At 37.3% G+C, this 72,089-nt stretch overlaps 1 protein-coding gene across 1 annotated transcript; it reads right to left on the minus strand.

Annotated features, from left to right (window-relative positions):
* Positions 1-5,473: 5,473 nt before the first annotated feature.
* Positions 5,474-55,180, minus strand: APOB (apolipoprotein B). Its single transcript, XM_026675545.2, has 28 exons — positions 55,014-55,180; positions 49,511-49,626; positions 48,453-48,598; positions 46,347-46,500; positions 46,031-46,192; positions 44,945-45,069; positions 44,741-44,823; positions 42,398-42,620; positions 41,349-41,576; positions 40,255-40,372; positions 40,014-40,160; positions 38,977-39,185; positions 37,569-37,809; positions 36,150-36,326; positions 35,213-35,407; positions 33,563-33,730; positions 32,353-32,564; positions 31,617-31,799; positions 30,649-30,770; positions 30,106-30,316; positions 27,250-27,425; positions 26,052-26,239; positions 25,446-25,585; positions 24,427-24,800; positions 14,008-21,513; positions 12,202-12,316; positions 9,343-9,526; positions 5,474-7,354 (listed from the first exon to the last, which is right to left on the minus strand). The coding sequence occupies exons 1-28, from the start codon at positions 55,075-55,077 to the stop codon at positions 5,729-5,731; spliced, it is 13,593 nt and encodes a 4,530-aa protein (XP_026531330.2). The 5' UTR covers positions 55,078-55,180; the 3' UTR covers positions 5,474-5,728.
* Positions 55,181-72,089: the final 16,909 nt, after the last annotated feature.

The following is a 72,089-nucleotide window of genomic DNA, read 5'->3' on the forward strand; positions in this document are numbered from 1 at the left end:
ATAGCAGTAGATGACAGGATGAAGATTTGAAAAGGCTGTGCCCTGGATTCATTAAGGTCAGTGTCAAAACTGCCACTGACATTGTGGCAGATTTGATCATTTATGAGATAGTGTTTTTGAGACAACCAATAACAGTCATGTTTTAAAAAGAAAAGAAAAGAAAAGAAAAAGGGGCTTTTATTGCTCACGGTTTGTATCCTAATGTTATTTCTCACACGTTTATTGTGCTACTTCCCTTAATTTGATTCCCTACTGATTCCTGGTGGGATGCCTTTCAGACATTGTATTAGTGATCTGAGGGCTGAACTTGCAAAGGTTTCTTTTACAAATGGTTCCTAACAGATGCGTGGCACACTTTATTAACTTAAGTACCCATTAGTTGAAAATTTCATTAGTTTGGTGGAAAGGGGATCAGTTTCATCAATAGGCCTGGTAGGGTTGGACTCTTTGTGTCAATCTGACCCATATCAGACTGGATTATTGTTGTAAGTGAGACAAGTGACCTAATGTTCTGCCTATTATGCACACATGATCCTTTTAGAATGCTAGTGTGGGAAAACTGCATACTTGAGTGAACCTCCAAAAACATAGATTCTTAATAGGTGGCAGCCCTTCACTTAGCAACGTTTTATTTGAGGGCTATATGTGAGTATGTATGAATTATTTGGGGTACAGTTTCCAACCAGGTAACCAAGGGGAAATCAGAGCAGAGAATGAAGCAGAACAATAGTTTATATTACATACATTTTAATGAAATCAGGTGATCAGATGTGGTTTGTGTATACTGTAGTGCCACCATTGACCAGCTAGAAACATTTTACCTCAGTGTTTTCATTCAGGAATATTTCTCCATATGAGACTGCATTGGTAAAATGATTGTATTGCATTGCAGGTAGGGCCAGTGACTGCATTTTTTTTTTAAAAAAAAAAATAAGCTTGACTTAATGCATTACAATGAACTGTGAGTAAATTTCAGATAGAAGTTTATCATGCTCACAAGATAAAATAATAACAAATAGAATAGAAGATAGAATAAAAGATAGGCCATGGGATCCATATCACCCTTTTGGGATCATGCATGCTTATGCAGATTTAATATTTTAATTGACAAGTTATTAACTCAACAAATGTAAATTTTTCTGAGATGCTTGGAAAAAGCGCCATTCAGAAAAGATTACAACGGCCATTTGGTTGTTCTTGTTTTTATACTTATTTTGTTCTTTGGAATAGCATTAGCAAATCTCTTTCCAGGTGCTTTGCAGTTCATTACTTATGTATGAAAGGGAATATGAATGGCTCAGTGGTTAAAGATGTTGAGCTTGTCGGCTGAAAAGCTGACAGCTTGGATTAAAGACATGAGCACCGTGTGATGGAGCAAGAAGGTAATGGTGTTCCATGCACCTCTGCATATAGTCATGCTGGTCACATGACCATGGAAGTATCTTCAGACAATACCCTTGGCTAAGAAATGGAGATGAGCACAGCATCCTTGAGTCGGACACGAATGGACAGGGAAACCTTTACCTTTGATCTATAAATGAAATCATATTTAAACAATGATCCAATGAAAACATTAAGCACAGACTGCTTTAAACCAAAGTTAGTGAAGTTACTTGGTCTGCAACTAGTCCAGCATTAGCACCCAGAACCTCTTGAGAAGCAACCAGCATTGATTAGTCTTCCAGCACTTCCTTGGAATCAGCTGTGCCTCAACAAGAAAGGTGATATAACCAAGTTCCCCCCACTTGGGCTTTCGGGATCCCTTTGAGATCAGCCAAAACTAGAGAGTGCTAGAGAGAATGTCCAGTTTCCATTGCTCCTTGCAATGTCGACAATTATTTTGATATAACATTTATATATTGTTTTTCTTCAAAAGTTGAAAGTGTTGCACCACTTTAACTTCAGGACATCTCTGTAGATTTAGCTGAATGGCCTAAACTAATTAAGAAATCATTATGGCCAAGCAGAAGTTTTAACTTGGGCCTCCCAAGTTTTAGTCCAGCATTGCATTCACCACTGTTTCTCAGTGTAAATTTATTTCAAAGATAGAGATGTTACATGTATTTGAACTTATTGAGAACATGATGCACAGTGGGAGGGAGGGAGACAAAGCCCTCATTAGGGTAAACAGCATCTTTATTTTGAAATAGCTTTCTAAGTAGCTTTTATGTCCAAATACTGGCTTCCAGTTCAAAGTGGAATATGAAAAATGTTTCATTCCACCTCCATATCTATTATTTTGAAAGGAAGAAGATGCCTTCTGGAAATATGGGTTGAAACATCATATTTTATTTTTTGTGTGAAGAGGATGGAACTCATGGAGATAGCTAAATTAACTTCTTTGATCAGAGGGGGCGTGGTTTGGAAATCTACATTAATGGCTGACTGAAAACCCTTTGTAGTTGGTCCTTGACTTACGGCCATTCATTTAATGATCGTCTGACGTTACAATGGTGATGAAAAAGTGACTTACAATCAGTCCCCACACCTACGACCATTGAAATCTCTCCTTTCCCATGGTCATGTGATAAAAATTAAGGCCCTTGGCAACCAGTGTGTATTTATGATGATTGCAGCATCCAGGGGTCACATGATCACCATTTGTAATCTTCCCAGCTGGCTCTGACAAGCAAAGTCAATGGAGAAATCCAGATAATGACTATGGGTTTCACTCAACAATTGTGGCAAAAAAAAGATGTAAAATTGGGCGCACTTCATTTAATGACTGTACTGCTTAATGACAGAAGTTCCAATCCTAGTTTGGTTGAAGTTAAGGACAGCTTGTATAGACTGTCTACATGAAATGAAAAAAAAAATGTGCTTATAATTTGTGATTTTGATGATTAGTAAATAAATGAACAGGAAAAAAGTGAGCTTTCCTTTTTGTAATCATAGGGTAAGAGATCATTTTGTAATTGTACTTATATGTGCCACAAAGGAAACCAGAAGCTTCTACCTATTTCATTTTTTCTTCTTGTGCTTTTTCTTTTTTCTTCTTTTACTTTTTATTACTTAATGTTAGATTTTATGTTTGTTGCAAAATATTTCATAACACTAAATATTAAAAAAGAAACATTACCTCTCCTACATATATGACAGAAGAAAACGTTCATTTTAACAGATTCATCACTGGAAGTCATGTACTTATGGTTTAAAACGGTGGTTCCCAAAGTGGGTGGTACCGCCCCCTGGGGGCTGGTGGGATGCCTCAGGGGGGCACAAAGAGGCAAGGGGGCTGGCAGAGGGGCGCTAAGAGGCCAGGGGGGGCGCTGGAGGAGTCCAGCCGCACTGAAAAAAAACACGCGGTGGCTGGAGGTTTTTTGCAGGCACGGGGATCAGCACAGCACTGCAGGCGGGATTCACCCTTCCCTTCCTGGAAGAGCTGCCTACACTGAGCCGCGACAGGTCCCTACATGGGCCGGGTCAAGCCGGCTGCGAGGAACGTCTCCACAAGGAGACGTCCCTTCTAACCCTGCTGGAGCAGGTGATTGGACTAGAATAGATATCTCATTATCTTTCTCCTCCCTCCTTCTTTATTTCTTTTTCTTTCTGTCCCTTCCTTCCATCCCCTCCTTTCTTTGTCTGTCCCTTTATCGTTCTTTCCCTTTTCTCTTTCTTTTCTTCCTTCACTCTTTCTCTCTCTCTTTCCCTCTCTCAGGCTCACCCCATTGACTTGGTGCACTGCTTCGCTCGGACTTGCTTGGGCAGGTCCCTCCAGTGCAGCGGGCTCAGTGGGATGAACCTGAGGGGTCAGCACCTAGAACATGGCAGGGGCAGCACGTTTGAAAAGCAGAGCAAAGCCAGAGGTCGGTAATTTTTGCTGCAAAGAATCACAAAAGCGTCCCAAGAAGGGACACACATGTCAATGCAATTCAGCAACATAAAATAAAGAAATACAAATAAAACAAATCAACAAGAATTAGCAAAGCATCTCTGATTAGATTCTATTCACTACTAGAATCTAATCAGAGATGCTTTGCCAATTGTAGTGTAATGACCTGCTCAAGCAGGGTTAGAAGGGTGTGTGTGTGTGTGTGTGTGTGTGTGTGTGTGTGTATGTATGTATGTGTGTGTGCATGGCTGTCAAAAGTCCAAAAACAGGTCAAGTAGCTCTGGGGAGGCCAGTTAAATTAGAACACTTGCTAAAAAACCAGCCATTAAGTGAAGACCACTTGTATTTGGTTTGCCAGTTACCTGGCCACGCCCACCCAGTCACATGACCAGCAAGCCACACCCTCAAATTAGGTCACGCCCATAGAAATTTGAATCCCACCCCTGAGTGGGGGGCACCGAGGATGAGTTTGTAACACCAAGGGGGCGGTGGATTGAAAAAGTTTGGGAACCACTGGTTTAAAAGAAAGAGTTAAGTGTCCAAACTTTCAATCCTGGAATTGTATAGCAAATTAGTATTTCCTTAAAACCACAACCACAGGTTTATTCATAATGAAAGACAGGAATCAGTGAAAGTAAAACTAAATTATTCTGATTATTCTTGACTGTGTGTGTGAAGAAGAGTACAGCAATTTTTAATATTGCTACTTGTGTATACAGCATCCAATTATTATTTGTTGTTAAAGGTGAATCCAGCCACACAGAACTCTTAACTGAAGAAGAAAGAAGTAGAAACTATTCAGAACGAATAGTTCAATTAAAAGACACACACACATTTTTACAGAAATTACATAATGGTTTTATTCTGACATTAGAAAAAAAAAGAGATAGGAGAAGGAAGCCTATTAGTCTGAACTCTAGTTCATACATAACATTCTAACAAAACATGAAACAAAATAAATAATTAAGCTCAAATATTTTGCTATCAGAAATGATAAATTTCAATCTGGTGGGCAAAAGATTGTAAGCCTTTCTGTAGGGATGTCCTATATCTTTAAATACTAAGCAACAGGTTATGAATTTGCTTATGAATTTGTCCAAAGATGTAGCTCTAATGCAATAAAGACCAACAGCAGCATGAACTGTCATAACATGTGCACGGCAAAGAATGAGACTTCATCGAAACGTTGCCTAGATACTTCCAATCTTATGCCGGAGAAAACCCGAAAAAACAAATTTCAAGTCTGGTGCTGAACCTTGATAGGAGAAAGAACTATTTTGGGCAGAAATAAAGCAACAGCTGTTTTGCATGCAAAATAATTCATCTGAATCATTTGTTATTTTCTTATATAGAAGGCATAGATTTCATCCCCATATTTGTCTCCAGTCTCCTTTATTTTTTACTTTATCTACACTTGCTATATTCCCAATTGATTTTTTTTTATAATTTACATTCTTTAATTTAGCGTGACCGCTATCTTATTCTGTAGAGTTACAAATATTTATTAAGATCAGTTGCAAGATATATTGAACAACAAGGGGCCAGATAAGCTCTGAAGCCAGTGTAAAACCTTTCATTAGCAAACTGGATCATGAACTAGCTCCCACAAGAAAACCTGTAATAAAGGACGATAAAAGGAAATAAATGAATTCATTTATTAACTTTGCAGAGGAAGAAACTGACTCACAGATTTAGTTTTCATATGTAATAGCTTAAAATAGTTTACTGATAGTGTAGAAATTCAGATTGCTGCCTTTAAATATGTGATAACAATTTGTACCATTTTTCTGCCCTTGTGAGTACGTCTGTACATTCTGCACAGTAAGTTGTCCAGCATAAATCTACAGATCCATGAAATGTTGCTTCTTTTTGGGGTGGGGTGGGGTGGCGTTTAGCTCAGCGACTTGCCAAAATAGTTTGTTTCTGTTGAAGATCTTCATCGCTTGATGGGCCTTGATAAATTGCTGAGAAATTGAATGGTGTCGGTATATCTATTCTGAGCTCTCCTTGGCGAACAGCTATATAGGGCCTCAGAGTATCGGCTGTCACTTTCTCAAGCCAATCAAGTAGCTTTTGGAGATATTGCAAGAATGTGGTATACTTCTCAATTGTCAAGTCAATCAATCTTTTTGTCTCACTGGTGAGCATTTCATAAGAACCGAGAAGGTAGTTGTATGACTCTTGCAGCTTTGCCTTGACTTGTTGGTTTTGCTCCGCAGCGCTCTGTTTGGCAACTTTAGACCAATACTGGATCTTTTCATGTGCAGCTTTAGAAAGTTCAGCAAGTTTTTCTTGGTTCTCCAAAACTTCTTTTGCTTGCCCCGTCAGGGTTATCATCAGGTCAGCAGCCTTGTTTATCCATTTGGTGTGCCACTCTAGTATAGTATTAAAAAAAGTCTTCAGCCAATTGATCAATTTTTCTTCCACTTCGTGATATTTGAGAGACCATCCAATGACATTTGGGTCCAAATATTCCTTCCTCAAATCTCTTATGCCATGTAGAACATCTTCTAACTTATTATAAATGTCAGAGAAAATACTCTGGATAATGTTTTCAATGCGAGGAGATAAATATTTTACATCATCTGCTAAGCTATTCAGGGCTTGCAAGAACGTGACACACATTTGTTTCATTTGCTCTCTCAGATCATCATAGTTTTGAACTTGTAAGTGTCTGATAAGCTCTTCTATCTTTTGGAAGACTTGCTGAATTCCTTCTTTCAGGTTTCTTAGATGTTGTGCAAAGTCAATCTCTTGGAGACCAACAAATATCTGACTAACTTTCTTTTGTACATGGGTTAAAAATACTTTGATTTCTGCAAGAATGTCACTACCTTTGATTACCTCAGAGGAAGCTGGGATTTTAATTTCTGCTTCATTGACAAAGGCAACCAAAGAATCAAAATATTCCTGCACTTTTGTAATGCACTGATCTACAGCTTTTGCTATCTTTTCAATGATCATCACATAAAGTTCTTCACCAGTATGCTTCCCAGGAAGACCTGGTACCTGGAATCTTGTTACCTTCAAAAATTCAATGGTGGAATCAATGAGGCGGTTTATTTGTTCATGGTATTTTACATCCCTTATGGCATCCAAAAAATGGGCTCTGATTCGTTCAAACTCTATTTGTCTAGCTTGATCTGCAGCTTTGTTGTATAGCTTTTGGGATTCTGTCTTAACCTGTTCGTATTGTCCTGTGACGTGATTCGTTACTTCATGAAGCTGTTGTTCTAGTTCATTGATACTGTTTACCGTGTTCATGTATGTTTTGTCAATATTACTTCTCAGAGTATCCTTCAGTTTTGACACAGCGGAATTGATTTGCATGCCTGTATGTTCACGGTGGTACTTGTTAGCAGCATAGTAAAAAGCATCAGCCATTTTAGGCACCTTCTCTTTTAAACCTTCAAGTAACTCTGTGGCAGCATCTTCTTTCCAGTTGGTTTTGATTTGAATCAATTCTGGATTTTTGAAGGATATTTCACTTTTTAAGATATCCACTTCATTCCGAGGGTTAGACTGTAAATGTAAAATAATTTTTTATGAAGGATTTTCTGCTTTGTTATTGTTACTCACTATTGCATTAAATGAAATCAATTATATTTTGGCTGGTTTTATACTATCTTGAAATAATTTGAAATGAAAAAGCACAGCATATAAAAATATAAGTAATGTGTTTACTTTGTTGTACAAGTGTTTCTTTTCAGAGCAATCATCTACCCATAATATGGTAATTCAATGTATTAATTGATGTAGAATGGTTAAAAATTGTAAGGTACCATTTCATAAAAAGTACTCACATGATTTCAGTTTCTATCTTAAATCCTTGGCCAACACTTTGCATTTGATGTTATTTAAAATTTGATTTTAAATCCAAATAGCTAGCGACAGATGTGATGGTACTGAAAATTAGCAGAATTGCAACAGAACAGAAGGGAGAGATACTCTATGATCTGTTATTTATTTATTTCTTAAATTTATTTGCCACCTATCTACCAAGAATATTTTGAATGGATGGATCAGGCCTAATCAGTCCATATTGTTTTAACACGTGTTAGTACCTGCATCCCATTTCACATTAATGTGTGTTAGGCTTTTTAAAAAAAGAATTTTAAAACATAGTTCTGTTTCTATTTTTCTTTTAAAGAAATGATGATATCAAATTGAACTACACATCTGCTGTAGATTTATTACAAAGGCCCTTAAGCACTGAATGGGAAAAAAAGGTGATATGGCTATCGTGCTCATTCACTCAGTTCTGTTTAAAGAGATCTTGAACTGCATCACAATATCTCTCTTGTTCATCTTAATCAAGGAGAGAAATGACCTAGAACTAGGAAGAAATTTCTAATGGTGACAGAATAGCAGGATTCCAATATCTCCAATATGTGGGGATATGAAGAGGGAGGTCAAGCTATTCTCCAAAGCCTCTGAGGGCAGGACAAGAAACAATGGTTGGAAATTAATCAAGGAGAGAAGCAATCTAGAACTAAGGAGAAACTTCCTGACAGTTAGAACAATTAATCAGTGGAATAACTTGCTTTCAGAAATTGCAAATGCTCCAACACTGGAAGTTTTTAAGAAGACATTTGACAACCATTTGTCTGAAATGGTATAGGGTTTCCTGCCTAAGTAGGGAGTTGGATTAGAAGACCTCCAATGTCCCTTCCAATTCTGTTATTCTATTCTATTCTATTCTATTCTATTCTATTCTATTCTATTCTATTCTATTCTATTCTATTCTATTCTATTCTATTCTATTCTATTCTATTCTATTCTATTCTATTCCATTCCATTCCATTCTATTCCATATTTGTATTTGTATTTGAAATAGACCTGTAGTAGGATTGAATAGTGCACTGCATAACTAATAATTGGAGGAAAAGTTGCACTGATGGCTATACTTCATATCACTATCAATACTGATAGTCAGTGTTGATAATACTTGCATATTCCTTAATATTCAGGTATCCTCAGTATTCAGGTATCTGAATGTTTAGTTTATACATATGTTTATATGTGTATTTATACACATATGCTGTACATGCACATCAACACATGAACTTATTCTTGCTCAGTATGCCTTTTGAATTAATCAGTCTCTGTATGCCAACTAATTGATAGTAATGGAATACATACAGGGAACCACAAAACATTTCACTGGCCTCTCAATAATTGTGGAGGTTCTCACAGGGCTGTTGATTAAGGGAACATTAGATTAAGGGAGCATTTAAGAATAAATTAAAGGAAATAATAGAGTCAACATCCCCTTTCACCTTTCTACTTTAGTGCCTGAACATTGGACTTTAAAACAGGATGCCGAAAAAAATGCCTTTGTGTAAGGAGGGACAAATCAAAACTGCAGCTAAGGGAAAATCCACCCCTCGGTATAGACTTTAATGACAGTAATCAAAACTAGGTCCCATTGAAGTCCGTCTAAGTTAGTCAGGCTAAAATTGAAGGTCATTTGAACTATGGAGCATAGTCCTAATTTTAACCTTGCCTACCTGTGATTGGTAGACAATCCTGCTGTTGAGAATACCGGAGTCCAGACTGATAAGAAGACGAAGAGTACCAACTGAAGAAGATGATATCGATGTAGAAACGCTTGAATCACCTCCCTGGTAGCGTATTTGGGCATCTGTGAAAGTTGGGCTGGTGATGTTCAGGGATGCTGTGTCCCGAACAATTCTAAAGGAGATAGAAAGTAATCACAGGATAAGTTAATTGCTCATTAATACAAAGTAGCATTTTGTAGCGTAACAGGACTACCTATTATACAGGTAGTCCTCAAATTACATCAGTTCATTTAGTAGACCATTCAAAGTTACAACGGCACTGAAAACTGATTTATAACCGTTTTTGCAGCATCCCCAAGATCACGTGATCAGAATTTGGATGCTTGGCAACTGGTTCATATTTATGACTGTTGCTGTGTCCTAAGGTCATGTGATCACCTTTTGCGACCTTCTGACAAGCAAAGACAAAGGGGAAGCCGGATTCATTTAATAACCATTCATTTACTAACTTATCAACTGCAGTGATTCACTTAACAACCGTGGCAAGAAAAGTTGTAAATGGGGCAAAACTCACTTAACAAATGTCTCACTTAACAACAGAAATGTCGGGCTCAATCGTAGTCATAACTTGAGGACTAACTGTAAATGGCTGAATTACTCTGCTGAATTATTAAATGGCACGACTGAGGTGACACAGCGTTATGTAGACCTTGGATTGATATGATGGAAAGAATAATTTAAAAAGTCAACATGGGACAGTATTTCAAACAGCCATACTTGAAGCTCTGTTATTCTATGAAAGGCAGTTGAAAGGAAAGAGTTGGTGGTGTTCTATAAAATAAATGACATCGTAGGCCAAATGCAGTTCCACTGGGAAAGAAGCTTGCTAAATATCCTCATTACCAGTCATAATGTCTGGTTTGGTTCTGCAACCCAACAGGACAGACAGACATCAGGGGATAGTTAGGACTGCAGAAAAAACAATTACTACCAACCTGCCTTTAATCGAGGACTTGTATACTGCACGAGTCAAAAAGAGGGCTGTGAAAATATTTACAGACCCCTCACATCCCGGATGCAAACTGTTTCAACTCCTTCCCTCAAAACGACGCTATAGAGCACTGCACACCAGAACAACTAGACACAAGAACATTTCCCCCCCGAAAGCCATCACTCTGCTAAACAAATAATTCCCTCAACATTGTTTAACTATTACAAACTCTGCACTACTATTACTGTTAATCTTCTCATCACTCCTTATCACCCATCCCCTCCCACTTGTGATTGTAGGACTGTAACTTTGTCGCTTGTATCCTTACAATTTATATTGACTGTTTCCTAGTATGCTTTAATTGCTTATTGTACCCTATGACTATTATTAAGTGTCGTACCTGATGGTTCTTGACTCTTGATGAAGGTATCTTTTCTTTTATGTACACTGAGAGCATTTGCACCAAAACAAATTCCTTGTGTGTCCAATCACACTTGGCCAATAAAGAATTCTATCTATCTATCTATCTATCTATCTATCTATCTATCTATCTATCTATCTATCTATCTATCTATCTATCCATCCATCCATCCATCCATCCAGCTATCTAGCTATCTGCATAATCGTGTCTTTAATACAGGTAGACCTCGGCTTACAACAGTTTGTTTAGTGACTGTTCAAAATTAAAACAGCACTGAAAAAAGTGACTTATGACAGTTTTCAATACTTACGACCATTGCAGCAGCATCATTGGTCATGTGATCAAATTTGGGATGCTTGGCAACGGGTTCATATTTATGGTGGTTGTGGTGTGAACTTCTGATGAACAAAATCAGTGGGGAAGCCAGATAATGCTTACGGAGTAAGATGTAAAGTCTCCCTTACATAATACTGCTCAATGGATTAGGATTCCTCACTGACAGCATATAGTAGTTTCATCTATAGACTTGTTAACACAGAGAATATATTTAAGATATAATCTGAGTTAATCCCTGGGATCAAAGGTTTATTCTTCCAAGTTGTTGGGCTCGTGTTGGAGCCCATCCTCAGGGAACTTCTTTCTCTCCAAAATGTGTGCATTGGTTATGTGGGTGCATTATATTTATATGGTGCCTGGTTGTGTGTGGCTTTTAATTGTTAATTAGGATGTTGGTGGCTGGCCATTAAGTCATTAATTGTTGTTTCTTTATGCCGCACATAGCTCCTAAGTACCCAGTAGGCTGGTGGTAAATCAGCCCTCCCATTGACTGACAAGGGGCCTGTTTCCCAGGTATCTTAACTTACTGCACCTCTGTATGGTTTGCTAATTGCACAGTGGCAGATAGGATAGCGCTCCAGAGGGTTAACATCATTGCCCAGAAGATCATTGGTTGCCCTCTCCCCTCTTTGGAAGAGCTTTATAGCTCCTGCTGCCTTAAGAAAGTTCAAAACGTTCTCAAAGATCCATCTCATCCTGGGCACCCTTTTTTTGAACTATTACCATCTGGCAGACGGTACAGAATAATAAAAACAAGGACAAACAGGCTGAAAAACAGCTTCTATCCCAGGGCAGTGTAACTCTATTGAATTCTACTGTATAGTGCAATATTAATACAATATCAGGGGCTTTCAATTCAATGTATAGAATGTGAAGGATGTGTGTTTGTACTTATTTTCATAGTCATAATGTACACTGAAGATGGTATTTAATTTAATTGTACAAGGTGCAATGACAATGAAGTAAACTAAACTAAACTAAACAATCATTTCTCTTCAAGAAATGTGCATGGGGGGGGCACATTCTTTGACTCAGATTGGATCCTGGGACATTATCCTGGGACATTTCTGTTTGCCTTCATTTACGAGAGTAGATTTACCTGTCACCTTCTGCAATGTAGACAGCTTTATATTTTCCACTTAAGTCAGGATGAGCTAAATCATACTGTGTATTTAGTGTGAAACGGTTGCCTTCATATTTGTAGGTAGATACACCTAGAAAGGAAAGATTTCATATGGTGAAATCACATTTCACAAATTTGGGGTGATATATACACTGACTTTTGCAGTGTCCTTGAGAAGATAGATAGATAGATAGATGGATAGATAGATAGATAGATAGATAGATAGATAGATAGATAGATAGATAGATAGATAGATAGATAGAGATATAGTATTCAGCTTTGTTTGGGTATTTTCCCACGTCATTATAGTTGTGCTTTTAAAGTTGTAGCAACGTTTGGCAGAATCTCATCTGCCATCATCAGGCTTCTGTATTGTGTTTGTCTGTGAGTCAGACTTTCACAGCCATTTCTGTTTTAAATTTCGGGCTAGCCTACGCTGTGCCAGAATGTTTTTTTCTTCATCCTGATTGGTTGGGAGTCTTGGTCTGTGTTTATTGGTCTTGGAGTTTGCTGTGTTCTGCTTGATTGGTGTTTCTAATATCTTCTGTCTGTTTTGTGGCTTTTTTTGTCTTGATTAGCTGGCAACATTGTGTTCCTGTATTGGAGGCTTTTAGTGTGGCTTGGCTCCGAGTAAATGGACTGCTATCATTTATTAGGAAGCTAGGTTTCATCTGGGTGCCTGGTTGGGGTTTGTTTGAGCTGGAGGTATCGGGGCGGTCTGTTTGTGCCCAGGTGTTTGCCTGGCTTGTGGTGTGGAGATTTTTTTTGTTTGTGAATGCAGGCTTCCAAATAATTGACATTCTGGTGGAAAGTGTGAATAGAAGAGATGACTCCACCAGACTGTCAGTTATCTGGAAGCCTGCACTCTCAAACAAAAAAATCTCCACACCACAAGCCAGGCAAACACCTGGGCACAAACAGACCGCCCCGATACCTCCAGCTCAAACACATCCCAACCAGGCACCCAGATGAAACCTAGCTTCCTAATAAATGATAGCCGTCCATTTACTCGGAGCCAAGCTGCACTAAAGGCCTCCAATACAGGAACACAATGTTGCCAGCTAATCAAGACAAAAAAAGCCACAAAACAGACAGAAGATATTAGAAACACCAATCAAGCAGAACACAGCAAACTCCAAGACCAATCAACACAGACCAAGACTCCCAACCAATCAGGATGAAGAAAAAACCATTCTAGCAGTAGGCTAGCCCCAAATTTAAAACAGAAATGGCTGTGAAAGTCTGACTCATAGACGAACACAATACAGAAGCCTGATGATGGCAGATGAGATTCTGCCAAAATGTTGCTACAACTTTAAAAGCACAACTATAATGATGTGGGAAAATACCCGAACAAAAGGTAAATACCATACATGTAAGTACCTGTGAAAAACTTAAGAATATATATATATATATATATATATATATATATATATATATATATATATATATATATATATATATATATATATATAACCATTACCTTTAATTAATGGACCATTTCTTACTGCTAATTCTTTGGTTCTAAAGTAGCTGTTATAACACTCATACAACAAAACTAGTGTCATGAATGCAGGATTAATCATTACTTCCCTGGTCTAATCTCTTTTCACCCATATATAAAGTCCAGATGGGTTTCAAACTTCCACCCCCTCTACCTTATCTTACCTACATAACATTTTAAAGTAGGAGAAGTTCCTTCAATTCACTTGTCTTAAATTCCAATGAATCATATCTAATTCAAAGATAAAATAATATAGATTATAACACGGATATACTTACCATCTAAGTTGTATTCCAGAAACTGCAGCGGTGAATTTGCAGTAAAGTCAATGGAATGTTCAAAGGCTTCCTGGGTGTTCTTCAGATCTGTTTTCCAGGTAGCACTGTACAATGGGGAATTGACCTTGAAAGAACTAGACAAAGCTCCAAATTTGGGGAAGTAAATTCCAGCAGGTAAAGCCAATGTGAAAGCTGGTATTTCAATCTGCTGTTGAGGGATTGTAATTGTAGGCAAATCAAAATCAGCTATCTTGTTGGTTGCTGTATTCAGATCCACATTTATGTTGCCAAGAGAAAATGTCTTTGGAAGAGTAAATTGGGGTATTGTTACAAGGTTCCTGGGAACGGTCAACTCAAAGTATGGAGTTTTATTTTGTTTCAGATTATTGTATTTGGTTATTATATTAAATTGGGGAAACTGTATTTTTGGTAGCAGAGGAAGATTGATGTCAAATGATTTACTATTCAACTTTTCAGGGATTTTGAACTCACGCAGAGCAGTGGTGTCAGGACCTTTTGCTTGAATTTCAGGAATCATGATTGCAAATCCATCTGCCAGTTGATTGACATTTATAGGGAAAAAATACCCATCTTGATTTTTTGTGTATACTATTTTTGTAGATGCATTTAGGTATTGCTTCTCTTCTGGTCTAGTGGTCAGATCTAATTTTAAGATGTGCCATAAACTCCTTTCATAAACTGGCAATATAAACTCTTTGAGGAAATTGATGTGTCCTCCCAAAGATGCTGACAAGTCAACTTGAGCTTCTACATTATCATTTGCTAACTCCAAGTTATGTCCAAGCAAAAAATTAAGGATTTCGCCTTCACTCTTCCAGCTAATTTTTTGATTTCCATTATTAACAGTCAGTGAAAATGCTTGATTAATAGAAGTCTCATCAAGGAGATTATTTGGTTGGGCAACTTGTATCTGAAGACCTGCTGACATAATACCAGAAGCTAGTTCCAGAGTTACTTTGCAGATCTGATTTCCTCTAGTTCTAAATAATGGGAAATAATTTAGATAGTTTTCTCCACTATGGTCCCATAAAGCATAAACACGATTGGTAGATGCTTCAATGGCAACATTTTCTTTTGCATCAAAATTCCAGAAGTCCCCAGAATTAGAACTGGTCTCAAGCTTCATACCTGATCGAATACCATTAGAATTTAAATAAGTATTTGCTTCATGAACCAACTTCCCAGAAAATGATTTTCCTTCATAAAATTCACCATTGATAAAACCATTGGTTGATGTATCAGCTGATATATAAGATATAATACTTTCTAGCTTAGCCTGGTGGACAGCTGCTCCTTCAGCATGGACATAATTATTATCAATATCATAATTTAAATTAATTTTTGAAGATATTATTGGTATTGTTTTGGCATTTCCTTTAAGCTCCTGTCCATAATTTACTTTCAAGCCTGGTACAGTCATCTTTGCTGTGGTTACCACTAAAGCTTCTATGTTTTTCTTTGTGAAACTGATAGTGCTGTCATGATTTCCTTCTATAAATTTGTTTTTCAGGGATAATGCAGTTGCTAGTTTCAGACCTCTCTTCCTTGTGATGCTTGTTGTTCCAGCCAACTGATATTGTAGGGCATCAATCACAGAAGTGGAGGAGGAACTCAATCGGGCAATAAGATCCGATTGGTTAAAAAAGCCAGCATTTGTATTCAGGGTAATCACGCTAGATTTAAATGAGAAATCATAGGTAATATTTCCAAAGGCTGGAATATAGATCCGGTTTGGCAGTGGGCTTACTCGATAGTTGGGAAGCTTCAGTGTTCTCAGGCCTTGGGGAATATGAAGAACTGGTAGCTCCAGTGATGGAAGAACTACGGTATATGATGGCATTGAAAATCCAACAAATGGAACAGTGAAACCTGGGGTGTTCATTTCCTTTGGAAGCACGTAGCCAAAGGTTGGGAGCTCTGCTGTAAAGGGAGAGACTTCGATATTTACCACAGGAATGGTGTAGCTCGGAATCTTGAAGATTTGCGGACTTTGGTTTACTGAAGTATCCACTTTGTATTTATCAAATTTGACCTTGGCTTGGTTGTAGGATTCTGTCAGAAATGCTAAAGTATGGTCTCTATTTCTTTCAAAAAGTTTGTTGAAGTTCACTATGTAATAATTGAGTGTTTTGTGCACTCCATCTAAAGGAATTGCAAATGAGTGTACATCTTTGTTTTTCTTGTACTGAAGTTTTACGTTTAAATCAAATGATTGTTTTGGAGTTTTCAATAACCTTTTCAGCCCTGTTTCTTCCCACAGAGAGTATTCTTGCACTCGGGGTGTCTTGATACCAACGTAGGGAACAAATTGTTCAGGAAATGAAATAGGAATATTTAGGAATTCCAAGTTAGCATCACCATTCATGGATATAATAGCTTCAGTACTATCTTCATTATTACCAGCAGATAAGTTATGAGTGTATCTATATTGGTTAAATCTTCCCTCAGCTACCCAGCTAACTTGCTGAGTGGAAGGACTGAGCACTAAGCCGTAGTTATTTACAGACTCTATTTTTCCAACTACTTTGAATGGGAAGCTAACTTTTACATTTATATTGTTATTAGTTGATGCTTTAATTTCAAATGGTTGTATTGAAAAAGACATATCATTATTTATTGCTCCGGAGATGCGTCCAGTCACCTTAGCGTTGTGTGTACCAGATAGTTCCATTTTCAGCTGTACGAGGTTCCCTGTGCCTTGAACATTTAAAACACTCTGTCCAAGTTGTGGAGATTCAATGGTAGATTCCACCTGAAGCCTTGAAGAACTTGGCAAGTTGTATTCATACACCACTCTTTGGTTGACTCTTAGGTACTTAGCATTTATCCTGTTTTCTGCTACAAATGCAGCTATGGATCTCTCTATGGTGAAACTGACTTTTGATTCGTGGGTTCCTTCATCAGAGTAATCATGAGCAGTCCATTTCCAGTCCCCTTTACCAGTGGAAGTAACTGATACATGTCCAGCTTCCAATACTGTTTTTATTTCATTGCTTAATTCAGCTTGGCTAGTGAGCTGGGCCTTTGCAATGTTGAGCCTATGTGTATAAAGGGTCTTGCTGTCCATGGAAATAATCTTGTTCAAGTTGACTGTTACTTTGTTATACAGTTCTATAGCATTACGTGTAGTCAAGAAGCTGGCTGTCGTTTCAGCGTTTCCTTGAACAGATGTTGTCAAAAATACGACTTCACTTCCATGATCGGCTTTAAGGTACAGGTGGGTGAGCTTCAGGTTTTCTTTTAGGATTAACTTTTTCATCTCAGGCGCCAAAAGGTGAGTATTTGCAGTGATGGTGAAAGCAAGGTAGTCTATTTTGGATACTGCTATAGCCGAAAGAGAGGCTACAAATTCTGGGCTGTGGGCCTGAGCTGTTACATTCTGAAAACCAGCATTAGTAGTTAGTGTGAAGAAGGGAGAAGCAATTCTGCAAGTACCAGACAGCTTTCCAAATGTAGGGACAATTACAGTATATGGGATACGCGGCAACTGGAATTCCGGAATCTTTATATCTGGAAATTGAAATTCATCCAAGTTCAGCTTTGGAATCAATAATTCAGGTATTTGTAACTCGGGCAAATTCATTTCAGGTAAAGAAAAGTCTGAAAAATAAAGATCCTTGATTTTCATTTCTTGAAAGTATGTATCAGTTGCTGGCAGCTGAAAGTCGCTTGTCATTAATTGATCTATTATCCTCACGATATTCAGTTTTATTTCATTAAAATCAATTGTATAGGAGGGAACTACAATAATGTTTAGAATGATAAATTTAGGAGTAGTAAATCTAGCTGGGATTCTGATTTCATTTAATTTCTTGAAATTTATCTTATAAGAAGGCACATGAAGGTCTGTTAGTGGAATAATAAAATCTGGAGTTTGAAATGTTGCATCCTTTAAGGCTCGGAGACTAACTTCAAAAGCTGGTATGTTGATTATGCCTAGCCTGATTGCAGGAAAGATAAAACCAGTTTCAACAAATTGGTTGAGACGGTGAGCCATATTTTTTACATTGTATCTCTCTGCTAAAACACTAATCTTCTTTGAGGTAATGTCCCATTTGTCAACTAGATAGGAGACTACGGTCTTGTATAGCTGGCTTGCTTTCTGAAGGTATCTTTGACATTCTGTTGGAATGTCCATTTGGTAGATTCTTTGGCGTGCATCTTCCAGGAAATCAAAGATCTTACTTTTCAATTCCTCTAGTGCTGTAGAGCTTAGAAGATCATTGAACCAGTTAACTGCTTCAGCAAGTCTGCTATCTTTCAATTTCTCAAGGTATGGAGAAGCCACAGCATAGGCGTCTTTGATGTATTGTTTTGCAGCTTCCATTTTTTGTGGCAGCTCCAAAGCTTTAATTTCATCATTGATTTTTTGAGTGGTCTGCCGTATTTTATTGTTTATTTCATCTACACATTTGTTGTAATCAAAGGACTTCAGCTTCTTTATCGCAGAATCAAGGAAATCATTGATGCCATCCACTAGCTTTTTATAATCAAGTGTTTGGAGCTTCTTAATGGCATCATCGATATACTTCAAAATTTGATTGAAGAATGGTTTTATGTCAATTTTTTTCAATGTGATGGTTAACCGCTGAACTGTTTCTGAGATTTTCTGTTGTTTATATAATTCTATCAGCTTATCCATTAGAACTTTGGTCTGCTTGTCAATATTATACTTTACAATAAGTTCATGCATGTGGACTTTGAATGCATTGATCTTCTCAGATATTTCATAATCTTCCATAAAATTTAGAAGGATGTCTTTGATTTGTATAAGGAATTGGTCTATTTTTTCAAATGGAAATTTTACTTTTAACTTTTCGATAAGCATTTCAACATCAATTGTCTTTATCTGCTGCTTCAAAGTTTCTGCAATATGTTGGGCATCGAAATTCTGAATCTGACTCTTCAGTTGATCAAGTTTTTCTTGTATCTGAGCTCTGATTTTGTATGTGGCATCTACATTTTGAACCCAAGCAGCAGCGTTGCTTCCTATCTGGCTAGGGTCATACTGAGAAATAAAAGACTGGAGTTGCTGAATTGTGTTGATCATTGTCACACTGATTTCATATTGCTTATCTAGAACTTTTATTTTTTCAACAATTTTCTCAATAAGTTGCATGATAGCTGGTCTTAAGTCGTAATTCTCCTTCACATACTTTTCAGTTTCAGTCAGAAATACTTGCAACTGAGTCAAAACATTTAGCAGATTAGCTTTAGCATTTTCCAATGTGTTTTGAAGGTCATCAATTGTTATGCTATAATCTTTTGTGAAGGCATCCAGATTTTCTTTCAGTTTTTTCACTTTATTTTCCAAATCGAAAGAGTTCACATAATCATTCACTTGCTGGGGAAACTCATCTAATGCTGTTTTGTATTTTGTCATAAGCTGATCTATATTTATGCTCTTTAGATGCTTCTGAATGGACTTCATTGCAGTTAAGATGGAATGTCTGAATTGCTCATAATATGCTGGAAGTCTTTCCAAGAAAGGTAGATTGATGACATGCACATCTGCATTTTTATCATATCTGAGAGAAAGAGAGAGGCCAAATTCTTGAGGCTCGGCTATATTTTCTCTTAAACCCAGGGTATCAATTAGATTAAGTCTTCGATTATTTGTGAATGGTACCTTCATAGGAAAGTCTAGTACAGAAAGATCAGCTAAAGTTTGTCCAGTCAACTCCACACCGATATTTTCAGCATTGTTAAACACATTAATGTCTTGGGTGTATACATGGTTATTCAGCTGACTCTTTGTTTTCCAAGCACTGCTTTGTTCAGATGGAGTTAAAACAACAGTGACTTTGCTATCTAATCCAGTATTATATCTTTCCCCAGAATTGATGTTGTGGTTGGTTGATCCCTGGTAATCGTGGGAAAAGACAAATGCAAGAGGTTCTGCTTTTAACAGGAATTTGCTGTACAATCGACCAGACTGTTCTCCCAAAAGTGCAAAGTGTCCATCTCCATTAGTACGCATATCCAAAGTGACAGTAAAGGGGGCAGCCACAGAGCGTATTTCATTAGAAAAGGTTAAGAATTTGGAATCACAGTTTGTGTTGACATTGATTGTAGAAGAGAGTCCTGCAACATTTAAGTTAACTTTATGGGTTAGGGCTGCACCTTGAATGCTTGCAGCGGTGTCTGTCTTCATATGGGCAGTCAGATCTCCATAAGTAAAGATATAGGTATGCTTTATCTCATTGCCACGATAAGCACCTTTAACATTACCATCCAGGTTTACCTTGAAGAGCTCAAGCTGCAAGCGGGCTTTGTTGTTTACATTGGCACTGCTGTATTTCAAATCATTGTTCAAGTTGGCTGTGAGGGAAGAGGGCTGTAGTTGCAGGTCCACATGATGTTTGTGGGATATGTCTGGGTTAATAGTGTGGTCCAGATTTGAAACATAAATCAAGGACAACCCTACAGTGTTCAGCTCATGGGTGTGTTCAAACTTCATTTCTTTGTATGATCCTGTCAAACTATTTGAAAATCGGAGCTCTCCATTATTTACTCTGAAGTTCAAAATATTTTTGCTGTCCACATCCAAAATGCTCCCTTGATAGGTGCTCAACAGTGCTATTTCTGTGAGGGCTAGTTTCCCATCCAAGCTGAATCTTGCATTGTGTATCCCCAATCGTCCATTGGTATCAATCTTCACAGAAGCACCAGAAGAGCCAATTCGTGCATTCATTTCATTCTGAAAGACCAGTAAGAGAAGCTGCAATTTTGTTGTTGCACTGGTCACCAATCCATCCTGCTTAATACTTAGAGCAGACTTATGTTCTGCTTTGTTTCTTTCACTTTCCAATGAGAAGTCACTGATGAGTTCAAGGCCTTGATTATTAACAGAGCCTGATACCAGGGCGTAATATACATTTTCAAAGTAAGTGACCTTTAAATCGGAATGAAGGATAGCCTGTTGCTTGTCTAAAGTTAAATCAAACTTATTGATTGTTGCAAAGTTTGGGTAGGTGCCAATTGCCTGTGATGACAGTTTCAGCTGGCTGTTTTGATACTTTAAGGAAACCTCATTAGTCAGAATGTAATTCTGTAGCTTTGTGGTAGAGGATAGTGTCCATGCATCCGCAGTAATTTTTTGAACCATCTGGTTAGTAGCCACGAACAAGGAAGAATCAAATTTCAGGGTTGAATCCCATGCCAAATGGCGATTATTCCAATCAGAGGTGATAGTTTGTAGGTATGTAGTTTTGGCAAAGAATGTTGCAACCTTCAATTGCCCTTCTAGATTGGTAGCAGAAATATGTGAATGGTCATTGTCAGTACAATCCTGATTGACAGAGAAGGAAAACATAACTCCGACAGGGCTGGAAGCCTCCAATGTCATGGTATTTTTGATGGTGGGAACAGGTCCATATTTGTTGACCTTGCTGAATTTAAAATTGGAATTGAGAAGGCTGTGATGGAGTGAGTTTTCATAATCATAGGCAAGTCCCTTTCCGTCATAACTTGCTTCTCCCCCACCTGAAATAAAATGGGGGAAAAAACAACATTAGTAACTTTAAGATGCTAAATAACTTGAGCTATTGTGATTTTTAAATGATTGTTCTCCTCATTCATCATCCATGAATTCTGTAATCCAGATATTTAAAATGCTTGTATACTTAAAAGTAAGTTGTGTTGTATTTCATGGGACCTTGCTCTGAGTAAATGTGCTCAGGGACCGACTTCAATAGGGCTAATTTTTTTTCCTTTGACCTGTAGTGTCAAAGGGGATGCAGTTTATTTGGCAAAATTTTCAGAAGTGGATTCAAATTGTCCTCTTTCTAAGGCTCAGAAGTAATGACTGACCAAACATTACTCAGTTGCCCTTTGTCTCTTAAGCCAGGATTAGAACTTGGGCTTTCCTGCTCCAAGTCCAGCACCTTAATCATTAGACCCAAACTGGCTTGCTGAGCGGGATTTATAACAGATTATATTTATAGTAGATTATTTGGGCATTATTCTTTTTTTAAAAGGCATGCTTTTTAAAAGGATTGCTTAGAAGTTTCACTGAAAACTTAATAATAATGTTAATTTAATTCAATGTATGAGCCCAGTTATAATTTGTTTGACATGATTGTTAGCTGTAGCAAATTACAGATCTACAGCATTTTCTTCCTCGCAAAATACAACATTTTTAAACCTGGTGTTCATATCTTGAGGTAGAAATAATTTTGCATGACCTCTTTTATATATTCATAAACTATATAGGAGCAAGTGAGCTATTGCAACATATGGCTGGGCACTGGAAATAAAAATTCAATCAATGTTATATAATAAATAATGAGGTAGGTTTGAATTTTGAACCTCCAAGTTTAATGATGTTCTTGCCTCATTATCAAATTCAAGTAGTATTTGAAACGAGAGGCAGGCAGTCTGTGGTCTGAAAGATGTTGCTAAAAACAGCTTTCATAATCCAGCCACAAGCTGGTGGTGAGAAGAAATGCAGAAATTATATGTGAACTTTAGTTGAGTAACATTCTGGATAACTGTTCCATTCTCCTGCACAGACTGAATGGCAGCTATAGATAAATATTAGCCAGGAAGCATCCTAGTTCCAGCGTAGATACAAGCAGGAGAACACAAACTTTCATTTTCAACCAACTGCAGTTTATCTAAATTGGCCAAGATCTGAAGTCATTTTCAAATCTTGATTTATGATCCTGGTTTGCTTTATTAAACCACTGGTTTAAAAACTAATATGGATTTAAGCACATGGCAAGAAAAGCATCATTAGCAAGAAATGAGGTGGAAAGATCTGATTGACTCCTTGCTGCTGTATCAGAACAACTAAATGGAAGCAAATGGTTTTTATTGTAACATGAACTATATGATCATTCTCAACTTGCTTCCATTTAATTGTATTCGATTACTACTGCCAAATTCTTATGAGAAGTTTTATATCAGAATAAAATATTTTATTCTTTATACTGTTTTCATCTTCCCTTAAAACATTAACAGAATCCACCATGGACTGAGAATCAGCGTCTCCACTAGGTAATTGACAGTCAAGCTAAAGCTATGTTAATCAAATAACAATAGTAAACAGGGGAAAACCTTTTACTCAAACTTCCTTAATCCACCTATCAAAGGGTAAAGTGTGTAAACACAAATAGAGTTAATTAAATTATATCTCCCAGTAGAACTGCATGTTCCCAAGAATAAACATCATAAATAACACACACACACACACACACACACACACATCCCTCAAGTATCACATTAGAATCAGCACATAGATACTTCTACACCCATCCTTTATAAAACAGTGTCGCTGTACCCCATTTCTCTGCAGCTGCCTCTAAAGGTAAAGTCTTTGCTTTTAGGAATAACATTTCTTCTTTCCTTACAGCTGTCTGGATCTCATTTTTATTTATTCTTGCACAAGCCTGGCTCCAGTTGGAATCCCAAATTATTCTTCTGACATTCTCAATCACTGTGCCCTCTAGAACTTAAAATACAACGAGGGCACCAGTACAAGCAAGACTACCCAATGCTAGGTGATCTTGGGCAGACACAAGATCTCAAAGCCTCCATCTCTCTTGTATGATAGTAACTTCTGATTAAGAACCTTGCTCCAAAATCAGACACAAGATTGTGCAATACTTTATAATAAGATTATTGTACAGTTTTTTAAGTGTCACACACTTATTATGCTTTTTATTTTATTCAGTGTTTATGCAAATATGCCAGTCAGACTGCTCTCTGCATGAGCAGTCATGTTGAGTTTATTTTCAGAAACCAATAATCAAATAGTAAGAATTATTATACTTGGGGGAGAGACTCATTAAATTACATTATGTAATCATAAAACATTAAAACCATTCCTATTGATGGGTTCATATTGTGCTCAGAGCAAAGAGTTTGTGACTTTTGAAAACGTAGGAAATGCAGGAAAACATAACAGATGCTTGTCCCAAAGGTGCTTTTTCAGGAGGCAACTGGACTTTCTTCTTTTTACTTTTGAAGATATTTCGCTTCTCATCTAAGAAGCTCTGACAGGATAGTGGGGAATGGAAGGATTTGGAATGAACACCCTTTGAATGATGTGGGAGTAGTAACGGATTTACAGATGGGGGAGGAGAATTGCAGACTACAGGAACCATTTGGTGAGGACACAGATAAACCCCCAAGTGCTTCCACGATCCTCTAAAAGGATGCAAATTACCAGCTGCCTGCAAGGAATATAAATCCTTCCATTCCCCACCATCCAGTCAGAGCTGAAGAAGCTTCTTGGATGAGAAGTGAAATGTCTTCAAAAGAACAAACAAGAAAGTCCAGTTGCCTCCTGAAAAAGCACCCTTGGGACAACCATGACCTGGATGACTGAGAATCTCTACATACTTATAACAGATGCTTAATTAATCTGCTTTTATAACACCAATTGACGCTTACCTTGTATATTATATGAAAGTAAGTCCAAAACAGAATCAGCTTTTATAAAGTATCTTGTTCTCATACTGTACGTATCTTTTGTGGTGTTAGCTAAAGAATAGGAGCCGGACCAATTGTAGTAATTGTTGTACAAGTTGGAAGTGATCTCAAAAGTGCCCAACAAAGGTACCCGAAGTTTGTAATTGCCAGGGATGATGAATTGCGGAACTTTATACATCTGCGATGGGATATTTAATCCCAGTGATTCCACCATCAGCACTGGTGTTGTTAGAGTCTTGAGTATGTTTATGTTCTCTGATGATTGTCCGCCAAATGGCACCGGGATAGTAATGAAAGTACTTTCTTTATTCCAAACATATTTAATCTTGCCATCACTGAAACACAGAATTACCCACTGTCAGTTTAAAAATGCACTATTCCTCTTCAAAATATGTCAATTTTAATAGACAGCAGACAAAAGCAATAACTACAAAGCATTGTTAATAATCTTGCTTGAAAAAATCCCAGTGAAGTAATCTCTTGAAGAGAACACCTCTGAAGAAGTGGTTAACTATTGCTTTTACTTACTATCACCTCTCTCCCTCTCTCCCTCTCTATCATCTATCTATCTCTATCTGTCTGTCTGTCTGTCTGTCTGTCTGTCTGTCTGTCTGTCTGTCTGTCTGTCTGTCTGTCTGTCTGTCTGTCTTTATATCTATCCATCCATCCATCCATCCATCCATCCATCCATCCATCCATCCATCCATCCATCCATCCATCCATCCATCCATCCATCCATCCATCCATCTATCTATCTATCTATCTATCTATCTATCTATCTATCTATCTATCTATCTATCTACAACTTCAGTGCTTTCCCGATATGTGGGCTTCAACCTCAAAAATGTCTACATAGGCTGAAGGATTGAAGAAGTTGAAATCCATACTTCTGATTGCATTCAGGTAGGGGAAGGCTAACTTGGAAATTCCCATGGGGTTTGCCAGCACCAGACAAAACAAACAAAGATATTTTGCTTTACCTTTTAAAGAAAAGCTCTTCAGGAATGGTGATTACATCTGTGATTTGAAAGTCAAGTTCTTGAAGTTTACTTAATTTGTCCTGTAAGTTCTGGGCATATGGAATATCTTTGGATGTCTTTTGCAGCCAGTTATTGGTTGCCTGAAAAATCATAGTAAATTATCACAATGCGAGCATCTTACATTTAGGAACAATTCAAACAGTTCAAACCAGGGATCACATGCTAAAAACAGGGAGGATATGGTCTCGGGTGACATTATCCAGTTGTGTGCAAACTGATGCACACCACTTTTTCTTTCCGCACTGCTGAAATATTAGAGAAGAACCTACATTAGATTCTCTTGTCCCAGGTACCGCAACAACTCAAGTTACAATTTGCACGGAAAGGAAGCCACTGCATCATCTCTGGGGTCCGGGGTACTCTGGGGTCCCTGGCTTCCTGATCCCTGATATTTCCATTGTCAAAATTGTGCTTGGTTACAACTGGAACTTGGCCTTCCTTGGGAGATACTGAAACCTCCTACAGCTAGAACATTTAAATAATCTGAAATGATCAACTGTAGCAGATGCTTTGACAAGTGGCAACTAGGACAGACAATCTACTTACCATAATAAAATGTAAAAGGATGTGCCGGATTGTCATGTCAGTATTAGCTACTTTGTGATCCAGAAGTCCATTTGCCTTTTTCTGCAGAGCCTTTGAATAACCTTTCAGGTCTCCAGGCAGATTGGCAGATATTCTCTTCAAAGCAGTGCTAGTGCCCGAGTTCCACTGAATCTCCATTTTTTCTGTATCTGAAAGCCAGAACCAATGACCCCATATTATTTCCTAGAGATCCTGGACTATGAAATTGAAAAGAAAATCCTACCAGTTTCCATACAGATAATTACTCTGATGAGGTGAGGTAGAGCTTATATGTTGAACCATGATTTCACATTTTTCATGCAAAGGTCTGTTTCCAAATAAAGGACATACTCAACCGCATGACACACACACATTTGTGAAGTGTTCCATATTTTGGAGGTATGAAGTGTAGACTACCTCCACAATGGCATACCGCAGGCAAGTTCTGTCTTAACAGAACAGTAAAAAGTCTATATCCAAGGCAACCAAACTGCATATTGCATCACACATGGTCAAAACCACTCAACTCCTGGGCTAGAATTGTGTGATATACATATTCTGATTTAATGACAAATTGTACCCTTCAGGCCTGAATGCCCTGGTTCTCTCTATAGGAGAGGTTAAAATATACGATAAACAGTTGCAGGAACTGGGCATGGCTAGTCTAGTGAAGAGAAGGACCAGGGAAGACATGATAACAGTGTTCCAATATTTGAGGGGCTGCCACAAAGAGGAGGAGGTCAAGCTATTTTCCAAAGCACCCAAAGGCCAGACAAGGAATAATGGATGGACGCTGATCAAGGAGAGATTCAACCTAGAAGTAAGGAGAAATTTTCTAACAGTCAGAACAATCAACCAATGGAACAGCTTGCCTTCAGAAGTTGTGGAAACTTCATCACTGGAGGCTTTCAAGAAGAGATTGGACTGTCATCTGTCAGAAATGGTGTAGGGTCTCCTGCTTAGGCAGGGGGTTGGACTAGAAGATCTATAAGATCCCTTCCAACTGTGTAAATCTGTTAATGTATGTCACTACAAAGATTTGAGCTCCAGTCGGCAGCCCCGTGGACAAAACTGTGGTGTGATTGGAGAAGTGTTGTCCTATATACACAGAATCAAAAGGGTGGGTTTTTGTTGTTGTTGTTTGTTGATGAAAAAAATTCATTTCGAGAAAGAAGCCTACCGTATCTTAAGGCAATCCTATCTGAAACCGATGAGCCGTATGAGGTAGCTGAGGTGTCCATCTGGAATATCACTGCATTACTTGACTGATGGAGGGATATATCTGTTTTAGCTTGAGTCTGCAGGCGGGGAATAGAAATTGCCGCTTCCAAGGATGATTCCCTCCCAGCAGCAGAACTGGTAGAAGCAAATCATAAAAAAAGGAATACAGGCATTATATATATATGGTATTCAGCTTTGTTCCAGTATTTTCCCACATCATTATAGTTGTGCTTTTAACGTTGTAGCAACGTTTCGGCAGAATCTCATCTGCCATCATCAGGCTTCTGTATTGTGTTCGTCTGTGAGTCAGACTTTTACAGTTGTTTCAGTTTCAATAACATACATGTAAGTACCCGCGAAAACTTAAGAAAACACACACACACACACACACACACACACACATATATTGTGGTATTCAGCTTTGTTTGGGTATTTTCCCACGCCATTATAGTTGTGCTCTTAAAGTTGTAGCAACGTTTCGGCAGAATCTCATCTGCCATCATCAAGCTTCTGCGAACACAATACAGAAACTTGATGATGGCAGATGAGATTCTGCCGAAACGTTGCTACAACTTTAAAAGCACAACTATAATGACGTGGGAAAATACCCGAACAAAGCTGAATACCATATATGTAAGTACCCGCAAAAACTTAAGAAAACAAATATATATATATTGTATATACTGTATGTATGTATGTACTGTATGTATATACATGCATGTCTTTATATATCTATATCTATCTCACTTTCTCTTTCTCTCTCTCTCTATATATATAGAATTTATATAGCTGTCCATTTACTTTCAGGGACTCTAGGTAACTTACAAACAATAAAAAAACCTATATAAAAAGAGGAGAAACAATAACATTCACCTTCCCCCTGCCTCCGGCAACAACAGGCAAATATTTATGTCAGCACTGATGCTTTAATTTCAAAATGGTTGAGGAAGTGGGTGATGAACATATCCACTGCAATCTCAGATATTCCACAGTTTACTGATGTAAATGATTACCAGCTCTGTCAGTGTATATGCTACAGCAATCATTATACTAGGTCTGTGATGGTGAACCTATGGCACGTGTGCCGGAAGTGGCATGCAGAGCCATGTCTGCCGGCAAGCGAGAGGTCACTCGGAAGAGCCCCACTGCGCATGCGTGCGCGCCTCCGCCAGCCAGCTGATTGTTGGGTATCTGTCATGCATGCACGGGGGAGACGTGCGTGTGGGAGATGTGTGCACATACGCAGAGGCATGCGGTGTGCAGAGGAGATTGTGTGCACATGCGCAGAGGCGTGCGGTGTTGGGGGTGTCGTGTGTGCATGCGCAGGGATGGGGGAGTCATGCACGCATTGCATCATGGGTGCAGGCATATGAGCACACGCACACTCACACGCGCATGTACTTTTGGCATGCAACGTGAAAAAGGTTAGCTATCACTGTACTAGGTTTTAAATCAGGGGTAGTCAACCTTTTTATACCTACCGCCCACTTTTGTATCTCTCTTAGTAGTAAAGTTTTCTCTAACTGCCCACTGGTTCCACAGTAATGGTGATTTATAAAGTAGGGGACAAAACCCCTACCGCCCACCATGAAAGCTGGAATGCCCACTAGTGGGCGGTAGGGACCAGGTTGACTACCACTGTTTTAAACAATGTGATTGTATGTTAAAAGCTAATGTCAGAGTACAAAACTGGAGAACAGGATTAATGTGTAGGAGTCTCAGACCTTTCCATACCAAAATCAACAGAGAGTATGTTTTTTGCATCCTAGAATTATTCTGGAAATGGCAATGCTAGCAGTACATTAGAAAAAGTATTCAGACAACAGTGCAAATTATCTTCACAGAAGCAAAATTATAACACCACCATTATACAGTCTGACTGGACACTTTCATATGAGCCATTTATGCTAGTTTGACACAAGCAAAGTAATATATTATATATATATATATTTCATGTTGGTGTCTCTTCAACAACAAAATCATCTCCACTCCCCAGTTTGACCACAGAGCAGTTCAATTTACACTTGTTACCTATTTGCTATACTCTACTTCCCTTGTCTGAGCTTCTTGGTAGCTTCCATAAGCAACTTCAATGATAAACCCTACTTTAAGCCTTCTACAGAATTCAATTTCAAGCCATTCTCACAACCCTTGTAAAAAAAAAGTGTCCCTATTTGATTTTCAGTCCTTATATAAATAGCAAGCTCTCATTTGCATAATCTTTCCTTCCTCTGGCCTCAACCTTTTTTCTCTGCTACTCACTGCTTTTTTCTGTTATCTGCAAACATGGCTGCAGCTGCTGGGGGAAAACTCCTTGCTGTAAAAACTACCAATTCATATGATATCATCATAGTTTTCAGTGGGAATTTATATGCACCCAATCCCCCATTGTTGGTCAGTTTTAGCCTCATCATGTAATTCTTTCAAAATGATCAGAAAAATGAAGAAGAAAAGTATTGGAAAGAAGTATTGGAAAGAAGTTATTTTTCCCTTTTCTATGTGGAATGTGGGTGATGCAGGATTTTTGTTGCCATAGTTTGGGAGATAGCACACTGATCAATGATACTGGCATTTTCTTATGAGTCAATTGGAGGAAGCACTGCCTAGTCACACAAGTTAAGACAACTGTACAACTTCACTTGAAATTTATTGGAGAGGAGAGTATGCCAGGTGAAATTGCCCATAGAGATTCTTCCCCCACCATTGTCAGCAGTCAACAGGATCTTTACAATATGAATTAAGAAATCAAAGCCTATTTGCATGCTATCAGTCTTGGTACATCTATAAGAATTAGGGAGGGGAAAATTATCATTACCTTAGGCTTCCTGTGATTGTAATTTCAGGGCTTTTCTTGTTGAGTATGTCAAATATAAAGGCATATGCTTTCTTTTCTTGATTGGAGGAATCGGTAATTCTAAGATTGGTGCCAAAATCGATGTTGAAACCGGGGGCCTGGAAGTCACTGGTAAAAACTTTTTTGCCTCGATTGAATGTAAATATCATTTTGGCTTCACTTTCTTTTACACCTGAAACATACAATGATAATTGATTATTACAAATGTGGTCCATTAAAATAAATGGTCAACATCAATGCAGTTCAAAATGTCTTTCAGTTCAAATATTAAATTGTTAAAATCTTTGTTTGGAAAGATTTCCCTTGGCATATCATTGTTGGTAGATGTTGGATTTGTGTTGATTTCATTAAAATTGCTAAAAATTTCCTGCATCCTGATCTTCCAAGATCTGTTGGCAGGAAACTAGTGATTTTGTACTAACTTTTGTCAGAAAATAGATTTATTATTAAGCAAATCTTTGAAAGATGTTCCATTACTGTACAACAAATTGCATAGCTTCTTACCTTTAGCTTGAGCAATGAATTTTAAAGTGTCTACCAAGTCCTTGCCCTCTTTGTTTAGTTCATAATTAGCACTTGCAATGTACTCCTTTACTTTTCCTGTTGGTTGTAGTTCAACATCAAACCTCAATAGGTTAAAGTGAGAAGACAATATCAGATCATTGTGAATTGTGAACAATTAAACAGAATAACAGCCAAAATAGAAAATAATTACCATTACCCTCATAACCCATAGGTTGGGAACCTCTGATCTAATAGACCTCATGTGAAAGCTATTATAACTTTGAATATTTAACAATATTAAGTTCACTTTGGTCTCTCAATAATTAGGGTATGTGGTATATTCCTATTTCCCTCCTTACCTTCTCCTTTTCAGCATTGTATTTAGTTGCCATTCTAATGATATATTCTCAACTTCACACACATTATGGTTTTGCATGTGGAACTTACACACAGAATGATTAAAAGGCAAAGTTCTACAATGCTGACACTTTTGGGATAAGGAAATACAGCACCAATAGCTATGAATTATCCACAAATTATCACATGAAAATAACCCTGAAGATGTTAAAAAATATAAAGATACAGAATAGAATATAAAATATTGGGTATCAGGATAGTCTGTCCTGAGTTTATATCATGGAAATGTAAAAAAAAATTATGATGGACAAATAATTCAACTTCTTGGAGAATTCATTACATTCAATAGATTCCTGGTTTTCAGGATGGTGAAGAGGCGCTTAATTTTTGGAGCCAGTAAAATAATACACTAGTGCAATGAAAGTAGAACATCCCAGAGAGAATCATTTCCTGTTAATCCCAGGAGGAAAACAAAGTAAGCAAAACAGACCATTATCTGAATTTATGCATGTGTTATACACTAAATGCAGGGTTTGCATTTAGCCTGAAATATCAAAAAATCAAAGAGGAGTGGATGATTCATTCAGAGAAAGCCCAATGGTCTATCTTACCGGGTTTCTCCCGTCAGTGGATAGTAAGGTGCTGCATCTGTAGAGCTGGCATTGGAATATTCTATTCTGGTACAGAATTTAAGTCCAGTAAAGAAAGGAAAGCAAGAGTTTTTGGTCACTCTATTCTCAATCAATGGAGGGATCACTTCAGTTCGAGTTGGGGTGATCAAATGCAAGACATTGCTGAAAAAGGAAAAGGAAATCAGTGGGCTTTTCTCTTTCTACTGACTCAACCAATTAGCAATTAAAATGAAGAGAAGTTAAAATATTTTGTGCAAATCTTTAATCTTGCTCTTGGAAAGTTCATTTACATTCTGATATTGTCCTTGAGTCTGGTTTGTATGTCTTTCTAGGGAAGACTAGAAAACAAAAGCTCTAAATTGATCGATCCACCCAGCCCAAGGTATTCAGACTGCTTAAAAGTATTCTTTGGAAGATAGAAAATTACAGTTTTATAGCAATTCACAAATTAAGTTCATTTCAGAATGTAGAGAAAGACAATGACTAGATTGGCATATCATAATTGCACTCAGGAACTACTACTACTACTATTACTATTATTATTATTATTATTATTATTATTATTATTATTATTATTATTATTATTATTATTATTATTATTATTATTATTAAAAATATTGCATAACATCTCTGTACAAAACCTGTTCTGCACATTAATGTTTTAGGCAGGAATAAAAATCAGAAAGAAAAGTTGTTTACAGAACTGTTACAATACCTGATGCTGAAAAGTTTGACTGGAGCCTTTGGTGCAGGAAAGGTGAATTTAAGGTGTCCAGCTTTCACTGCAACATTAGTTTCAATTCCAGATTCATGGTATATATTGGTGTTCATCTGTATACCATTTCTAGCAAACTCGGGGATATTCACTCCTAAATGAGTTATGAACTCAACTGCCATTGATGGTTTAAGAATCAAATCTGCATGGATCTAGAAGATACATATAAGACACAAATATTTGCTTCACCTTTCCCAAATGTTTGTCATGATGTTGCAAACCAGAATTAGTTTCTGATAGTTTACTTATTGATAGTAATCCTCCCCAGGATGACCGACAATATATTTCAGATCTTGAAGTGGATTTACTAAATATTGGTATCTGCATTTCTCCAAAAGTCTGATTTGCATACATGAAAACCATTTAACCTTGGAATAAGCACATTTCAAAGTCAATGCTGTCTTCAGCACTTTATTTATTATACAATGAAGTATTTATTTACTTCATTTCCATATATGCCTTTTCTAAAAAAAACCTCAGATCAACTATGATTAAAATCCAAGCATAAAAATAGGCCAGTAAGGTTCTTTCTTGGTCTTCTATAGAAAATAGATCACTCATAAAGTGTGTTTTCTACAATCTAGGAATAATAACTGAGATGGCCAGGTTTCATATCACCACCAGATGAAGTGGTGATATCCAAAGATGAAACTTACCTGACAATTTTTGGTAAATTATCATAGAAGAAAAATGTTTTTTTCTGAAATAACCTAGGCCTAAGTTATATATCAATGAATTTGAATAGGTTTCCCCCCTCCACATAGAAGTGCTTCTCTGAATATGGAATTCCTAGATGGACTCCACAGAAAAATAGTTTTTAACGTACTTAAACTCACCTAAAAAACAAGAACTATATACCTTCCTACATGACCATCATAATTCTGCTTGTCATGATGCAACAATTACTTCCAGTATAGGGGAAATATAGGTAGACCATTAATGCAATCCTACACCAAGAGCTCCTCCTGGTTTTAGGTAGATCACATACCCCTATAACCCTTATGGGGAGCATTGCAAAATGTAATGAGAGCCCCCCCCCCCTAAAATTGGCTCTTGTTTGCACTACTGTAGTTCACCAGTTTCATCATTTCATTTATTGCATTGTAGGTTATTGAAGAAACTTCAAAAGTAGCGTGAAAATAAAACTCACATTCCTCTGTGAAATTTTCATTCCAACCTTTGCTCCAGGGGTGGCTATTCCAGATAAAGCTACTTGTAGCTGCAGTCCTGCACTTGTGGGTAGCTCAAATTCATTGTCCATGAAGATGTAATGAATCATGAGGTCATTTTCACCCCCCTGGGAAATGGCATCAACAATCTGCAGGCAAACACATAGAAAAACAAATGTGTTAACATTTGCACCCTTCCTAGGGAGTTTTTCCAAGCTTCATGTTTTGAAAATTTGAATAAAGTTTCAAGGAAGTTTCTTGAATCCAGATTTAACTGGAAAAATAACAAAAACAATTGATGGACTAAGTTAGTTGTATTAAGCCTTGTTCAAAACATATCGCAGGAGTGTAACATATATCCAAATAAAAGCAAATAGTGTTATTAGAGGAAGTTTGCTTCCCTCTGCTGGTTTTCCTTTAAAAAATGTAGCTTAATATTGGATGGGATTTGTTTACTGGGGGCCGGGAGAACATGCATTGGTTTCTGTAATGAAAAAAAGATGTGAAATGCAGAAGTAGGGAAACTGAATATTTACAGATACTGTCTATTAACACTCCCAATGACATGGCTCCAAGTTTGGGAGGCTAGAAGTGGAGATCCCTATGCATGCAACTGCTAAAGTTTTTATGGGCACTATTCCTTGCAGAGTAACTATCTCCTGATATGAATGCTTTGTATAAAAATTCCACAACAAAAAAATTATAAAAATTACCCCAGAGATGAAAGTGGTTTCACCTCAATTGGGATAGATATATTAGACCAATGAAACACATACAGAAGCGTGTTTAAAAACACGCGCTTTTTGGCAGCCTTTTAAATCTGGCTTGTATGATGAAAGCCAGGAAGAATACAAAACTGGTCAAAATGAATGTCTTTTTAAAAAAAATAAAAATAAACATCAAATATACAGAAGGGATGTGCTAATCTGGATTACGGCTCCAATGGGAGGATCAAGGAACATTAATCTTTTGTTCCTGTTAGAATTCCAATCCAGATCACTTTCCATCTGCCTTCAATTTGCAGTGGAAGAAAAATTATCATTTGGGTTCCAATAAAAACTTCCTGCTCAGTTCACATAGTCCTCAATAGAAAGCAAAAAGCAAAACATCCCTTCTCATTTCAGAGTTCAGCATCCAAATCAGATTCCCAGATCTGTTTTTCACTTAAAAAAAAGACATCCCACAAATTGGAACAGTATAAGTGGCATCTCATCTAGTTTGGTTGTCAGATTTCAACACAGTGAAAGACTACTACTTAAAAAACAAAGGCTATCTTGCTTGCTCATCTTGAACAATCCGATTTCCACAAAGCACATCTTTTATTTTTAATAGGCTTGCATACTGCGTCCTCTTATCCAACTTCCATGGAATTATAAGAGATAAATTAAAATTTAAAAAGAAAAAAGAAAATTCCAGAATAAAAGCTGCTCTCTTTTTTTTTGGCCTCTTAGTAATTTTGTACACAACTTAGAAGGACTTCTCACTGAATTCTCTGCATCTTTTTTCATAGTTAAATGGGCATAGAGGATGCAAACTTAACTGGTTAGTGGTTAATTAGACTGAATAATGAATAGGAAATGAAAAGGAAAATAGAATATATAGAATGTATTGTTTAGTATTTGAAGACTTACTTTCTGGGGTATACTGTGCAAGGTTTTAAGGCTTTTCAGAACCACATTTCCCAACAAGTTGATGTCACTGAGTTTCAAGTAGCCCAATTCTTCTTGGAAGACTCTGAAATAGGCTTTGACATCCGGTGTTTGTGGCTTGCTGGCGATTTCTTTAAGCAGTTTCTCAAAATTAAGCATGATTCCTTTCATCATATCCTATGAAAATAAGAAGGGGAAATCCCACTATGGAATTTCTGATTTCGTTTGAAGAAATAATTTAAACTAGCTTTGATTACACACCACATTTTCAATAAATTTTATTTAATCTACCTGTAGAAAAAGTGTCAGGCTTCAACTATGAATCTGCAGAATTTCTCAAAGTTTTATTTTAAAAAATACTTTGAAATAAATACAGCTTGTAAAATTTTCTGGTAAGTCTCTGGTGTAAAAGGGCAAAAGAATATGGGGATAGATTAAAAAAAAGAACACTTTAGTCTTTGTTAAGGAGCTTCAACTGCTAGGATAAAGCTTATCGGCTTCAGTTCTGCTTAATGCCTGACCTTTTGATTTTACAACACATAGGAAAAGGAATATTAGAATATGAGAATTGTCCATATTATTAAATGACTCATTTGGTTAGACATTCAATGAATCATCTTACAGCAGGATACTTCCAAATGATGTCCGGTGGCCTATTAGTGCTATTTCAGAGTTGCAGAAAAACTGCAAACTCAGCAGCATTTAAATAAGCTGAATTAGTTATATGAAGCCATAACCGAATCCTAAACTTATCTACTTAAAGATAATATTGATGAACCTGCAGTAAGTGCATTAGCATTTGAGCCTAATAGTAATTCAGTTATTTCAGCATTCTATATTAAACTTGACCAAATACTCTACAGAGGCTCTGATTTATTTGTAAAACTTAACAGTACAAAAACATCAAGAAACCACATACCTGATCCTGTGTTGCATCCTTGGAATATCCAAAATAATCAAAAAGGGCTTGAGAAAACTTTTCTGGTACTTTGCCATCAACCCAGTACAAAGCTTTGGTAGCAGCATCAGGGAAAAATCCTCCTGGACCAAACATTGCTTCAACAGTAGGCTCTAAGTTTTTCCCATCCAGACCAATCTGGTCAAATGAAAATGAAAGTCATTTCACTTGGAAAGCCTGGGTTAACTTGTCTAAACATTCACCTGCAGTTCTGTAGGTGTTTCTTGGCCAAAATATCAGTTTAGAAAATATTGTGGAAGATAGATTGTTCTTTCCATAGGGAAATACAAATTTTAGAGCTTTAATAGCCCCAAATTAAATGCAGTCCAGGAAAGGATTTTTTATTTCTTGATCGGGAAAGAAATGTAGTCAAGTTGTCATATCAACAAAAATCTATTGGCTACTTGTTAGATTTTTTTATTATTATTATTTTCTTTTGGTTTGTTTTATTTATCTATTAAATCTTAATTGACTTCCAGTGTTTAAGATTAAGTTGTTTCAAATGAATTATGCATTTCGGGAAGAGGAAGTTAATTGTATTACTGTAGATTTGTGAGTGAGGGTAATTAACATTCTAAGCATCTTGATTTCAAAGTGATTTAATTCCAGATGTTTAATTATTGTAAATAAAGAGAATGACTTCAACTTTTTTGGAATTTTAAATATAAAATTAATGGCTCCCTAGTGTTGTGTTTGGTATCATTGCATACAGACTTTGTCGTTTGATATCAAGATGTTAGCATAGTCATAGTAGCTGCAGATTTACCGTGTTTCTCATATAATAAGGCCGGGCCTTTTTTTTTTGAGCCCCCCCAAAATGGCTAGGTCGTCTTTTCGGGGTGACTTAATTCCCCCCCTTGCATCTTCGGGCGGGCGGGCGGGTGGCGACAGCTTGGATGTTGACCTCGGCGTTGGTGGGGCACTTCGTATCGGGGTCAACGCAGGCAGCACCATATCCGGGTGTGCAACAAAAGTACTTCCTAGTGGCAAGCCCCCCCACCATTCCCCCCATTTCGCATGTTTTAATATAGGCCTTAATTTGGGGGGAGGGGCTTAATTTCATTTCATGCCTATAAAATATGCTGGGGGAGGCCGTATTGTTGGAGAAACAGGGTAGCAATTTTATTCTTCTGCTAATTGATTACTGAAACCATTAGTGTATTTTGATGATGTGAAATGTACTACGCTTATGCCTATTGGATGCAATTTTTATATAGGGTTGACTTTTAAAACTATATTCTGTTTTGAGAGCTTTTGGTTCCAACACAGTGTTTAAATAAAATGGTAAATAACACAATACTTTGATAACAAAATTAGTAAGAAATAGAAAAAAGAATAAACAGGAAGAAAGAAGAAGAAAGTATTTAAAAGCAGCTGTACCTCAAATATATCCAGAGGTCTCAGTCCAAATAATTGTAATGTTGTTTTCAGCATGGTTTCCTTAGCTATATAGCTGCTTGAGTCAAACAGCAGATTTCCTTCCAATTTTGCTGTGAAAGGATCTTCAGACCACGGGACAGTCACCATCTTGGAAACTTGATAATTTCGTGAAAATCTTCGGAAGTCTTTAACTGTTGGCATCTGGCTTCCTTTAAGTGCCTCCTGAATTTTGATTCTGAGCCTGATTACAGAATGTCCAAATAAGCAAAAGAAAGTTAAAAAATATCCTCACAATGCTGAGGTAATTTTCAGTAATGTAAATTTACTGTATCATTCTAGGGATCTCTTTAGCAACTGGATTGCTAGTGTATTAGCTTCACTGGTGGGAGGAGAGAAAAAAATGATCTGAAGGGGAGATTCTATTGCTAAATTCTGAATTACTACTTAATTGTAGCCCTATCAATTAAACAGTAGTCAAAAATTCTGAAATAACTTTCTAAATAAAATCATGAGCTTTAAGGGTCTTCAGAGAACAAACAATTTCATTTGACATTAAAACACCTTTTTCCCCTAAAAGTCCTTGTTACCTTCAACTAGGACAGATTTTGTTAAAAAAAAGGCTTTAGATAAATGAATATAGGAGAAGGCAATTTTGCCTCACAGTTCAGATTAATAACCTACTTCCCAAAGGGAGCAACTTTGCTTAAGCCTTTCCTTCTGCCTTCATCTTTTTTCAAGAAAAAGTTCCAAGAGCATCAAAATTGCACAGAGAATTTTAGAAAATATTTTCATTTAGAGGCAGGTCCACTTTTGATTTGTTCAGCTCTCGTTGATACATGCCTCAATTGGTAGGAGGTGCTCTTTAGCCCCCATACAAAGATTAGTCCATTTAATTTTGGCCTCACAGAACATCCACTTATGGAATCAGGCTTTGAGTTACAGAACAGAACAGAATAGAATTCTTCATTGGCCAAATGTGATTGGACACACAATGAATTGTCTCCAGTGCATAAGCTCTCAGTGTACATACACACACAAAAAATGAAAAAATCATAGATCATAAATCATAAGCTACAAACAACAATTGATAAATCATAATATACCATTAACAGAATGTAATAGGAAAGATGAGAGATGAGAAATATGAGAAGATGAAAAGATGACAAGGATAATAGCAATACAGCTTACTACGTGGGGCAAATATCTTTAGGCATAAGACAGTGCTGTGGGAGTTAGATGTTTAGCCGAGTCATGGCATGGGGAAAGAAACTATCTTTGGGTCTAGTTGTTTTGGCATGTAATGAGTGGAGAAGTTGAAACAGTTTATGAAGTTATTCATTAAAGTTAAAAGCATAACTTGTAAAACATAAACAATGAAACAATTTCAGCAGATTTGAAAATGACTTACGGTTCGTTGTAAAAATCAGTAGTATCTAAGATATTGGCAATGTGGGAAGCTACAAAATTTTTGACTTGTTCATTCTTGTCCCTCAAAGTAATTTTAATGATTTTGGCAAAATCGTTGGAAGGATGTTTCATCAGCAGGAGATAAGCTGCTAAACGTTTATCAGCTGGGGAAGAGGCATCCTGGAAGACTCTAATTAGCATTCCGCGATCCTGAAATAAAAGAAAAAATTGTAGTATTTTCCTAAGCAGCTGTGATTAGTTTAATTGCTATGCTAGGTTTGCTACGCTATGCTGGTTTAATTGCTATGGTAGGAAACATTTAGGATTTAGTGCTTCACATTTAGGACTCACCAGAGCTGTGGTAGTGCAATGGGTTGGAATGTGGTATTGCAGGCTAACTCTGTTCACAGCCAGGAGTTCGATCCTGACCAACTCATGGTTGATTCACCTTTCTATCCTTCCCAGGTCAGTAAAATGAGAACCCAAATTGTTGGGGCCAAAATTCTGACTCTGTAAACAACTGAGACAGTGGTGGGATTCAAACTTTTTTACTACCAGTTCTGTGGGCGTGACCTGGTGGGCATGGCAGGGGAAGGATACTGTAAAATCTCCACTTGGAGGTGGTATTTGCCGGTTCTCTGAACTACTCAAAATTTCCACTACTGGTTCTCCAGAACTGGTCAGAACCTGCTGAATACCACTTCTGAACTGAGAGAGTGCTATATAGCACTATGGAATGGTATATAAGTCTAGGTGCTATTGCTATTGATTATCTAATTCTCCAAAAGTGTATTACACAAATGAAGGAATTATGAGCTACAGTCTTATGGAAAATCAAAATGTTTAAAGTTCATTTTTGATATTAATATGATTAATAGAATTATATGACTTCACTTTTAATCAAAACAATACCTTGAAACTAATTTAACCAGTGCATGTGAAATTTGTTGTATTTTTAGATATAAGACTTGTTCGATACCCATCAAAAAACAGAATATTTGAAAAAATCACATTAAGTTACAAAATAGTCTGCTTTACCTCATCATTTAGATCCATTTTTCTCAGTGCTTGAATAGCTGCTTTCTGGATGTCAAGGGATGCCACATTACTTCGAATACATAGTTTTAGGGATTGTTTTACATTGGGATTGATGTTTTCCAAAACATTTCCCATATTGCCAATGGCCTGTGAACCACAACAGAAAATGCAAGTTTAGTTTTTTCCCCCCCACCAAGGTATGTTAATCTGTAATGTTAAAAGATGGTACTTCTACAATTACCCTCAAAGTCAGGTAGGTGAGGTCTTCATTTCCTGAACATTCATTGCTGATCAAAGATGTTACAAAGTTTGCAACATCTGTTAATTCTGGTGTAATTATTTTTTTCTGGAAGTAGAATCTGGAAGATAGGAAGATGTTCAATGTTAGTATCTTTTAAAAGATGTGCGTTGTGCAGAGGCAGATGTATACATTACCATCAATGTGTGAAGTTAGGCATTTTACAGAATGGGTAGGAAATCTAAAGAATGCCAAAAGTGGTATGTCAAAGTATTAAAACACTTAATGGTTCACACATTTCCTAGGCATTTTATGCAATGTGACAAGGCAACCTGTGAAAGTATAAAATACTCCAGGTAAATGCCATTCTAGCTTTCCTTGTTGGTCAATATTGGTCTTTTTCTCCTGTTTTTTTCCTCAGTAAGGCTGTCCTGTATTTTACATTTCTTCCTTCACTTTAATATAAAGTAAATCACATATTAATTGCTTTGTCTAAAAACATTGCACATTCTATAGATTTCCTAGGCATTGTAGACAATGCCAGTTTTTCACACATTGCTGGTAATATATATAATGTGAAAGTCATAACAATGAAAGCTCATGTAACAGTTCTCAATTCCTCAAAGGGAATAATGAATCACCAGCCTACACTGACTGATCCCAACTTCACATTGCTTATTTTTAAAACATATTTAAAGAACTTATTGTGAATAATTAAAAAGTATAAACAAAACAACAAACAAACAAATAACTCTTCTGTTGCTACTGTTAGTCTTCCTCACTGACCAGATCTAATTTCTGTGGTGCACAAAATGTATACGTGGAACTAATAAGATTGACACTCAAAGACATCACATATAGTATGCTTACACTAATTAATCATCCTCTCACAATATTCCTCTCTGTGAAAACAGGAGGGAATTTTTTTTATAAGATGCTCATTTCAGTCAATTAAAATGTTAGTAGCGGCTTAATTTAAGTAATTCATTATTTTAACAGTTGCACTTCTAATGGCAATGTCAGGGAATGCTGCATTAGCTAAATTATATTCCTAAGTAACATCTCTTCCTATCAAAATATACTAAGTTGTCACATACCTGTTCACTGAATGGCTCAAGGCATAGAGAGAAGCTCGGCTTGGATGATACTCAGCCATATTTAGAATCTCCCGTATTGTTTTAGTGCATGGAGAAGGTAGCAGTCCCAAGCTGAATGTGACTGCATCTGCCACCAAAGGGTCAATGTTGTCAGTCCTCAATATTTGAAGGATGGCTCCAAAGCATTCTGGGGTTCCACATTGAATCAGGGCCTGTATTGTGATGGCTCTAAAAAAGAAAAAAGAAATGAAGCAGAGGAATTACAGAGTTGGCTTAAAGGCATATTCACAGTTGATTTTAACTGTTTTTTTCTGTATAGATGAGCTACCAAAACATGTGGCTCCCAATATCTCTGAAAAATTAACCAATTAGAGTGATGATCAGCCAATAGTTAGGATGAACCTTTTAGTTTTTCATGTTCTAGTCCTAGATTGCTTTGAAATCATCTTTGCAAATATTATTTTAAAATGGTTTAAAATGTAACGTGTAGATTAATTTTGATGCAAAAAGAATCAATTTTTATGTAGGGTGACAGGATTAAGTGTGTTAGCCAACACATTTTGGCTCATTCAAAGGATACTGAATAAATCCAGTTATCTGATGAAACATAAATGTTTTGAAAGAATCAAGATGTGGGCTGATTCCAAAAAGACTTTGTCCATCAACAATATTCCAGAGTCCACTGGAATGGGGCAGCCAATCAATTTAAACAAGTAATAACCAAGTAAGTGGGAGTGGATGATTTTTCTCTCTTTCACATACCCTTTGATATTGGGCTTTCTCTAAACTGGAGATGAGAATATACAGGGAGAAGTAAAAAAATTCTGCCACATAAGTAGATCATCCACCTAACAATACTGAGTCTTCTATGCTAGTGAAACCTTTGCCCACTATTCTCTCTAACTTATATTTGCCAGCATTGGCCTCAATGTAAGTTGATTACAGCCAAGGCGTACAGCCAAGGCATACAGCTGAACATCCATTGAGTGCCCTGTTTATTTCCACTGCAGGGTTCCACAACAATAAGTCAACAGAGGATGATGAAATACCTGGAAGTTTCTATCAACTTTGGCACCAATGGGCCAAGGGTGCTATTGTGCAAGCTTCTCAGCCCAGTAACAAATCTGTAGAACAAGTTGGCTCTTTTATGGTTCTGCTGAGAGACTGACAGTTTTCTTAATTCTTGAAGACTTTTCAGAACAGCATCACCATGCCTGAGAATTTTGGCCTCCACATTCTCCAAAGACAGTTCTCTCTTTATCAGGCCAGTAACTGGAAAAAAAAAAAAAAAAAAGCATCTTTCAAAACGATACCATTACATCACTGCCAAGCTCAAAGGATAGTTGAATAACAACAAGTAGTGGTTTTGTGCTATTTCAAGAGTTGGCTTTGTCTGAGTGGAATTGTAGGTTCTTCCAACTATAACCACTCATGCCCCTCTAAAGATACTCCTAAAAGTTGAAGGATCCTCTGGAACGATGTGAAATATGGATGCCTCTGGTCCATACAGGAATAAACAAAGTCTAGATATCTAACTTTGATCCACTAATGCTTAGCCAGCATGAGGTACAAACGCTATTAACTTATTGCAGTACAGGTAGTCCTCAACTTACGACCACAACTGAGATTTCTGTTGTTACATTTATTAAATGAATTTTGTCCCATTTTATGACTTTCCTAGCCACAGTTGTTAAATGAATCACTGCAGTTGATAAGTTGGTAACCCGGTTGTTAAGTGAATCTGGATTCTCCATTGCCTTTGCTGGTCAGAAGATTGCAAAAGGGGATCATATGACCCCTGGGACATTGCAACCGTCATAAATATGAACCAGTTGTCAAGCATCCAAATTTTGATCACGTGTCCATGGAGATATTGCAATGGTTGTCAAGTGTGAAAAATGGTCATCGGTCACTTTTTTCACCACCGTTGTAACTTTGAATGAATGGTTGTAAGTCGACAACTGCCTGCGTTAGTTTTCATAGCCAGTTTTATGTTACATCATTCAAGTACACAAACTCTCATCCTGGACACTGGCAAAACAAATTATTTTCTTTGATGGTAAGCTAGCCAGAGGTCCCGATGAGCAAACCAGAAGTGGATCAGCCTTGTTCCTACTGGAATAATATCACATTGAAATGATTCTATTTCCAAATCAGTCTAATAGGAAACATGAACCAGATGTTAGTATCTTTCTTTATTTCTTTTCACAAGCCTTGCCTTAGATTAGCTGTATCTAATTTGTAAGGCATTGTTCATGTCACCAGTGGTAAATAGATGTAAGGGGCGTGCATAAGTGCACCATCGTGCTTACCGTCCCTGTCCTATTGTCCCCATTTACTTGTACTTATTTCCTGTATTCATACCAGAGGTGGTATTCAGCAGGTTCTGACCAGTTCTAGAGAACCAGTAGCAGAAAGTTTGAGTAGTTCACAAAACCAGCAAATACCACACCTGACTGGAGAATTTACAGTATCCTTCCCCTGCTGCGCCCACCAAGCCACGCCCACGGAACTGGTAGTAAAAAAATTGAATCCCACCACTGATTCATACTCATGTTTATTCTTATATCTATTATCTTGTAAGCGATTGACAAATCAAACAAATAAAATAAATAAAATGTTGCTAACTAATCCTGATGGACTTGATATTTTTTAAAAAAAGATGAACCAAAGACGTTGTTGCCTTCTGTGCATGAGTCTTGAAGTACAAATCAAAACAGGTTGTTCACAGTCCCTCTCTGTATTTAATGGGGTAATTATTAAAATCCAGTAAACATTATTTTCCTCCGTTTCTCTTTCTCTACAGTCATCTTAAATATTGCACTTGCCCTGTGCACTGATTTTTTTAAAATCTTTATTACAGCTCTAAAGAAGCATAATAGTCAATGAGATACTGCCCTGCACACCTGTGGCTGCTTCCATCTTTTCCTTATAATAGACAATTGTTCGATGAATTAATAAACCTAAATACTTCCTTTAAGGCCTCCTTTAGGAAACCAGGTAGGTAGAATATTAATTCCTTTTTTCCTCTATGGGTAATCCAGAAAAAAGAAATCCTACATCAGTGGCCCCCAAACTTTTGGGCATCAGGGACCAGTTTTGTGGAGAGAGGTTTTTTTATGGACTAGAAGGGGTGTGGTTTCGCATACAGCCTGCATCTCGTGGATGGCACTTCATAGCCTGGTTTCTGGCATGCCACGGCCCAGTGCCAGTCTACAGACTGGAGGTTTGGACACCTGCCCTACATGACTCATAGGAACTTGATCAGAGGTCTCCAAACTTGGCAACTTTGGCTATGCTGGCTGAGGAGTCGAAGTCCACAAGTCTTAAAGTTGCCAAGTTTGGGGATCCCTGAACTAGATCAAAGTGAAAACCATTGCTTAAAGACTTACCATCCATGTTCCTGTTGTTGATGTTGGCAGCGTTTTCATATTTCAGAGTTTGAACGATTTTCGCCATCATGCCATATTGACTTCTATTGCAATAAGGAAAAAAAAAGCAACAAAGCTTTATATAAAGTAACCTGGTTTGTTGTTTAAATGTAAACTATGATAAGGAAGAAGTCATGGGGGGGGGGGGAACCTTATCCAACTTACTTGTACGAGGAGGGCAGGAACAAGTGTTTCTCAGTGCAAATGGCTTCAGATATATGCTTTTTCTTTGTATCCACAGTGTAATGACAATGCTGGTTGCTGCTTATCAGGGTGGATAAAGGTGTATTCTACAAATAAAATTGTAGCTAAATTAGATTCAAAACCAAAATCATTATAAGTTTATTAAAAAAAAATCCACAAAAGTTAATTTCCTGCTGGGAACCATAGAGGTGGGACCCACAGAGAGTTTCACCATTTCTCTAGAAGCCCCGTGTATTTTTATACTGTGTTGGACTTGCTGACGAGTTCCCTTCTTGCTAATCATTCTAGTACAAATATGGGCGGAGCAAAGGAAGAATGGAATATTCAGTCCTTCTACTCAAACTCGTGGGTCATCTTCAAATAGTCCTTGCTTATTTACAGCAATCAGAATCGCAATTAGGGCTGCTGTCCCTAGAATCTGATTTCTGTGATGACTTGTTTAGCTTGTCGTCTGTTTTGGTGAGCCAGTGAGGATGGCAATTGCTTTGTTCAGGTGCTTTTGCTGCATTTCCATTTGGATACAAATATAGGGTTAAATGTTCTTCTTTCCTTGGTAAGATCATAGAAAATACCAGCTTAATCCATACCTATCATTTTTCAATCTTTGGTAAGCAGTCATTTATATTTGCAACAATTTTACATAACACATCATGACAGAGTTGATAAACAATTTGTGATTCTACAAAGAGATTTGGAATTGTGGGGCGGAGACGGTGGGTTTACTTTTTAGTCAGAATGCCTCGATTTAATTTGAGATCTTCTGCATGTTGTGAACCACTTCATAGGTTTAGCCAATCCCAAGAACAAAACAAAGTGAGGCTCTTAGAACATGACTCCTGCTAGAAACTTGCATTTCCCTTCTTAAATTTTAATTCTTGGTTGCTTGTTAAAAAAAAAAAAAACACTCCTTCTTCCTTGACGCCTGAAGAAAGAGATTTCATCAAATGATAGCTGAATTTTATAATGATAGTGATTATGGAAAATGTGGTGTATTTCAGTCATATAACACATATAGTACATATTTTCTGTCATGCTCCATATACTTACCAAGCCTTTAATGAAAGCAATTGGGCTGACATAATCTCTGATAGGTTTGAAGTTCTCACAAGATTTCAGATTTCTGGCTATTTCAATGTCTGCTAGATTACCAGTGTTGCTTTTTCTACTTTTTACTTCAATGCTGCTGTCACATTCTCCATGTACGGTATCCTACAAAGGCAAAAATACCACATTTCTCTATAGTCAACCAAAGCAAGTCTGGTGACCCAAAAGCCACTTCCCACAGGGGCAACCGTTTGTCTGGGTCACTGAGCCATATTTACTCATGTTAATTGAAAGAAAACAGGATGGATATGCTCTTTACCATGGGCAACGTTTGGATATTGTTTTCTGTCTCTGTTGGCACAAGAAAAGCAGAGATGATGCCTCTTTTGATGTTGAGTATATGTGTAGCTTCATTGTCCACAGGATATAGCTCAACGTTCCTGTCATCCTGAATCTTGACTTTCAGCTCATATCTGTCCAAAAAAGAAAACAAAACGCCATTGCATATTTAGAGAAAGAAAAGCATTGGTTAACATTAGAATATAAAACAGGAGACCTCCAAGAAAACTGCTGTAGTGTAGAATGGCCTCCTTCATGTTCCAGCCAACCCTGTCTTCTATAATCTTCTGTTTGTTTTTCTACCCATCTAGTTCTTGGACCTATTGCCCAATATCTATTTCCACTTAGGTGGGGTCCAAAGTATTTTGGATCGCTATGGTTTGTTTCTATCTTCAAGAGCTTTTTAAGTATGTTTCACAATGCACCAATTGCTTGCACCATCCTCATGAATCAGCTCAGTTACTGTCAATCTTATCATGATGCTTGGCAGGATATCATTCTCTGAATTGAATCTGTTCGCACCAGGCAGTTTTATAAAGGAACCTACATTAGGTTTAAAACCTTTAAGTGTATTAGATGATTGTCATATTTTTCCTAATTTCTTTTACATTATAAAATAGCCCCACGCCTAGCATATTGTCTCTCCAGCTATTCTCTGAGAAAGAACATTACATAGATTTTCACTGCACATATATATAAACAATCATTTGCAAGCTTCTCTGTTATCGTCGAAAAATATAGATATATCTCCTCTCCAAATTGTAGGATCTCCCCCAGATCATATCTACTTAAAAAAAAAATTACAATATGTGTCATGATGCACAAAGAAAACAAAAGAGAGAAGGAGAAATCCCAAGGTTTTATTTGGCCTAATGCATTTCAGAAAATGTGTTCCTTTTTTAAAAAAAAAAAAGAAAGAAAGAAAAACTTTTTATTTGCAATGGAACATTTTTGAAAAAGGAGGTCGTCTCTCCCCGAAATGCCTCAGGCCATTTTTTCTCATTTGTACCTGGGATTTTTATTTCTCTCTTTTTATGTGTTTCTGTTTAAAATGCATTGTGGCAATTGCTGGTGACATGGTTTTAACTGTTGTCATAAGAAAGAACAGGATCCTTCCTTGTCCATATACAACTTTGTATGTCCAGACCTGTTTAGCAAAGCTCTGTTCTCAAGCCACCTTCTCTTTGAAATGTTGCTGCTCTTCCAATAACTGATTTGCAGACAAAGAAATAAATCAGGATGATGCTTTTCAGAAATTTATTTCATAGGTGACTTGTGTGTGTGTGTGTGTGTGTGTGTGTGTGTTTTACTGAATTTGTGTTTCACAACTTTGGAAAAAAAATGAACTGGTGTTTGGAAATCTAAAACCTTTCCTTCTCACAAGGAGCTCTATGCTTGCAAGAGAGATTTCCAGCTGGATGGTTTATGACAATCATTAAAGCATCCAGACAACTCTGTTTTGCTCAGAGTCTGAGTACTGTTGCATCATTACTTTTCTCTGATTCCATAAAAAATATTACAAAGCTGATCATTAAAGATGAAGAAAAGCTGGATAAGATAAGGATAGTTGCTTTAAAGCTTATGGAATGTTTATAGGGGCACACCGTGTCTGAGCGTAGTATAAAAGCAATAGAATTGTACAATTGATTCTCTGGTTCTTCCTTTGGGATGCAACTGACACGACAGCAGTATTCCACTATTTGAGGGGCTGTCACAAAGAAGAGAGGTTAGTTATTTTCTAAAGGGCCAGAAGGCAAGACAAGAAACAATGGATGGAAACTAATCAAGGAGAGAAGCAACCTGGAACTTTCCTAAAATGAGGACAATTAACCAGTGGAACAGCTTTGCCTTCAGAAGTTGTGGGTGCTTCATTACTGGAGGTCTTTAAGAAGAGACTGGACAGCCACCTGTTTGAAATGGTATAGGGACTCCTGCATGAGCAGGGGGTTGGACTAGAAGACCTCCAATGTCCCTTCCAGTTCTATTCTGATTGGATTGGATTGCTCAGTATTCAATGTCACTCGCATCAGAAAACATTTAGCTAGCATTAGAATCCTGTAGAAAATTAGGTAGGGCATTTTCTTACTGGGACATGGCAGCAGTAAATTCATCTGAGTTCTTAGATTTCTTTAATAGTGCCTTTCCCTGCGCATCAATACCATACACCTCTTCGAGGGTACAATGGTTTATCTTCAGGACAAAATTATGGAGTTGTGGAACTTCCAGCTCAACCTGAAAGCAGAGAAGTTTAAAGGTGTAAAACACTGGTTATGAAGCCAATTAGCCTGAAATCACTTGGGCATATCATGCAGGATGTTTTCAGAACAGCACAGCTAGTTTCCAGTGTGATTGCGCACAGATGGCTTGGGGAATCTTGCTACTTAATTACTTAGCTGGAGTAATTAAGATGTTTAAAAGACAGCAAGTGGAATTAACCCCAGGGAAGGAGGGGAGCACCCATGCCATTGCTGTATTAAATAAAATTAAGATCCAGGGCAGGCCTCCAGTTCACCAATGTGCTGCTATCATTTGATATACGTTAGATCATTTCCACTATTTTGACTAGAATGCTATGCAGAGCACATGGGACTGTGGTCAGAGAAATCGGTTATATAGAGGAGTTCATTATGCATGTTATAATAAACAAATAAGAAGATATTTTCTTTAGCTTTAGCCAAGAACGAATTCTTAGGAATGAACTGTAAACACCTGTACTTTGTTTGTAACACATATGACATCTAGAGGAGGGATCTCTAACCTCCCAGGTTGCGTCCTAGTGCTGGGCCGCAGCCCATTCAGAACTGGGCTGCAGAAGTGGTGGGTGCACAAGGCTGCATTTGTGAAAGCAGCGCATGTGTGAAACAGTCCCCTGTTTCCCACTGCCCCGTCGCTGCCACCTCTACCCATTCACCAAGCTGGAAAGGATGGAGACCCGCTGATCTCAAGTCATTAGCTAAAATCACCATTTAAACTCAATTACAATAACAACTGTTAGGATTTTTTTCCGTGCTGCTTTTTTTTTTTGGGGGGTTATGATCTCTCTGCCACACGCGAATTCACCGTCTGCTAGAGAAATGTTTGAACATAGTTTTAGGGAGGGATTGCCTGATAATCTGCAAATATTTGCTCCTTCTCCTTCCTTACCTTGCACTTAATTTTTGAGCCGCTGTGGGAATCTGCTGTTCCAGCCACACCATTTGTGATTTCCGTTTCATAATCGTAGATGTACTTTCTAAAGGGCTTAAATCTGGTTACATCTCCTAGAAGACATAAGTATGTTTGTATGAATTTCCCCCTACAATTATTTGGATTTAAATGATAACAAAATAAGTACAGTTCTTCATCTTAATATGCATTCTGGTAAATAACTTATTTACATAGCAATTATTATTTTGTCATTTATTTTCTCAAGACACTTTGAGATACTACAAACAATTCTGCGTAAAAAAATTGTTACTTTGTCAGGGTACATCAGAATACATTCAAGACCAAATCTTATTCTGTGATACAAGTCATTGGATTAATTTGGAAATATAAACATATTTCTTCTTAATCTTTCTGTTAGGTTCTCTTGAGCAGCAGTCGCCAACCGGTGGGCCGCGGCCCACTGGTGGGCCATGAGAAAATTTTGGTGGGCCGCAGAGAAATCTCACCCCCAGAGCACCCCTCCAAAGCAATTAATCCAGGCTGCGCAGAAACACAAGGCTGCCCATCCCACATGGCCCGTGGGAACCCTCCACGCCCACTCACTCCTTACCGGCAAACTTGCCTGCTAAATTGCTATTTTTCCTTTTTCCGACCATCATCTATTCTGCTGTGCCAGGAGATTTAGATTAGCTAGGAAGCAGGAAATGGTTGGATTTCTTGCTTTCTAGCTAGTCTTTAGATCTTCGGCTCTCCTTTTAAGCACAGCCGAACCTCCCTTAAGACTGAAGGTTCCATTATTCAGTGCATACTCACAGCAAGCAAATTTGAGAGACTGAGCTAGCAGATGGCAGATAGATAGATCACTGAATGATTCTGTGATTCTGTGATCAACTCAATCTGCCTGCCTGCTTTGCCTGATTTTGGGTAAAAGTTGCTCTTTTTTAATACAACAATTCAATATTTATATAAATATTTATAATATTTACATACAAGCCATGCCCAGCCAGTCACATGACCACCAAGCCACACCCAGAAATTAGGCCACACCCACAGAACCAGTTAGTGGTCCCCGGGATTTAAAATTATGAGTTTGGTGGTCGCTGAGGTCCAAAAGGTTGGTGACCTCTGCTCTTGAGGATAAAATGAAGTCCATATAATGTTTTGAGCTCTTTGGAGAAAGCACAAAGCTTAAAACAAATTTCACAAAGCAGTTACTTTCTATGATTAGGCCATCTCATACATTTAAATGTGGACAGCATAGTGAGATACATTGGAATACAGGGACAACTAAATAAAAGCAATCAGTTGATGAGCATTACTATTTTAGTCCCCATAGTAGTGGTCTTGAAAAGAAAGGTGCTCTATAAATTGATTAATATTTTCTCAAATAGATTGACCAGGCATTCTTCTTCCTACATCTAAATGTCAGCATTAAATTCTAAGCCTGCAAAAACTCCACTTCTTCCTCTTTTCCTTCTTTTGCAAAGAGACCATTACAAAGCTAGCAAGATAAAACCTGGACAATTTCTGTGTTTGATTGAAAGAGTGAGATTGCCATATTGTCTGTAGATGGCGCCAAAGGGCTACGTTTGGAAAAACAAAGCTTATCAAGGGGACAGAGAGCAAACAAACTCACCAGATACTTTGACCCTCAAGAACAGCGTGTAATCAGCCAAGCATTTAAGAATAAACAAGTTTTCCACAGTTGCTCATAAGCATTTTCTGACCTATGATTTTAATCTGCAAATTCTACTAATATTTTATTTTCAAGTCAATTTTCTCCTTCTGCCCTTTCCTTGCCATTCACATGTGTGTATATTGCTGTTATGTGTGAAAACTTAAAAACAGATGTCAACATTTCCCATTTATAATTCTGGGGAATAAAATATCACGCAGCTTCCTTTATTCTGCTCTTCTTTCACAACCATCAAAAAATACGCCCAAAGCAAAGTAAACTCTAGTTGGAATATCAGAAGTACAATACTAATTTATTTTCCAGCCATACAGTACATGAAGTAAAAATTATTTCAGTTTCTGAAGGCAACATATTTGGATTGTCTGAGTAGAATATATACATCATTACTGTAATTATTTTAGAGGAAGAGAATTTAGTGGAGTAGGGGAGTGGTGGAGAATATATATTTTTTTGCAACCCCCTGGGCAAATTAAATAACCGGCATATTAAAAACAGTGGATAGCTCCTAGAAAATTGTATAGGCTTTTATTTTTTAAAAGGTATTGCATGTACATTTACTTACTTGCATTTATTTTGTCACTCTCACTATTCTCCTCCCCCCACCCCAAATCTGAATCAGTTTTTAAATACTGAAATATTGTTTCAAATATTATCTTCCAAGTGTTTGGTTGGATAATGATGGACCAACAAGTTGGTATCGATTCTTAGTGGCCACGTTTAAATTTTCTAAGAGTATCTGTTCTTCAGTTGGACTCTTCAGCCTGTGTTCCTATATAGCCATCTTATTGCTGATCAGCCTCTTCTCTTTCCTTCCTTATCTACCACCATGGTGGACTTCTCAAGGAAGCAGGGTGCTTGTGAAGGCTTCCAAAATGTAAAGAAATCTGGTTTATCCTATAATCCATTTGTTTCCTTGACTATCTATGGGAGACTCAAAAGTCTTCTCTTACATCAAAGTTGTAAAGTGTCAGTATTTATTTTTTTTGTCCTGCTTTTCAAAATCCAGGTTTGGCTTCCATAGAGCATCACAAACAAAATAATTGTCTGCACCATATTAATCTTTATAGGTATAGAACCTATAATTAGGTTCAATTAATTATTTATGCAATTAATATTGTACAGATATAATAACTTGTGTAGTTTGCTCACTTTTCTCCCAGGTTGGAACAGTTCATAATAAAGATAATACACATAAATGTGTATAATTTTTTTGTGCATATTGACATATACTCTGTGACAGCCAAATCTGAAAGTTTACTTAATGATTATTCTATAGTAGTCAGGAAAAAGAAGGAATCACATAAAGGAAAATATTAAAAAGGAATTACTTGAACAAACAGGGCTTTTATTTTGAATAAAATACTTATTCAAGTAACTCCTTTCATCTTCTGTAGAATAATACATTTTATTCTGTAGACTAAAATAAAAATGCAATTAATTGTGCCCTTTCCAGCTTAGAAATCATTTGTCTAGCAACAATTATAGAAATATAGCTAGCAAAATACAACCCTAATAAAGAATTGTGCGATACTGTCCGGTCTTACATTTGGGATAGATTCTTGTGCAAGCATCTTTGTAGTCTATAAAACCTTTTATGAACAGGAAACAAAGGCCCAGGAATTTCTCTCTTTACAAAATGGGTATAGTTTATTTTTTTAATGTTACAGACTTCTATTGTATTAAATCAAGTCTCAGATGAATAGGCCTTTTTATGGGTTTGATAATAAAAACAATGAAAAATAAAAAACAAACTAACCCCACAGCTCCAATTGTATACTATATTTGCAAGATACAGTAGAGTTTTTATGAAACGATGCTGTTTATATGATTTTAAAGTATTAAGGTGGTGGTCCATTTCAGAGGATGTGTTAGCTTAAGCTTGTTGATTGAACTATAAAACTAGTTTGATTTTTTTATCTTTGTTAACAAGAGGTCAATCTTTTGTGTTGGGTAGTATTAACAATTAAGACAGAAATGCTTGGGTGATCAGAAAACAGCAATTCATGTTTGATTGTCAAATGTATGAGTGAAAATCATACTAGTAAATATCAGCACCATCTACTACAAAACTTGAAAGCGATTGCTTCAGTGAGATAAAACATGTAATTCATAGATGTTTCTGACTGAATTATTTTTAAAAATCCTTTTATATTACCATCTAGATATCTGACTATCTGCTGCTGGTCAACGCTAGTAGAAAGAGACTCTTAATTTGGACTATATAAGCGTCTCCCAAAACTGATGTATATTCTAAACCTGTTCTAGATTTTTGAGGAACCAAGAGCCAGTTGGGTCTAGTGGTTGAAGCATCAGGCAAGAAACCAAGAGACCATGAGTTCTAGTCTCACCTTTGGCATCAAAGTCAACATCTTTCTCAGTCCAGAATTGTTGTGGGGAAAATTGGAGGAGGAAAGTGTTGGATATGTTCATTGCCTTGAGTTATATATATATAAAACAATAAACCTCTCTGCAAGGAAGATTCTCTTAAGTCTCCTCACATAATATTGAATGTAGCCCATTGGATGTAACCCATAAGTATGCCTACATGTTTATCCAAGTCTTGATAAATCCAACTTGTTTTATATCCAAAGCCAGAGAGTTCCATCATTAACATTTAGAATCTAGTGTAGGAAATTATCTTGCTGGTTTTTTTGTTTTTTTTTGTAGGCAATGAATGCACATAGAAGCAACCTTACTGTGTGAAATATGACAACCATTCAGATACAAAAAGAAACAAGACACAAACTTCAGTAAACTTCTTTTGTTCCAAACAACATAATTCCATGCAAGCATATCCTTTCTTAAATATATCAATCAGGCAATCCTCTATGGAAATAAGTGCAAGCACTCAAATACAACCTTGAATACAATCCCAGACAAATAATTTAAATACTGCAGCCTTGGAAAAAAATCAGATCTATCCAATCCATGAAGGGGCACCTGAGAAAAACACTTGAGATGCAAAGTCTTGTACACCTGGCTGATCTGTAAGTAGTGTTAATAAATAATATGTGATAAACTAAAGAGGGTATTAGGCTGCCATGTTGAATCCAGTTAACATTTGCTTTTGGCTCAAAAGAAAATGTTAACTGCTTTTGTTTTGGAGACTTGCTCCTTGAAAGCTGTATTTGTGATTGCAAATGCATCATTGTTCAACCCTATGGTGTTTAAATCTGAAATGAACTCTTCTGCCTCAAACTGGATGTACTCCTAAGGAAGGATCTATAGTATGTCTTCTTGGTCCAACCACTATTGACTGTTATCATGAAGCTCCTAAGCAATAACTTAGGTAAAGATTTAATTTTCAAGTTGTGTTGTTTCTATATTTTTAAATGACAGCAAAAAAAACCACACTGGAAATTTACATGAAAAAAGTAGGATATAAATCTAAGAAAGAAACTCTTTGGCAGAAGGGATCCCCATAAGCAAATACTATCCCTAAAAATAAGCAGAACTAGCGATTCTATATCATCTTATAAACTATTCCAACACATCAGATCATTTGTTCTATTCCTGATATTCCCTATAAAGTTGAAACATATTTATGCTGAGCCCAGATGACACGCCTGACTTCATGCTAATATGGAAGATATGTGAAATAAATAATTTGTATGCCAATGCGCCAGATTCAGAACCATTCTTGATTAAATAAATTCCTTACAACAACATGTCATAATTCTAACCATCTGTCAAAACCACTCTTATTATTAGCCACCTGACTATTGAATATTTTCCCGTCGAGGTTGTTTCTTGAGTTCAAAGAACTGGTCCTCTCTCCCAGCCACCTGAAAGGTCTCTACTTACGTGTTAAAGCCTCATTGCTTAGAAGAAGCAGCAACAACAGGAGCCACAGCTGTGGGTGGCCCATGTTGAAAGGCACCCTTGGCTGCTCTGCTCCCTTCTGCTTCTCTTACTCCAACAACAAAGTCAGTTTGACTGTCCCTACTTGGACCTGCCTTTAAATACTCCCTGGCAAAGCAGCTGAGCCATAGGGTTTAGAGCGTTCAGAGCAAATTGCAAAAGGTCCAAAGGTTATAGTCCTGCATCCTCTTTGCAATAGCCCTAGCGAGCTACTCTGCGCTGGTTCAGCCCATGCCAATGGGTGTTGGAAGGCACAGGGAAGCAGAATTACCTTTTGAAAATGCAGTGCTTGTACAGTCACATCTTATCACTGATGGGGGAGATTTCATAACGAGACCTTGCAAAAAATATGCCTAGTTATAGAGCCAAAGGAACCTATCATTTAAGGAAAAAAAATATATTCAGTGTGCTAGCTTGAAGCGCTGAATAGAAAATAATACCCAAAGTGTTATCCTTTGATCTAGAGTACAATTATAAGTACAACCACCAACCAACTCAGTTTGCCAAAAGTCTGCCAAGTAGGCTTACTACCCCAAAGCACCTGGGACTTTCCAACTGTTAAGCAGATTCTGTCTAGCTATTTATCATCTTATTTGGGTTATTAGAGGCTTTGGTCCCAGCGTTACTAGCCCCTCCTCTGGCTCCACCTTTTCCCTCCATTTCCTATGGGAACCTTGCACTGGATTTACCTATAGGGGTATTAGATCATGAGAGCACTCTGACTTCATGGAAGAAAGTTCATGCACCAAATAGTCCAGACTGGGGACGTAAATGGCAGTCATAACAGGACAGGTTCACCATTCTAAGAATTTATATTTCACCTTCCTACCAAATATTGGAACTTAAGCAAACAGAATTCACACACACACAAAAAAGAAGGAATGGTTTCTTGCTGAGCACCAAGGCCCTTCTAAAATGTTGCAAGCAGGGAAATTGCGAGAGTTTCCCTGTAAAGTTTCTTTGGGGATTTAATTAAAGCAAAGAAACTCAGGAGGGTGCATACAAATGGGGAAATGGTGGTACTGTACAATGAAAAGCACGACAATAACACAACACATATTCCTTGATTGCCTCCACAGCTAAATAGATATAGGAACATCATACTCCATCTTAGGCTTATTCCAAAATCATTTTTTTCCTTCGAAAGATTGGCTAAAATCAATTTTCTTTTTTCAAATCAATCAAAAACGGATAGGAGGGAAATAATGCTGGATACCTTCTCTGCCCTATGTTAGAATTGTTGGACAGTCTATGTTTTAGATCCTAGAAAAGAAAATAACATTTAGTCTGAGTGAGCTGAAGGTCTTAGCGGGGAAGAAGACTACATGGTATACTTTTCCATACAAGTACATTGGCAATATGGAGGTTCTGTGTTTATAAAAATCTTTATGTTTTTAGAGAGGAATTTTAAAACTTACAGTTACATCTAAAAGAAGACCCAATTTGGTCTAGTGGTTAAAGCCTAGGACTAGAAACCATGCGATCGTGACTTCTAATTCCATTTTAGGCATGAAAGCTGCCTGGGTGACTTTGGGCCTGTTACTTCTTTTTCAGCCTAAGTCACCTGACAGGGTTGTTGTGGAAAAAATAGGAGCAAGGAGTATTTTACATGAGTTATTTATAAAAATAATAAAGGCAGGATAAAAATAAATAAAAATAAATCAATGCACAACACAACTCTTTTAGTGCTTGTTTTCAATACCAACAGTCTGGAGATAATATCAGCATAATTTGGCTGTGGACCTATACATTTTTGCAGCAGGATTTCTGGAGGCTGTGAAAATGCATTTGCGGCCTGCACACATGGGCTTTAGATTGCCCAGTGCTACATGACAATATGAACATAACTAAGGGGAAAATCTGCAGGACAAGGATTCACGAAATTCTATCTGGAAAAGGTAATTTGAAAGTTGGATGAATTTGCAAGTTATTTCAATTGTATTTGTGTCTAGAATAAATGATGGATCCCCACTTCTACAGTTTGTGGGAGAATGGGCAATTCACTGACCTTATCTTTACATAATGTTAAGTTACACTTCCTGTTAGCACGGCGTGTAGTATATGCCAATAATTTTAGCCAGAAATCTTTTTTTTTTCTCAAATCATAGTAGCTGGATTCACGCCATAGTCTAAGACAGAACTTTACACATTCCATTATGGCTTTGGGTTCATATCTTGCACTGGATTTTTGCTTAATTTATCATGTAGGCCAGGGGTGTCAAATTTAAGGCCTGGCAGGTTGATTTGGCCCACGGGGTGCTTAGATCTGGCCCATGGGTCTGCCCTGGAAACAGGAAAGGACCGGCCTGCGGTGCCTCTGCCAGTGAAAACGGAGCTCAGGAGGGCGAGAACCTGTATAGCAGCAATAAAGATTTGGCAGAATCTGATGAATAATCCATTATAAACATTTCATGAAATTAATGCACTGAACCTTTTGATATTATCACCCCATTTTACATATTTTACCTAATAACTATAGGCTATCGTCGTTTAAGGATTATTATTCCATTATAGATTAGGCTGTGCTCTTATTTATGTGGCACTGATAGATAGGCTGCCAAATTATGATTTTAACACAGATTTTATTGGATGTAAAACCCATTGGCTTTAGTTTGTCTAGAGATGATTTCTTCCACTTTTAATATAAAGAGAAAACAAAATCTATATGTACAAAACAGACTGATGTGCCATTCAATGCAGTGACCGTATTTCTTAGAAAATGATCATATTCCAAAACATTGAAAACACAGTAGAATAGCTCCAAACTCATTGGAATTGTAAAACACTTGGTTTTATTTATTTATTTTAAAATTTGATTGTATGTTTGCTTTACTGTATAAACGTAGAGTTCTGTTCCACTAATATAATTTAAAGCAGCTGTGTTTTCAAAAGGAAAGAAGGAGATTTCAGAAGCGAATGCTATATTACATATAGATGCATATATTTCAGATGAAGAGTAAATGCTACTTTTAGAAAAGTCTGGTTGTTTGAGGTAAAAAAAAACAACGGTTAGCTTGACTGTGTGAGTGACAGAGGGAGGCTCAGTGTGCGTTATTTTGTTCTATCATGCACCACAAAATTATTTTCCTGAAGCTGCAAACTTAAAAAATACTTAACAGGTTGCAAGTACTATAGAAACAGGGGAATGCATTTTAGAGTAAATATGCTTAAAACTATCTGCCAGTATCATAGAAAGGCTTCTATACAGCTTAGTAAATATTATGTGTAGCAACTACTACCGGTACAAAAAGTATTCTTGCAGTACTACTACTAAAAGAAGAGGCGGCTTTGAATCCTATAGGGGAAAAAGTTCTTATGGCTGAATAATTTGGTATGAGAGCAAAAGTGATGGGATGGACACCCTTTCTTTCTTCTCACTATTTCATGTCATTCCCACTAGTCTAGCCCCTGCTTTCTGGGAACAAAGAATAGCCAAGGAGCTTTTGACCAGTGCATCTTTGAGTAGGTCTTAAGCTTCAATTCCTGTTTCCAAGGCTCCCCCTGGCTTAGAGAAACCTGTAGCAATTATTTTTGCTGTTTGTGTTAACACTCTTTTATCATGAGAGAACTCCAAAATGTAAATTTAGGTTAGAGATTATCTGCTGATAGTAGCTGGTGTCTAGGGAGTGAAGGGAACAAATGTTGTTTAGTAACAGGGGGACATCTTAACAGTTAAAGTTTTTTTCTGTTCATTTTAAAGGAAGCTTAACGAAGGTAAGCAAAATGTCTATACATCTGTTCACAGGAAATCGCTTTGACAAAAATGTTATGCATCTCCAGAAACAATGAAGTGGTTCAGGGTTGTTTAGGAAGCTAACAGTCAATTATGGCATAGTGGTTAGAGTGCCAAACAAAGGATGGAGGACCTACATTCACATCCCCACTTACAAGTATAATGGAGCCTTGAATTTCCTTCATAAGTCATAGTAGTCATAAATTGAGGCACCCATGTGACTGGAACTGATTTTCTAACTTTGTTTGCTGAGGTCCTTAAGTGAATCTGGTGGTCATTAAGTGAGTGTGGCGGTTATTAAGGGTATGCCATAGTTGTGAAGTGGATCCACATATTCCTCTGAGCAGTTTTTTTCCTGGAAACTAGCTGAAAAGGCCAAACCCAGCAAAAAACTCATCACAAATTGCAATTCCAGGATGGCAGAATGTGGTAACTTGCCATAAGGGAGAGCTGGTTGCCAAGTGCTTGAAATGTAATCAGGTGACTGTGGCATGTGTGTGTGTGTGTGTGTGTGTGTGTGTGTGTGTGTGTGTGTGTGTACATATACGGCTGTGTGTAGCCCTTGGAACTTCATAACTGTTGTAAGTAACTTCTGGAAGTCTTCATCCATCATAACTTTGAATGGCTGCTAAGCAACCAGTCATTAAGGGAGGATTCCTTGCACAAACATTTCCTTGGGCTAGTTATTCTTTCTCATTGCACAGTCATTATTAGGATAAGGGGAAAGGAAAGGAATATATTTTAGAGGAAATGGTAGGTATCACAAGATGTGTAAAATCCTTTGTTTTCTCCAATGTGTGGTTTGATGAGACCAAATATTTCCATCCAGGAAAGCGTAAATCCTAGAGTCAATATTACAGTCGACTAGCTTTCAGGCCTGAGTTACTGTCCTCTGTTCCCCAGTCTGATTATGCTGATGAATTATTTCATGGAGGGAGCTTAAGGAAGCCAAGCTTGCCTCAGGGCTTGTTACTGAAATCACCCATTTCTCTGTTTGGAAGGAGACAGAAGTCACTGTTCCCCATTTCTTCACGACAGCAGAAGTGCTTAATTCAAAACATAAAAGGGAGGGAACATTCCTAGGTCCTCTTATCCAGAAGATTTCCAGTTACCTAGTGCTTGGATCTCTTGGAGATTGCCTGAAAGAGGTTTCTCTTTTTGAAGAGATACGGCCTTCAGCCTTCCGCCATATCTCTGCCCTTGATTCTAGAAGAGAAAACATTCGAGAGAAGAGCTTTGTGTGAATCTCTCCTGGCTTGAGAGTCTAGTGCAGGGGTGTCAAACTCACGTCGTCACAGCAGCGTCACGTGACATATCAGGATTTCCCCCCCTTTTGCTAAACCAGGTGTAAGCATGGTCAGCGTGTGATGCATCCGGTCCATGGGCCAGGAGTTTGACAGCCCTGGTCTAAGTGGTAACAGATTCCAATCATTATCTAAAGCAGTGGCCCCCAACCTTTTTTGTACCACAGCCCAGTACAAAATGATCCACGGACCGGTACCGGCATCAGCATGCACGACCAAGGCAAGGCGAGCTGAGCGACCGGCCAGCCAGCCGTCCCCCGCTTCTCCCCGCCACCTTCAACTCCTCCTTTGTACCTTATCGCGGTTGATGGGCTTTTTGGGCTCTTTCTTAATCTCCTCCTGAGTAACGTGAGACTCCACCGCCATCGGGACGGCTCTTCGTTTGAAGCCCCCCCCCCCCTTCGACGAAACTAAGGCGTGAGGATTCCTTCAGCACCCAAACGCTGCTTTCCAACCGACGACCAACAAGCTCACCCGGAAGCACTTTCTCAAGTGCCGTCAAAAGAAGATGGCGGTGCCCAAGCAAAATAGGCGGCCCGGTACAAAATGATCCACGGACCGGTACCGGTCCGGGGCCCGGTGGTTGGGGACCACGGATCTAAAGCAAGGATGGGGATTATTGTTTTCTAATTCCTCTCTTACAAGAGTCACACTTTCCGGAGAATATGTTGGAGTCAGAGTGCGATAGTGGGTAAACTTGAATCCCAGGAGATAAAGGCAGAATAAAGAGAAAAGAAGAAAATTGTTCTGTATCTCTCCTTATTTTTCCTGTCATCTCCTCAACCTCCCACTTTCTGCCATCCCCTTCCTGTTCCATTTATTCTTTCTTCCTCTCTTTGCTTCCTTCTCTGCTGGCTGAAATCTGAAGAAATCTGACCTAATCCCTTTTTGAAATTTAAGATTGAAGGCTGTATAAAATTAGCCTTTGGGTGCACATTCCTGTTATGTCCCTTCTTATACTTGCTGTGAAGTGCAAATCACAGCACTAAGGACAATGAGGGAAGTGGTAGGTAGATGTGTGAAGGTATAGATCAGTGGTGGGATTCAAAATTTTTTACTACTGGTTCTGTGGGTGTGGCTTGGTGGGAGTGGCATGGTGTGTGTGGCTTGGTGGGTGTGGCAGGGGAAGGGTACAATCTCCATTCCCATCCCACTCCACTGACCTGCTTTCCAGCTCCATTCTCCTGTGCAGGGCAACAAAAGAAGACCCAGCCGATCAGTTGGGACTCGGTAGGCAGATTGGGATAGGGCCAGTCAGAGGTGGCATTTGCCGGTTCTCCAAACTACTCAAAATTTCCGCTATCAGTTCTCCAGAACTGGTCAGAACGTGCTGAATACCAACTCTGGTATAGATGTTTCTCAAGAATACTGTAGAAAGATATTAACAGAAAGAAATGAAGAGGCATAATCCATGGTGTTACTTTAAACAATTTTAGCCCTTTCTTTTTCTCATATCATGTCTTTAAATTTTAAACTCTTTGTCTAATATTCTTTACTCCCTTTTTGTACTTTGCTACCTCAATAATTTTCCTTTCTAAAAGGCTATAGTTAGATTAATACTTTACAGACAGTCCTTGACTTATGACTGGTTGCTTAATGAAAGTCTGAAGTTACAACAGACTGGAAAAATTACTTATGATGCATCTTCTAAGTTATGACTGCCACAACACACTTGGGATCATTTTATTTATTTATTTTTATTTATTTGATTTGCCAATTGTTTACAAGATAATAAGTATAAGTGTATACATAGTTGTGAATACATGAAATGGGTACATATAAGAAAAATAAAAGAAGAATAAGAGAAACAATAGGACAGGGACGGTAGGCACGTTGGTGCGCTTATGCACGCCCCCTACAGGCCTCTTAGGAAAGGGGTGAGGTCAATAGTAGACAGTCTAAGGTTAAAGTTTTTGGGGTTTGGGGAAGAAATCATGCAATTGCATTTTGGGGGCTGGGCAACTGGCTTGCATTTATGATTAGTTGCAGCATCTATGGTTACATTATCAGGTTTGCAACATTTTTTGCTGTTTTCCAGCAGAAAACACTCATTGCATAAGCTGGTGTTGGATTCACTTAACAACCACAGTTATTAAGTGCTTAACGACCATAGTAACGTGCTTAACAATCATTGTGAAAGCAGTCATAAAATCGAGTCCAGGCATGTGGTGATTCAACTTAAACCTGCAACAACTTGAGACCAAAATTCTGGGCTTAATTGTAAGTCAAGGACTACCTATAATCTCCTTCAGTGTTCATATTCATTTCCCAATTCACTCTCTAGTTTACTTTATCTTTTCAGCACAACATATATTTCCATTATTATTTTCAGTGCCAAATTCACAAAATATAGAAACCCCCAATGAAGTCTTAGCTCACTTCCCACAAAGTATTAGCTGCTATAACTTTGTTTGGGAATGTCATTTTTATTTAAATGTTTACATGTGTAATTTTGATTCAGAAAATTGATTTCAATTTTATATACGTTCACAGATACATAAATACTACATGTGAAGATGCAGTCCCTTATTCCTTAAATAAGTTCCATTGAAATCAATGAGGCTGAACAGATCTTTACTTGATTGCGCTTCACATTATAATATAATCTAATACTCTTACTGCCTTGGGAGTTTGGTCCAAAGAAATTCCTTGGGAAAAATCCTGAATGTTTTCACTTGACCTATATGAGATTCTTAACCTACAAAATAACTGTACTTTGAGTTTTCTTATCAACTTATTTTCAAGTAATAAACCATTGCAACTAACAAATGCAGAAATGAATCATATAAAGATATCTTCTGTTGAATCATATACAGTTCTACTGTCCAGCAATAAATCTTATTATACACAGGTTTTTCTTGCCCTGTTTTCTGAACTCTTGAACAAGTGGTATTTGGGGGGGAAACAGCCTGGACATTTTGTATGTGTGGTAAACATACACTTGACCTCTAAAACAGATGACGAAGAGAACTGGGTTCATATTAGCAGAGTAACTGAATCACAAATATTTTTTTATTTCTTCTCTTACCTATTAACCTCTGAATAACCTCTCTTAAATAATTCATATCAATGCATACATGTTTTTCTGTGTGTGTTTGGGTATGTGTATGTTTCTTGTAGAAGGCTGAACAAGTTATTTTCCTTCACTTCTTTATTCCAGTTATCTGTTATAGCGAGGAATCCTACCAAGTATCAATCAAAACTCTGATAAGTATAATTCTCTTTGATAACTAATATAGTGTTTAGTTAAAAACAATATAAGCGTGAATTGTGTAGCTAAACAACTCGTTTATAAAATTTGTAGCAAATAAAATGTCCATATTTAGTTACTTGTGTGTGTGTGTGTGTGTGTGTGTGTGTGTGTGTGTGTAATTTTTCATGTAATAGATTACCCTATGTTTCCTAATATATTAATATAATAATACAACAGAGTGTTCCAGGTTTTCTGTTGTATCTAGGGGTTACTTTTAGAGTCTTTTAGTTAAACGATATCAAGAACAAAAATAGGAGTAATGCGCTAACATGGTCCAAAGGGTCATACAATATATGTTTCTGAGAATGCTTCTACATAGCCTTTATAGGCATTCTTATTAAATAAAAATAAAATATGAAAAGATGAACTTTGTTCAGAAGTGCACCAAACCATTGGATTTGGAATGGGGGTTCAACATCAGCAGCTTGCCTTGTGGGAAAAAAAACTTGTGAGGTATTGTGGGAACAAATAAAGTAAACTGTCCCATGGCAACCATTTAGTGAAATAAAAAAAATTAACATGGTTCCAACATTTTACCGGCTCAAAATAGTTCACCTGAAATTAAAGATCTTAATAAATTGATAAAATTGAGCATATCATATAATCAAAACAATTTCTAACCTAGCATAATAGGCAACACCAAAGCAAAACCTAAGCCTACCATTATGATAATGATACAACTTCTACCACCTTGCCTTTTTAAAATTTCTTCTGCAGATTCTGCTGCTCTCAATCCCAGTTAAATATGTTTACTACATAAAAGAATGTTCTGTAAAATATAAAAAGGAAGAATAGGCCATTATAGGTAACACAAGTATAGGTAACACAAACATTACTCCCCCCTCCCCACAATTATTTAAAGATTTGCCCGTTCATGGCACTTACTTACTATCAGAAAAGAGAAAATAAGAATTCTGATTCATGTAAAATTTGCACATGGCCAAATGGCTATTAAGTTTTCTGTCTGGATACTAACTTTGGATTGTCAACGCAATGAATACCTTTAAAATAGTCTCAGTATAGACTATTCCTTCAATAAAAGAAAAGTAAAATAAACTATTGCAATCATATCTTGAGATTGCACATCTTTATATCTGATGGAATCTTTAGGCTGTAATAATGTCTAATAAAATAAAAATGACATGGCTTACCTTGCGTTATCCAGCAAGGATAGCAGGTCATGATATCAGCATTTTATATTTTTGCCCATCTTTTCTGCCTGATCCTTGAACTTACACTGATACAAATCTTAAGAAATGGTTTTCTGAAGATTTGAGTTTAGCTTTCCCATATTTAACTTCTCAGCTGGAAAGTAAATTATTAATGTTATCAGTACATTAGAATAAATAATTGAGGTTTAACTTCGTTAATTTGAGATAAAAGGCTCAACAGTCAGCTATGAAGTATTTGAGTGGCATCAAATTCTGTCTCCCTCCCCTTCTCTCCCTCTCCTTCCTTCCCCCTCCTTCCCTTCCCCTCCCCCTCCCCTTTCCCTCTTCCTCCATTTCCCTCTTCCTCTCCCTCTCTCCCTCTCCCTCCCTCCCTCCCTTTCCCTCTCTCTCCCTTTCGCTCTTCCTCTCCCTCACCCTCCCTCCCTTTCTTCCTCTCCCCGCTCTCCCTCTCCCTCTCCCTCCCCTCCCTTCCTTTCCCTTCCCCTCCTCCTCTCCCTTCCTTTCCCTTTCCCTCTCCCTCTCCTCTCCCGCCTCTCATGCACACACATATAGGTCAGAACTGGAATCCATGAAAAAGATGACCTGACTCTTCTTCAGACTGCACTATACTATAGGATGAGAGTGCAGTGAACATTAGGGCAGGAATTCTTTAATGATCTGGCAAGGTTTTAAAGTGTTAGCTCTAGCTTGGCCTTAACGTTTTAAACAATGCATCTGAAGATACAATTACTGTAAAAGGATCCCACTTTCCATCTCATGACTAGTTGCTAAGTCCTCGTTAACAAGGCTTCTTCCAAAGCACTTACTGTATCCTTTCAAGTACATATGACCTGAATCCAGAAAAATGCCCATATATCACTCAGAGCAGTGACGGCCATTTTGCGTCAGTTAATGAAAAGATACTTCCCATAAAATTAAGATTCTGCTCCTCTAGAGATATATAAGAAGCAAAGGATAAAAAGGACAAAGACAAACAATTTAAATAACATCTATGTGCAAACAAATAATGGAAAAACAAAACCTTGGGTCAATTTAAAATCAGCCTAATAAACTTCAGCTTTCATGAACTTACAATATGAATGTCAAGCAAAAAAGAAAAGAAAAAGAAACAAAAAGAGCAAATTTCTGAGTCAGCAAAAATGTTCCTGTCTTGTATCTGAAAGGCACAGGATTCCCAATTATTGTTCAGTTGATTTTATTTTACCATATTTATCCAAGACGAAAGTGAGACTAAATGGGAGCCTGAACTGAAGACAATCTTCTTCTTCTTCTATAATAAAAAAAGAATAAGTAGTCAGTTCAGTTTTCATGTGGTAAGGAATTCTAATTTGACCTCCTCTCCATAAAAAAGTTTTGGGATTATAATCTCCCTTTACCTAGCTCTGAATATTCTACAGCAAGTATTTATCTATTTTCAAAGTAAAATTTTGAACTACTGCGTTAAGCAATATTATCACCCTAGAGATACTGTGATATACAAGAATATTAAAACATAACTATTTGATATATGACTGACAAATACTTACTGTATATTTTCTAAAATAAACTTCATATTTAATATGCTTTTAAAAATTATTTACTTGCATCGCACTATATTTTGCACTAGAATGACAGTTTTAGATTGTGCTTTATGAACCAGAATATATATAAATGCAGATTAACTTGGGCCAATCACTCTTTCTCTCTCTGCCCAATCCACCTCACGGGGTTGTTGTTTAGGAAAAATAGGAGGAGGAAGGAGTTATGTATGTTTGCCTAATTTATTCATAAAAACAAAATAAATTCAGCATAAATAAAATAAAATAATAAATTAATAGATGTATTTTATGGAATTATGACTAGTTGCATATTTGATATTGTTGAGGTTAGTATTAAGAATAAATAATATTAAATAGTATAAGTAATATGTATAAAATGTTGTAAAACTACTGATAGATATTGGAAAAGATGCCATATAAAAACGAGTATATTTTATATTGGGAATTATGATATGTTGAACTCAGTGTTGGGATTCAAATTTTTTTACTACCAGTTCTGTGGGTGTGGCTTGGTGGGCGTGGCAGGGGAAGGATACTGCAAAATCCCATTCCCTCCCCACCCCACTAACCTGCTTTCCAGCTCCGTTCTCCTGTGCAGGGCAACAAAAGAAGACCCAGCCGATCAGCTGAGACTCGGGAGGCAGAGAATAGATGGGGGCAGGGCCAGTCAGACGTGGTATTTGCGTGTTCTCCGAACTACTCAAAATTTCTGCTACCGGTTCTCCAGAACTGGTCAGAACCTGATGAATATCACCTCTGGTTGAACTTAAGTGCTATCTATTAAGATAAAAAAGGTACTGTAATATCTTTTAAAGATGTGTGTTATTCATTCATTTTTATTATAATTAATGACAAAATTGAGGTTTGATGTTCAAATCTTAGTGGCAATTAAAAATATCCTATTTATGAAGGAGTAAAATTTCATTTGACAGGTGGTGTAGATTTCAGGTTAGGAATACATGGTTAATATTCACGACTACATCATTTAAATCAAACCTATCACTGTGGCTTGTTAGAACTCATCATTCCTCTTCAAGTTGTTCATCTGGTATTTATCTTCTTGAAAATTTGAATATACAGCACTTTCCCCATGAATTATTCAAATAGTTAAAGGTCGAAAAGATAAATAAAAATGAACGAGATAGTAGTACTACCTGAGACCTTGTTCAAAAGTTGCCTTTGCATAGCTAAAGAAGTAAATCAGGGCAAAGATTTTGTAATCAGTCTCTATAACGGAGTTACTAGAATGTCCTCCAAATAAGAGTATTGATCTATTAAGCATTAGATAAATGTATTTTGTATTTTAATATTTTCATTGTAGCAAACATTAAAATACAAAGCCCGACTGTTTATTTACTACCCAACTCAATATTATCTCTCCTGATTTATCACTGTTCTCCAGATTCACAGACAAAGGAAAATATTTTGCCATCACTTGCTTTCTGCTGATTTCCAAGAAGGTGCTTTCCAAATGCAAATCAAAATTCTACCCTTGATAGGAACGGAGAACTGGTCTGCATTTTTAAACAATCTGACCCTATTCACACCTTCCAATCAAGTTGACAAATTGAAACAGTTATCCTTCCTGCTTTGCATTTTACAATACAGCAATTTTCCACTCCAAACACGTGAAGGGGAAAAAAAATTGCATTCGGGAATGTATTTTGGAGAAGATAGTGAAGAAATATATATCTTTTTTAAAAAAAAACAAAGAGGCAAGCAGAGGTTATATTTGAACATAGAGTTAATGCCTTCTAGAACTAAGCTGAGTCATTTGTCCTTATCCTTGAGCTATGATGTCTTCCCCAAACAAACATTAAAACTATGTGATTATTGCAGATGGAGGACACAGAGAAAGTTTATTCTTTCCCTGTCTTTAAAAAAAACAAAAACATTGTGACAATACTTTTCTATATTAGGGATCTATAAAGAAAAGTGTCTCCTATCCAGTGGTGTCCGACTCTAGTGCTCATCTATGTTTCCTAGCCGATGGTGCCAGCATTGTCCAAAGATGCTTCCGTAGTCATGTGGCCAGCATAACTATATGCCGTGGACCACAGAATGCTGTTACATTCCCACCAAAGTGGGAATGGATATTTATCCATTCTGAGCCACGGTGGCACAGTGGTTAGAATGCAGTACTGCAGGCTACTTCTGCTGCCTGCCAGCTGCCTGCAATTTGGCAGTTTGAATCTCACCAGGCTTGAGGTTGACTCAGCCTTCCATCATTCTGAGGTCAGTAAAATGCAAACCCAGATTGTTGGGAGCAATAGGCTGACTCTGGAAACCACTTAGAGAGGGCTGGAAAGCACTGTGAAGTGGTGTATAAGTCTAAATGCTATTGCTATTCACATTAACATGTTTTTGAACTGCTTGGTTGGCAGGAGCTGGGGCAAGTAATAGGAACTCACCCTGTTGTGCAGCCCTTGGATCTTGAACCCAGACTGTCACCTTTCCAGCTTACAAGTTCAGCGTCTTTAACCACTGAGCTATTCTCTCTTCATAAGAATGTTTAGAGTCCTACAAATGATCCTTGAGGCCAATTATCTTATGAATAGTTAATTCCAAATACCATGCCAGTTTTGGAAACTAAGGGGCAGAGCTGTTAAGTAAGATGAATGACCCGTTGGGATACCCATAACAAAATAACTTACCTTATGTCCGGCCAGAACTTGAAAATGACATTTAAAGTAGCACAGTATTTAAAAAAACGATTCGCTTGAGATCTGCATATGTGGGATTGATTGGGGTAAACTGCAAGGGCGACTCCGAAATATAACTTTATTATATTTTATTTATATCTTAAATTGTTGTACATTACAATTTTATTTTGGATTGTATTTTATTGCTATTTCATCTTAAATCGTATTTTGTCTAGATTCCATTTTAAATTGTATTTTATCAAGTTCCATTTTAAATAGTATTTTATCAAATTTCATTTTGAATTGCTTTTATTAAATTTTAGTAACAATTTGTTGCTGAAACTTTGCACTTTGATATGGCCCAAGGGCTAATCAATAAAGACTTACTTACTTGTTAAGTAAGTTCTGCCAGTTACCAATGAAGAAGAAGAGAAGAAGCTGTGACAAGACCATAATAATCATTGTAATCTAAATGGTTTGAGGTCAAGTACATAGGGACCATTTCTGATTACTTGAAATACCAGCCTGACTTTATTTACCATTGCTCCAACAAACAAAATGTTTTGGCATTTTAAAAACCAAATGGAAGAGTTTATTTAATGGGCAGCTTCAACCAAAGCAGAACCACTGTTGCACAAGAGAACACAAGTTTAGTAGTTACCCAAAATTGGATCTTCCCCTTTTAGGCTGTGCTCCCTACAATATGTTAAGTTCCTTTTTCAGCCAGGTCAGAGATGAGTCCAAACTGATCTTAATAAACCCTCAATCCACCTCATGTATCATTGTGACATAAATGAACAACTCATGGTGACAGAAATGGGATTGAATCCCTGCGCAGCAAGGATGGCATGAGCAAACAAGAACAACCCCACCCCCTGCCACGAACCTGCTGGTTTGTTTAAAGAAGTATTACCATACAGCTACACCATAGAAATTCAGCACAAACCCAAAAGGCCAATAGCAGCATTACTGTACAGTCATTTAAGAACTAAATATTTGTTGGCAGTAGCGGAGTAGTAATTGTCTCTGAAGCAACCACCAGAGCTGAAGGTTACCGATAATATGGAAGACCAATGGCAATACTTTCCAGAAAGCTTTCTGATGCAATTTATTATTATTTTTTTCAAGTCAAAGCTGAGTTCAAGCTGATCTTAATAAACATAATTGGTTCACCACTTATGTTATTGGCTAGGCTTATTAATGAACAATCAGGCAGGACCGCACGATTTAGGCCAGATCAATTTAATTTCTGCTCATATGCCAATAACCAGCTGAATATGGTGGCCTGCCAGATGGTTCATAATTTCCTTTGTAGGCACAATTTGTAGGCACATGCTTCATTTGACTTAACAAAAAATTATTTGCAGACATAGCTTAGGTGATATTGCAGATAATTAAACAAATGCCCTGAAGGGCTAATCCTGAGTATGTTGCTGAGACTATCAGTAGGGATGGACAATTCTTTCAGTTCATTTCTTAGCAAAATTTCTCATCCAAATGACTATAAGTTCAATGTTATTCTGTTGGCTATAAATTTAGTAGAAACTGTTTGCATTAATATTTCTATGCACTTTTATATAAATGCTTTCTAACATATGCATTTGTACAAAAGCCATTTTAATGTGCATATTATTTGAAGCAAATTTTCCTTAGGAAGATGATTTTGTGAATATGTTTTACTAGTATTCATATCCTTAGGTGAATTATTCCCTAATGTGAATATTTGAAGTGCATTGCTTTCATTCTGGGTATTTTTCAGGTTCTGTATATTTGACATGGTAAACAATTGCTGTAGTGATCTAAAAAAAGGATCCATGGAATTCCATTTTTCATGGGATCCTAATTATTATTAGGAATTATATTTCTGTGTGAAGAGCTGGTAGGAACAGATGAATCAAAAACAAGGAGAAAGACTCCTGAAAAATATTCTAATTGACAGCAATGTGGTTTGTTGCTGTTCTTTTCAACAATATTTATTTGTTTGTATCCTGCCTTTATTATTTTTTACAAAGAACTCAAGGCTGTGAACATATCCAACACACCTTTCCCCTCCTATTTTTCTCACATCAACAATCCTATAAGGTACAATGGGCTGAGAAAAAGTGACTGGCCTAAGGTTACCCAGTTGGCTTTCATAGCTAAGGCAGGACTAAAACTCACAGCGCCTTGATTTCTAGCCTGGTGCCTTAACCACAAGATCAAGTTTTTCTTTTTATCCAGTTTCTGAATCCATTTACATGTTCTCATGAGCCTGTATAGTACTCACAGGAACTTCTAAGCTCATTTGCATGAACCTTTTTTTATAATCTACCCATTTTAGGAAAGTATGAACACAGATCAGTAACTGCATTCAGACATTGTAGATTTTATGGAAGTTTGGGTATTTTTTAAAAATGAAATTGCTGTTTTCATTTTTTTTACCTTTGTAAGTAACAAAGAAAGCAACCATTCTTTCTGTGGGAGCCATTTTAAATTTCCAATTAAAATTTTACCTTGGCACAAGCCCTTCTTCAAAAACTAGTGATGATCCAGAGATGCACAAAAACCTGATTATTCCAGAAACAATATGGGATTATGCTGTGTATAGAATGTGAATAAAGAGTGATTCATTTATTGCACAGTATTGTTTATAGTAATTGCATGTTGCTATCACTGTATTGCTTTTAACTGTCAATTCATTGTTAGTGTCTTTGCTGTGAAATGCTATAAAAGAGCTGACTGTGATTGAGGTAGCATCAAATCTCATAAATAAATTAGGAGCTGTTTCATCCAACTATAATTAAGGTTAAAAATTACAATGTTACAGTGTGCTATTCATCCAACTCTATTTTTTAAAGCTGAACTATTGGACAAAAATAATTAGTTTGGATTTCTTTCTTCTTCTTTTTTTAAATGCCATATAACCTTTTCCAATATATTCTATTCAAGCTATGGTCTTCACCCAGAGATTAAAAGTTATCCCATGCAAATAGCTTTAATTCAGGGCTGTCTTATACCTTCTAGGTGTCTAATTTGTCAGTTTACTCTGAAAATGCCCACCCCCTGGACTTTGTGCTTTTTCCTGCAAAAGCAAAGTGAAGATGGATTTGTTTCACCTTTACACGATTGGTTGATCATACCCTCTTTTAATCACACTTTCTTGAGAAGACCTTATATTCATAACCTTTTGAATTCCTTCTCCTTTCCCCCTTCTGAAATCTTATTGTATGTATGAGATGTAGAGACAATTATTAGGAATTTCAGTTTAATAAGCTGGACTTGCAGAATTCTAGGAAGGCCTCTGTGCACATTTTTGTAGTTCTAAAAATTCTGTGAAAGGAAACCAAAACAAATTTATTTTAGTTGAACATTAATTCCGCAGACATGTTTGCACACTG

This window comes from Notechis scutatus, chromosome 1 (genome assembly GCF_049901735.1).
Source record: "Notechis scutatus isolate UNSWTSFEM ecotype Mainland chromosome 1, rNotScu1.2, whole genome shotgun sequence".
In the NCBI taxonomy this organism is placed as follows: Eukaryota; Metazoa; Chordata; class Lepidosauria; order Squamata; family Elapidae; genus Notechis; species Notechis scutatus.

Excerpts from the sequence above, each read along its gene's own strand:
- APOB (XM_026675545.2), bottom strand. The coding sequence starts at position 55,077 with ATGGGCCACCCACAGCTGTGGCTCCTGTTGTTGCTGCTTCTTCTAAGC. Across the intron at positions 42,621-44,740 it reads CAACAACAGGAACATGGATG|TTACTGGCCTGATAAAGAGA; the intron begins GTAAGTCTTTAA and ends TTTTTTTTCCAG. Across the intron at positions 31,800-32,352 it reads GTCAAACTTTTCAGCATCAG|CAATGTCTTGCATTTGATCA; the intron begins GTATTGTAACAG and ends TTCCTTTTTCAG.